Here is a 72089-nt window from a genome sequence, read left to right on the forward strand (position 1 = left end):
CAGAACCAGCGTTGATTGACCGAATTCTGTACACTGGTCAATCAACGCTGGTAAATGCATTCCTATGGGAAAAAGTCAGCTCCCACATATTGCAAGCTGACAGGGATCCCGACCAGATAGAGCCCCAAAGAGCTGGGTGAGTAACATTCCCACCTAAATAAAGGTAATCCCTAGCTAACCCTGCCTGTAGATCTGTCCCTGTCTCACAGTCACATAGTTCACAGTCCCAAATTAATTGAATGTTAAATCCACCATTCATCTAAAGTGGAGGTCACTTGATTTCGGCAGCCAATGTTTATTTTTAATTTTTTTTTTAACTGCCTCCGTTGACATAGTTCCTGTCCCACCTCCCCTGTACAGTTATTGGTGCAAAAAAAACACGCCAGGGAAGGTGGGAGGGGATACGAATTTTTACTGCGTTTGCCTCGTAGTGTTCGATTGGAATCGAATACCTTGAACGGCCTGATATTCGATCGAATATGTATTCGATCGAATGGTGTTTGCTCATCTCTACTTATTATTACTTTTGTCAGATTCAACAAATTTCTGTGACCATTCTAGGTTGTTCTTTTATTAAATGAGGCGGACCGACAATTTTATCCCTGTGTGTAGCTGTTATCTTGACTCTAGTTTACTAATCCGTTGATTGAAGACGTACCGGGGATCGAATTCCCACCAATAAAACCTTTATGTCCTGTCCTGAACACATTGAGGTTCCAGTTTAATAAATCATACTCTATATAATGTACATATAATATAAGATTTTACTAATAAATAAGTAAGCAATTCAATAGAATGCTGTCTGTGTCATAGATCTGATAGGATCAGGTCAAACAGTTCTGGAATTAGTAGTGGAATATCACATAGTATTTTCTAACCAACACACAAGGAGCAAAAACAACCGATGCATGAAGGTATCACCCACACATTTCAGAATTTTTTTTTTGTAGTTTTGGTAGTACACAATAAATGGAACAATAGCATAGCTCACTACCGATATCTGATGGTACCAGTGGCAGGAGTTTGATTAAAATCTTGACCTCATTTACGTTACACAGCAAGACTTCTTTTCCTCTTCGCTATCTTTCATCTTTGTGGTAAGCAGATCTTTTGTGCTGCTATTATAAGGAGCAGACAAGTATCGTTCCCCTTTAATGTCATATATGTGGTCTATGACACCTCTTTAGTATTTTTTGGCTTTGATCAATAAGATATGGCGACTTATGTTAAAAAAAAATAAAAAATATTCAGAATTAAAAGTCTAATATATCGGTTTAGTTTGATTCCTTGCCCGTCTTCATGGCTTGCAGTGAAAGTTCATAAGTCAAAAACATTGCCGCGCTCATTGGAAAGCCACGGATGGCATTTACTGTGATTCCCCTGAAAAATACCTGTAAAAGATAAGATTTCAAAATCAGCATTAGAAATGGTTTCAATTGGAAAATCGGCTTTAACGCAACTTTGAGATGATTCACAATTATATTGAAAAATTCTAAATTTCCTTTATGTATCAACTAAAAGAACTAAAAGAATCCTTATCGATACTGTGGTAGTTGAATGTGTAATAGTTAGAGATGAGCGAACACTAAAATGTCCGAGGTTCGAAATCCAATTCGAACAGCCGCACACTGTTCGACTGTTCGAACGGATTTCGAACCCCATTATAGTCTATGGGGTGAAATGCTCGTTTCATATGCCCGATGTGCCAAGCCCCTTTCCAATTAAAGCCTGCCCAGGGTAGATGATTAAAAATAACAAATACTTATCCCACCTCTCCTGGGCTTCTGACAGTTCCTCTTTGGGGTTCTTCCAGCCTGTAACTGAGGCCACTCCCTAGGGGGTCACTGCTGGGACCTGTGATTGAGCCCCAGCAGTCATGCCGGCATAATGTCGTCAGTGTGTCCTACATGACCACTGAGGGCCAATCACAGACCCTAGAAGTGACCTCTGGAGCATGTGACCAGAGTTGCAGGCAGAAGAGGACCAAGGAAGGTGCTGCAGAGAACTGAATGGAACAAGGATGGGCTGAAGTGGTGAGGTAAGGTGAGTATAAGTGTTTTTTTCCATCACCTACCCTGGGCCTCCGATTATTAATAATGGCACTGAAGCTAAATGGGGTGCCAAACCTCACAAATATTTATTGAATTTCATGAGGTTTGCCTGAAGCAGCTCAAGGGGGACTCTTGAGAGCATTTTATACTGTGTGGGAGCCACTGTGGAGCATATTATACTGTTTGGGGCTCCTTCATTATTTATATCACACCCCATCTGTTTTATAGCAGACTTGTTACATACCTCCCAACCATCCTGGATTCAGTGGGACAGTCCCGGATTGTGGGTCCAGTCCCTCAGTCCCGATTGGTGAGAGGTATGTCCAGGATTCAACTCATTTGCATTCGGACAGGACACAGATGAGTTGAATACAGTAGTGAAGTACGAGTGGACATCTCTTGACTCACCACTATGCCCTTGCGTGCTCCAGCTTCGAGAGCTGTAGAGGAGACCAAAATAGAATGTTTGAAGGAAGAAGGAAGAAGGATGAATACAACTCCAAGAACACTGTCCCAACCATGAAGAATGGGGGTGGAAATATAATACCTTGGGGGTGCTTTTCTGAAAAGTGGACAGGACTACAGTACCATATTGAAGGGATGGGGCCATGCAAAAAAAATTAAGCCAACATCTTCCATCCCTCAGTAAACTCCTTGAAGATGGCTAAAGCTTGGGGTTTCCAGTATGACATTGGCCCAAAACACACAGCCATGGCAACTAAGGAGTGGCTCCTTAAGAACCATTTCAAGGTCCTGGAGTGGCCTAGACCCCAACCCAATTGGAGATCTTTAGTGATAGCAGAAACTCAATGTAGCCCAGTGACAGCCCTAAAACCTGAAAGATCTGGAGAAGATCTATATGGAGGAGTAGGTCAAAATCACTGCTGTAGTGTCTGCAAACCTGGTCAAGAACTACAGGAAACGTCTAACCTCTGTAATGGCAAACAAAGGTTTCTGCACCAAATATTAAGTTAATGCAATAAGATGCAAATTAATTATTAAAAATCATACAATGTGATTATCTGTCTCTCACCTTTGTAGGTGGGAAAATTTGCAAAATCATCACCAATGTACCAAATACTTATTTTTCCCATTACATATACTTAGATACTCTTAGATTTAGCAGAATATGGGGTGCAGGATAATGACTCTGTCCACACCCCCGGCAGGAAGGGATGAATCTTGGTCTAGCAGAGGTATCAGCAAAGAATATAGAAAGAGAAAGTAGGTGAAATTTCAATATCAAGTTTGTGTCTGATCAGAAGCAGAGATGAGGCTGCAATGTGAGAAGTACGTACAATCTACATTAAAGGAGAGACAATCAGGTGCCGGATGTAGGTATGGAAAGTTGTGTTTCCACTGAAGATCTTATCTAACTAATTAATCTAATAGATTTTCCATGGTATTTTTGTACATTATATGTAAAACATAAGTATAGATGGGCGAACCGTCTCGTACTAAACAGGGTTCAACCCGAATATTCCAAATTGTTCCTTTTTGACTATGAAACTGAACAAATAGAGAATCGTTTTGGGTGAATTTAAATGGCCACTGTAGGGGCATAACTACCGGGGGATAGCAGTGGTAGCAGATGCCACAGGGACCTGGACATTAGGAGCCAGCGGCAGCCGCAAACTCCAGCCGGTAACAGGTCCTATTGACTTACCGATCTTGGCTCCTGCTCACGTCAGCCAGTCCTATTCTGCAGAGGCTGCAGGCCCGCGAACCCCACAAACACTATCATTGTACTCAGGGTCTTTTCAGACCCCGAATATACTGTATATACTTGAGTATAAGCCGACCTGAATATAAGCCGAGACTCCTAATTTTACCACAAAAAACTTATTGACTCGAGTATAAGCCTAGGGGGGGGAATCCACCATTGCAGATAAAAAGTCTGGTCAGTAACTCCATGGGGATCATAGTAATAGCAGTTAACCCCATCATGTCCCTCACATTAACCCCCTGTGTGCCTCACATAAGAGTTACTGATATGTGGGACATATGGAGGTAATAATTAGGTATCTTCATAATTAAGGTCTTTCATTAGTACCCTCATGTGTCTCACATATTAGTAACCCTTATATTGGGCACACGGGGGTTAATATGAGGGACATGATGGGGTAACTGCTAATAATGTGAGGCACATGGAGTTACTGAAATTAAATTAATAACCCCAAATGCCTGAGAATAATAGGCAGAGTAACTAAAGGAAGGTCCCTGTGTGTCACGTTACTGTAGCTTCCTCTCCTCCATACAACAGACATCTCCCATAAGACACAATGAATCCTGGCCACTCATCTGCAGGGTAGACGCCAAATCCTAGTGTGCTAAAGGACCTCTGATGACGTCATGACCACATGTGATTGGACTCTGATGTGGGCGGAGCTACTAGGATTTAGACTCAACCTTATCTGTAGATGTTACATACCAGTGGCTACAGGACCTCTGATGACATCACAGTCACGTGACCTCATGACAAGTCAATCACAGAGCAGTATCACTAAAGGACCTCCCCCTTCCAGGTCCTTCCAGTTTTCTGTTCTCCGTGGTCCCTGACTCGTGTATAAGCTGAGGAGAGCATTTTCAGCATGAAAAATGTACTGAAAAAGTCGGCTTATACTCGAGTATATACGGTAATAATTGGCGACCCAGGAGAGGTGAGGGAACATAAAAACACAGTTACTTACCTCTCCTTTGTTCTGGAAGGCTTCAGGCCTACTTGTGTGACATCCCAGATGTCACATGGGCCAAGTCATGCAACATTATGCGTCGCGATACAAGCCCCAGCTCAAGTGACGTCTTTTCGGTCAGTGAAGAAGACCGACATCAGTGGGTAGTGCGCCAGAGCCAGGGAGAGGTAAGTAACAATGTTTTTTTATGTTTGTATCCTCCCCTGGGTCTCCGATTATTATACTCTGTGGTCTGAAAAGACCCCTGAGTATAATAATTGTACATGGGTGGTCCACAATGGGGCATAATACTGTGTGTAGGGGCCACTATGTGGCATAATACTCTGTGCAGGGGCCAGTATGGGGCATAATACTCTGCGCAGGGGCCACTATGGGGCATAATACTGTGTACAGGGGCCACTATGGGGGATAATACTGTGTGCAGGGGCCACTATGGGGCATAATACTGAGTGAAGGGGCCACTATGGGGCATAATACTCTATGCAGGGGCCACTATGGGACATAATACTGTGTGCAGGGACACTATGGGGCATAATACTGTGTGTAGGGGCCACTATGCGACATAATAATGTGTACGGGGCCATCATGGGGCATAAAACTGTTTGCAGGAATGCGGGGGGGGGGAAGGGGTGTCAGTCGGGGTCTTTGGGGGAAGAAGGGGCCTATGTCAAAAGTTCGCTATTCCTAGTTACACCACTGGGCCGCCGTATTATACTCCCCTGGTGATGTTATGCACTCGCTGTCACGGTTGCGGCCTGTGAAGGGCTTCTAGCAATCACATGGTTTTACTGAATGCAATGACTTCACCAAGGAGTGAATGTTGTGCACTGTGAGGAGGCCGAAAAGAGGGAACGGTAAGTGAGTATGAATGTTTTATCTTTTTCATCTCCCCTGGGCCTCCTCCTATTATATTCTTGGGTCACTTTGACATAGGTTCGGCTGTGTTTGCCATAGAGAGATAGAAATTGGATAGATGGGTTCCTGGCAGCCCTGAGAGTCCTCTACACTAGGTTTTAAGCCATTTAATAAGTTGTGGTTCATGCTAAACTTGTTCATCCTGAAACTAATCTTGGCCCTGAGCCGTCCAAACCCGAAATGAAATGAATCCTTAGCGGTTCATCTTTCAAAAGTCTGTAATTGTGAAAATTTTCATGATAAATTTAGTTGAAAAAAAAATCCCATTTCTAATGATTCAACTTTTTCAAGGATTAAGACCCGTTACTAGTCATTCAATAAATGAATAAACACCGCACAATTCTACCTCCATCTGATAATCTGGTGACCGACATTGTACGACTTCTTACATAGTACAGGGTGGATGGTCTTTTTATTACGTGTGACTCAGGGAGTTTCACAGGAAAAGAGAATCTGAGGTACATGATATTCTCGTGTATATAGGTATACATGTACTGAATATATTCTGCATTTCTAGAACATTTCAAGACTTCAAGTGTGGCATGAAGGATATGAGGTGACAAGAAGATATAAGAATCTCAAGAAAAGATCTTAATGGCTAGAGCTGACCTTTGCAACGACAGAGCACTATTATTGCGGTGTGTGAAGTACAGGATGCGGTTTATGCTGTATTACTAGAATATGACAGATCTAGGGACTCAGACACGCTAAAATACACAGGGCAGGGGATCGATAGATTTTTGTCTGTTCTCAACACTAAAATGTGATGTAATTTTTTTTATTTATTATTTTTTGTACATTTTCTTCCCCCTATCAGTATGTCTTTGTAGTATGGGAGGAAATCCACTCAAACACGGGGAGAACATACAAACTCCTTGCAGATGTTGTTCCTGGCGGGATTCAAACCCAGGACTCCAGCGCTGCAATGCTAACCACTGAGCCACCGTGTTGCCCCATAATGTAATATTTTTTGACATGCAAAAATCTGAAAAAAGTGTCTGCCGTGCACATTTTGTACAATAGATGTAAGCAAAAATGGTCTAAAAGGGTCTAAAAATGAGTGCGAAGATGAAGGAGGTAAGGTCCGCAACTCTTGTTCGTAAAAAATATCAACTTTATTCCATCATTTTAAAAAAGCTTGACAAAAGATGTCATACAAAAGAAGTGAAAAAAAGAAAGAAACGTGAAATAAAAAACACAAAAAATCACATCTCTGGCTTGGCTGACGCGTTTCGAAACCGCAAAGGTTTCTTAATCATAGCCTGATGTATGCCTTACATGGACTAACACTAACTGTTCCCTATAAATACTAAGTTCAACAGGTGTAATTGATAGACTTTCTAACAGGGAGGGTGGTAACTTCCTGTTGTATACACTCCAGGTTTTATAAATAAAGATTTATTTAAACAAAGTCATTTCCATTTATAATGCTATTGATGCAATAAAAGTATCTTAAACGCTTTATGTTTGTATATTTACTCACACATGTGTCCAAAGAAATAAGGATATATGGAATCGGAGAGAAGGACATGCTCCAGTGAACATTACCCATGTCCCATTCATAATTTCTACTCCGATCACGTGACCGGAGCTAACCAATCATAACCCACTACCTCTGTAGTAAGGCGCAGTGTAGTTTACATGGCCGTGCATAACATGGAATCGGGCTAAAAGATCCATAACTCTTCATAACCAAACTCTCCACATATAAGTCTATTTATGCATCCTCATATTGCAGGTTCCCCTTCATTGAACAAACTTTTAACTGTGTATTGTCATTCAATCAGCAACTTGCGATCACGTGACTTAAAATGCTCCAATGAACCAATGAACATTCCTTAGGTCCCATTCATGATTTCTGTTCCGATCACGTGACCGGAGCCAACCAATTATAACCCACTACCTCCGTAACAGAGCGCAGTGTAGTTTGCATAGCCGTGTATATCAAAAAAGGCGACCAGCGAGTACCTGATTCAGCAACGTAACCGCACAGCAGCAACCATAAGGGTAAACAAAGGTAAGTACTTAATAGACAGATCTAAGTTAACGGAATATTCCAAGTATCCATTGGACCTTAAAGCTGCTCAGAAAGAGCTTTCAATTTATATTCATAAATTCATTTTTATATGAATGACAAAAAATGCCTCTATGACATCCAGTTTATGCTGTCCAGATCACAGGGTTCTATTTATTGTTTCAGAGATATAATGGGCCAATGTAAATAATTGGATCATGGACTAACATTCACAGCTTGAGTAATTCGTTGGTGTCAACAATATCAAATTGTAGTCCCCAACCAGAATGCAAAAGTCGAATACTAAAAGAACGAGTGCCAAAAAATAACCATAGCTGTCAATAAATTAGGGATAAATCCGATCTCATATTTAGACCCTGCGGTTGTCTACAACCAAAACGCAGGATCCAAAGGGCTTCTTTTTTTAAACAACATTTCTTTAATATTACCCCCCCTTTGGGATATTTGGATGACATCTATTCCCCAAAATCTGAATGTAGAGACAGAACCCTTATGTACTAAAGCAAAATGCTTCGAGGCACCCGACATATTAAGGACAGTAGTAAGAATCTAACGGAGGGAATGTCGGGTGCCTCGAAGCATTTTGCTTTAGTACATAAGGGTTCTGTCTCTACATTCAGATTTTGGGGAATAGATGTCATCCAAATATCCCAAAGGGGGGGTAATATTAAAGAAATGTTGTTTAAAAAAAGAAGCCCTTTGGATCCTGCGTTTTGGTTGTAGACAACCGCAGGGTCTAAATATGAGATCGGATTTATCCCTAATTTATTGACAGCTATGGTTATTTTTTGGCACTCGTTCTTTTAGTATTCGACTTTTGCATTCTGGTTGGGGACTACAATTTGATATTGTTGACACCAACGAATTACTCAAGCTGTGAATGTTAGTCCATGATCCAATTATTTACATTGGCCCATTATATCTCTGAAACAATAAATAGAACCCTGTGATCTGGACAGCATAAACTGGATGTCATAGAGGCATTTTTTGTCATTCATATAAAAATGAATTTATGAATATAAATTGAAAGCTCTTTCTGAGCAGCTTTAAGGTCCAATGGATACTTGGAATATTCCGTTAACTTAGATCTGTCTATTAAGTACTTACCTTTGTTTACCCTTATGGTTGCTGCTGTGCGGTTACGTTGCTGAATCAGGTACTCGCTGGTCGCCTTTTTTGATATACACGGCTATGCAAACTACACTGCGCTCTGTTACGGAGGTAGTGGGTTATAATTGGTTGGCTCCGGTCACGTGATCGGAACAGAAATCATGAATGGGACCTAAGGAATGTTCATTGGTTCATTGGAGCATTTTAAGTCACGTGATCGCAAGTTGCTGATTGAATGACAATACACAGTTAAAAGTTTGTTCAATGAAGGGGAACCTGCAATATGAGGATGCATAAATAGACTTATATGTGGAGAGTTTGGTTATGAAGAGTTATGGATCTTTTAGCCCGATTCCATGTTATGCACGGCCATGTAAACTACACTGCGCCTTACTACAGAGGTAGTGGGTTATGATTGGTTAGCTCCGGTCACGTGATCGGAGTAGAAATTATGAATGGGACATGGGTAATGTTCACTGGAGCATGTCCTTCTCTCCGATTCCATATATCCTTATTTCTTTGGACACATGTGTGAGTAAATATACAAACATAAAGCGTTTAAGATACTTTTATTGCATCAATAGCATTATAAATGGAAATGACTTTGTTTAAATAAATCTTTATTTATAAAACCTGGAGTGTATACAACAGGAAGTTACCACCCTCCCTGTTAGAAAGTCTATCAATTACACCTGTTGAACTTAGTATTTATAGGGAACAGTTAGTGTTAGTCCATGTAAGGCATACATCAGGCTATGATTAAGAAACCTTTGCGGTTTCGAAACGCGTCAGCCAAGCCAGAGATGTGATTTTTTGTGTTTTTTATTTCACGTTTCTTTCTTTTTTTCACTTCTTTTGTATGACATCTTTTGTCAAGCTTTTTTAAAATGATGGAATAAAGTTGATATTTTTTACGAACAAGAGTTGCGGACCTTACCTCCTTCATCTTCGCAAGTATTTTTCCTCTTAAAGTCCGGAAGAATCAGGTCGTGCACCTTGCATCGAGTGGTGAGTCATATAACTTTTTCTCGTTTTTTTTGGCATATCTAAAAATGAGTGGCTAAGTTTTTAGGAACGTACAAATACAAAAAAAACATCACAAAATTTACCAATTTGTGGTAAAGGTTTATATAAAACTGTTCACATCGAGGCTTGTATAAAGGTCGAGTTTATATTAAAATTGAAAAAACAGTTCAGGGTGGGCTCACACCTTCGCCCAGTCTCCGATTTGTGGGTTTTCATCGAAAAATTGGGGCCGGCCTGATACAATGATCGGCTTTGTTGTACGTTTCCGTTTGTGTAACGGCCCTCCACCTTATTCTACATACCCTGGACTTGCTTGCTCTCAAGGCTATTTGGGTTGTTGTGACCTCCTCACAACCCACCCAGGTGAGCAAGCACTTGTCTCTCCATTTAAACCACATTTTCTTCCAGTGGTAATACACGAGGATCGGCTCGGTGTTGTTTGTTTTTTGCCTTACAAAGTCCTGCATGTCCGACTTTGTGTCCGGTTAAAAAAAAACAGTTTCGCCGCGGAGACCAGAAGACGCTCACGGACGGTCACTTTGCAAACCTATTCAAGTGAATGGGTTTGAAAATTGACTGTCGGTTTCCGTCTCCTGTCCAGTTTCTCGGGCAGAAGACGCAAAGCTTCCTGCAAAGCGAAAACCGGGCGCAGGTGTGAACCCGCCCTTATTCCAACAGAATGTAAAAAGGTAGTGTGAACAGAGTCATATTTCAGTCATATTCAGAGTTTCTAATGATCCCGGACAACCCCTTTAACCTGTACCAAAAATTGGTGAGTCATTTAGAGGGAAGATGACCTGCTATAAAGTGGTTTGATTAAAAAAATCCCATCCAGAGGCAAAAAAGTCTAATGAAAAAATTAGCGAGGTAAAGCCTAGTCTTGGTATCACGTTTTCTAAAATGATACATGGACCCATCTGGATGGTGGATGGTGAAATAAGATGGAGCCATTACTTGAATTATGTTGCATATGCTATATGTGCTATATGGTTATGTCTCATTATGATATATTATTCATAGAGATTAATCCTCAGCTAAGTTTACAGGAAATATAAACCTAATATACAGTAGTTAGACCTCAGCTAACCTTTATCTAAAAGGTAACGGGAGGTCTCGGGAAACTCAAAGCAGAGTATAGAACTATAGGGGGAGCATAGACTGCGGTCCAGCACCGGAGAGCCTGAGATGTGCTGGAAAGGTCATTCTTCTTGATCTAAAGAGAACTATATTATAAATGACGTAATACTACTATGAAACTACTACAGGCTGTGCGGTTACTAGTCAGAGGTGCGGTTACTAGTCAGAGACTCTTGATCTTGTACTAAGACTGAGGTTTTCACAAGGAGTCGGGTTGTGACTGAATACTGTTACAATGTGGTGAATGTCATGGTTTTCTAATGACTTCTTTCATATCTCCTTACATTGTTAATAATCTCTGACATCATTTCTGAAACAGCAGTGGTCATTAATAGAGATGAGCGAGTAGTATTCGATCGAGTAGATATTCGATCGAATACTAAGGCACTCGCTATTCGAATGGAAAGATTCGATGCAGAACCAGCTTTGATTGGTCAAATGCTATACAGTCAGCCAATCAACGCTGGTTCTTCTCCTACCTTTAGACGTCTTCTCCGTGCAGCTTCCCCGCGGCGTCTTCCGGCTCTGAATTCACTCTGCCGCTTGACTGTACGCAGCCATTTTCTTGTAGTGTGGGCATGCACAGTTGGCTCTGCCCAGGCCCAATGCCTGGCAGAGTGAATTCAGAGCCGGAAGACGCCACGGGGACGCTGCACGGAGAAGACTGCTCAGAGGATCCAGCCCGACCCTCACTCGTGGACTTGGTAAGTTCAATTTCATCGAATGTTGCCTACCCCTGAAACGAGCATTTTCCCCCCATAGACTATAATAGGATTCGATATTCGATTTGAGTAGTCGAATATTGAGGGGCTACTTGAAACAAATATCGACTATCAAGTATTTAACTACTCGCTTATCTCTAGTCATTAAAAAGAAAGCACAACGCTGGAGTCTTGGGTTCGAATCCTGCCAAGAACAACATTGGCAAGGAGTTTGTATGTTCTTCCCATGTTTGTGTGGGTTTCATTCCATACTCCAAAGACATACTGATAGGGACTGTAGATTGTGAGCCCTATATATGGGACGGTGACTGACAATGTCTGTAAAGTGCTGCAGAATAGGATGGCGCTATACAAGTAAGCAAAATACATAAGAGAAGCAGAGTAAGGCTAAGGCCCCACGGGACGACCTGCAGTAATAAAGCGCTGTGGGAAAAACAGCGGCGGCAATGCATCACAGTTCTTCCCACAGCTCTTTAAACAGAAAGTTCACAGAGTTTTCCTTTGCTGACTTTCTGTTACAATTATACCTATGGGGAAACCACCCGCGTGCCCGTAAATATAATTGACATGCTGTGATTTCCAAAACTGCGCTGGTTTTGGAAATCGCGGTGTGTCCGCGCTGCAGTTTTTACCGCAAGGTGGCCATGAGATTCGCAAGAATCCCATACACTTTGCAGTTACTGTAAAACACCGCGGGCAAATCATGGCGTTTCTGTCCCGTGGGGCCCTATGTTGCGGAACCGTCGTGTTGCAGTTTTTTGAGCTACAAAAGGAATGGGAAATATATAGGAAGCTCTTATACTTTTACCATATGCTCAATCCTGGGTTTGGCTTAAAAAAAATTGCAGCAAAATCTGCATTTCACGAACTCGCATGGGTTTTTTGTAGGAAAAAGTCTCAAGAAATAACCGATAGTATACCGGTAACTTGGGGAATGGTTAGAGATCCAAGGCTCTATGACATGTCCTGTAATTCATTCCGATGTTAGTATCATACTGTTTACCTGAATGCCTTCATTACAGTAACTTTGTTTAATGCAGTCTTTGACTCCTTTATATTTTCTGTTATACAGATTGTCTGCTTGAAGGCGACTCTTTACTACATCCATGGGAGTAGCTGTGCCCCACGAAATAGCTCCTGAAAGGACATAAAACATACATGTCAAACTAAAATGGATATGAATTACATGACGGCGAAAAAGGTACAAAACATTTTGTTAAACCTAGGGTTGAGCTATCGTGTTTGGAACACGATCTTTTTAGGTGGGATCGAGATCGGTACTATTTCCCACAATGCTTTGCTTAGCCTTCACACTGAGTATATAGTGTATACTCAGTGTGAAGGCTCTGCTGCGATTCCATAGGAATGAATGGAAGCAGCCGGCACACAGCCTTAACCCCCTGCACGCTGGCTGCCTCCATTCATTCTAATGGGAGACTAAACTAACATCTCTAGTAGCTACTTACCTCCAGAGATGGCTGCTCCGGTCCCGGTGTTCTTCTTCGCCTCGCTGCCGTTCCATGCTGCTCTTCTCGCCTCGCTGCCCCGCCTCCCAGGTTAGTGTTTAAAGAACTAGGAAGGCGGGGCTTGTGGCTTAGGAGAGTGTGGGCGGGTACAGGGCGGGGAGATGTGACGTCTCCCCTCCCAGTACCCCCCACACTCTCCTAACCCGCCCACACTCTCCTAACCTGAGAGGAAGGGGGCAGTGAGGCAAAGAAGAACACCGAACCAGCCATCTCTGCAGGTAAGTGGACACCAGGGGGGACTAAGTAGCCAGAGGATTTAAAAAAAAAATCCTCTGGCTACTTAGTGATTCACTACACAGCGTGGATTCTAACAATTAAAGCGTTCAACTGTTAGATTCCATGCTGTATAGTGAATAGGATTGCTTTTAAAATCTGATCTCCGATTAATAAAAAAAATCCCATTGACTTGCATTGGGATTGGAATTGGGATCGAGATCGGGTTCGAATGAAAAATGATCGGAAATCGGATTTTAAAATTGATCCTGAATAGTCAAGATCGGCTCAACCCTAGTTAAACCGCTTATAAGTGCCTTGAATCCGAATATACTTAAAATGACTCCAAGCACTGTGGATGTAATAGTGTTGCCAATTACCTGAATATTCCCCTTCATTTTGGCAGATCTCAAAGTCGGTTTCATTAACCATTTCATAGTGTATAGTGTAGAGCACGGTCTCCTAAATGTTGTGACTAGAGATGAGCGGGTACTATTCGAAACGGCCGTTTCGAATAGCACGCACCCATAGGAATGAATGGAAGCAGCCGGCACGCAGACTTCGCCGGCGTCCGGCCGCTTAATCCCCTGCGTTCCGGCTGCATCCATTCATTCCTATGGGTGCGTGCTATTCGAATAGCACTTACTCATCTCTAGTTGTGACCCTTTGGTGGGGATCATGAACAAAACTGAGAAGTTTCTTCCACACTGCATGACTCCAAATACTAATTCCCAGTATTTTTCAGTCCTGTAAAAGGACCCTTTGATGAAATCACAGTCATGTGACCAGTCACGTGCAGGGGTGGAGGTTATACAATAGCTTTGGGTATGTAAACTATCCAAGGCTACCTGTAGGGGAAGAATATGGAGGTAGCAGTATTAAGTGTGTTAGGGAAAAGAGAATGTAGCAAAGTTGAGTGTGGAAGACTTGAAGGAAGCAATGCTGAGTGTGTGGAGGGAGCATGAAGGTAGCCAAATTGTGGTTAGCCTATAGGTAAGAGCTGTATGTACAGGAAAAGAAATATTCACAGAAGTGTGTGTGTGGAGGGGAAAGCATGGAGATAGTAAAGCTAGCTATAAGTGTGAAGAACATGGAGACATTAGAGCTGTGTATGTAGTAAATGTGGAGGCAGCAAAGTTGTGTGTGTGGAAAACATGAAGGTAACAGAGTGGTGTGCTTAACAGGCAAGCATGGAGGAAGAATAAGCAGAGGAGAGGCAGCATACAGCTGGAAAGTATAGAGGCTGAATATGGCTGACTTTTTGTTCAAATAGGACTAAGTATGGTAATGGAGAGTCCTAAATGAAAGTTTTCACCAAGAAGCGGTCCCATTTTCAGAAAGTTTTGGAGCCCCTGGTGAAGAACAAAGTTGTTATGGGGAATTCAAGTGCCTGTTGATTTTCCTATACAGTTAGAGAAATAGTCTTGGGCCTAGATTTATCCACAGGCAGTCTGAACATGCATTAGATTTATGACAGTGGATGATATATCTGGCATATTATAATTCTAGATTCACACTAGCATCACATCAGCTTCAGGATTCCAAGGTCGGTCTTGGAATTTCCGTGGAAGAAAATGGAGCAAACCCGTTTTTTTGACCCTTCATCCGACCTGCTTCTAGCAGACTTGTTATTCATAAATGCAAAGGCAAAAATAGAACAAAGTAGTGAAAGTTTTCTGTTTGATTCTGAACACTGACCTGCACAGACACTCCCCTATGTGGTTAACCAACTGCAGGAAGATGACACATGAAATATTCCCATCTCAAAGCGATATACATTTCATGTTGCACATGCACTATAGTGGCACTTTACACCACAGGTGAAGTCTATGCCTGTGTAGTTGCTTTTTTTTTTTTACCTACCTCTAAGTTTATGTATATTTTGCATTATATGTCACCTATTTTGATACCTAGAGGCGGCCATACACAGAAGATAAAAGTCACTGGCACTTCATTGACAGATTCCACCATTAACATATCCATCCATATCCATTGCCCCATCAGGAGTACAGCATACAAAATAACAAGTAATCGGACAAATTCGGCCAGTAATGTCATATGCATTATATTTTTGTCTGAGCGTGGACAAGATTTTCCATGGTAATTTTTTTAAACAATCCTCATGTGAAATGCCCAGAGTCAGCTATTTTGGTCAACTTTTGTTTCTTGTATATGGCCAGATTTGGTAATATTCCGAATAGCGTTGAGCCAATTTTGAGATTTCAATAACGATTTTAAAATCCGATTTCCGATCATTTTCCAGCTGATCTCGATCCCGGTCTTGATCGTGAAATTTGCTTGAACACCGATCGGAATCCGATCTTTTCCGATCCCAATACTCAACCCAAGTCAATGCTTCTTTATGAGAAAAGTCACTTTTAGGGTTGAGCCAATCTTGAGATAACCTCCGATCTCGATCCCGCTGGAAAAGATCGGGTCAGAATTCCGATCGCGATCGTGAAAATTACTCGATCGCTGATCGGAATCCAATCTTTTCCAATCGCTCAACCCTAATTCCGAACTATTTTTGTGTTTATAAGGACTCGTTGACATGGGGAAAGAGGGAGCGGATTTTGGTGCTGAATCCATGCCCCCTCACAATGGAGGTCTATGTAGACCGCTAGCTTACTTTTTTCCGCGAGCGGCATGTTGCATGCATGTGAGTGGCATGTTGAAAAAAGAAGCAAACTGCCCTTTCTTCAGGAAGATTCTGCGGCTGATTCAGCCCCTGTGTCCGCCTTGCAGCAGCACCCTCCAGACTAGGCCCATTCATTTGAGCCTACTCTGGAGGGGGAAGCCACGACTGCCAGAAGCCACGAAAGTCACGGCAGGCGTCACAATCCAGACCAAAATGCGCCATACCGCCCCATGTGTGAACTAGCGAAAACTGCTAAAAATGGGGAATAATTCCCAGAAATAACCTTATTTCTCATGTACACACATTGTACTAGTGATTTGCACAGCGTGTTGAATGGTTCGGAATGCTTTACGAATGCATGATATAGGCTGTCCATAATCTGGGAAATTATACCAAGTTTTGGAAGTTTGTATGTCTGGCGTTAATAACAATCACAATAAAATAGCTGGAATGTATTCCCAGTTACGGTTCATTTAGCCATACTCCTACATAGCACATACAGACGTTACTTACCTGCAATGCCACCCGCCAGCCACACGGACAAAGCACTTGGCGTTGTGTGATGCTCTAATTTCAGCCATTCGCTTAAATATATGTAGGGTATAAAATACAAGCAATATCCTGGAATATCTCTCAGAAGCATCGCTCCTGCTCCACGATACATCCCTAAGAGTCCTTCTTTCCGTAGAATGCAATTCACACAATGGACTGGACCTTTGTAGGCGGTTTGATAATGACGCAGGGATGTGTTCCGATTCAGTGACATGACATCTGTAACATAACAGATAATTGAGATGGTAATTGCCTGTGATGAAAGCAAATTAGAGCAAACTTATTGATACTTTTTATATTTTCGTATGTATGAGGGCTTGTTTTTTGGGGCACAAATTGTAGTAGGATTCGCGGATCTCTATGAATAATTTTTATTAACTCTTTTTGGAAGGGAATAGAACAATTCTGCCATTGACTTTTCATGCTGTAAACTTTGCACCATTCACCTTGTGGCTTCAAAAGCCTGATTGTTAGGGAATTGCTTAGATGACAATTCCCCAGTAGCTGCTGGAGAACCCTGGAGGAAGGGGCACAAGAGACAGTGAGCCCTAAGCTGAAGCCCCCCCACTGTCCCTTCCTCTTGCCGGTCCTATCCTATGTAATAGGCGGCAACTTGGAGACGATCCCTTCCTATATAAGTGATACACAAAACGCAGACAAGACAAACAACAACAAAGGGAGGTCAGGTAGCCAGGGTTCGGTAACAGTCGAGCAATGCAGTGCCAAATCGAAGTCCAAAAAAAATAGTCAATAGGAAAAGCCAAGGTTGGCCACTAAGTTATAAACATTGCCACAACAGCTCAAAGAAAATGCTAGGAGGCTGATGAAGGCTGCAAAGCCGAAACGCGCGTCAGATACTGGGGAGTGAGTGCCTGTCCCGACTTGTATATCTCCTATATTGTCAACATGAGTAAGCCACAGTGCTATTAAACCTGTATATAGTGGTATAGGATATATGTGAACCTATGTTGTTATAGTCACCAATGTGTGTGTATCAATGCTATTACTTTAATGGATAGGAGACATATATTGGACCACATGATAACTTTAAACTTCTAGCACTCTCTTTGAACTGTTGTGGCAATGTGTATATCTTAGTGGCCAATCATGATATATACCTCAGCGGCTATTGATACTATTGCTAGGTGTATATAATGTCCACACACGGTGTATAAAGGACTCCAATGCTGAGGTCCTTTTCTGGCATTAGCTTAATCCATTTGCATTTAATTCTATGTACCGTATTTTTCGGACTATAAGACGTACTTTTTTTCCCCAAAATTTCGGAGGAAAATGAGGGTGCGTCTTATAGTCTGAATGTGGGTTTGCAGCATGGCCGCGCTACTGCCACCGCTGGTTTTCTTCAGCGGCAGTAGCGCGGCAATCCGCAGGCCCCGGCAGCTAAGACAGTCCCCGGCATCTGCTGTAATAGACCGGCGGATGCCGGGGAGTGTCTTAGCTGCCGGGGCCTGCAGTATTGTCACACTCCTGCCGCTGAAGAAAACCAGCGGTGGCAGTAGCGCGGCAATCTGCAGGCCCCGGCAGCTAAGACACTCCCCGGCATCCGCCGGTCTATTACAGCAGATGCCGGGGACTGTCTTAGCTGCCGGGGCCTGCGGATTGCCGCGCTACTGCCGCTGAAGAAAACCAGCGGTGGCAGTAGCACGGCCATGCTGCAAACCCACTGCTCCTCCGCAGGTCCCGACAGTTAGTTAGCCCCCCCCCCCCCGCCTCATACCTTTAGTGATGCAGGCCGGCTCCTGCACGGCGAGGCCGCAGGAGCCGACCTGTTCCGATGACAGCCGGGAGCCTAATGAAGGCTCCCAGGCCTGTCATAGCTGGTCTATGACCCTCCGCGATAGTAATGTATAGAATCTCCCATAGACGGCAATACACTTGTATTGCCGTCTATGGGACTTGCAATCAAACGATTGCAGGTTCAAGCCCCTAGGCGGGGGATATTAAAATAGTAAAAAAAAAAAAAAAACACTTAAAAAAAATATAATAAAAAAATAAAATAAATAAAAGTTCACCTCCTTTCCCTAGAATACATATAAAAGTATAACATTACTGTGAAACATATACATTAGGTATCCCTGTGTCTGAAAATGCCCGGTCTACACCTGGCCCCACAAAAAAAACGCCCTATACATCCCCGTACAGCTGCAGGGTCACCTGTCAATGTGGCCTTGCAGCTGTTCCAAAACTACAACTCCCATATATTAAATATTTTACCATTTTTTGCCTGAAAATTTTTTTTCCCTATTTTTCTCCTCTAAAACCTGGGTGCGTCTTATAGTCCGAAAAATACGGTAAATACTTAAAGTGACCACATACCATCTGCTGCACTTCACTTTTACCCAGTCAGTTTGTATTTGTAGATTCCCCTTCTAATGTCCATCTTTTATATATGTGTATGATGTAATAAATAAAATTATGACAAGTTTATTGACCAAGACTGGATGTGTAATATATTCCTCTTATACTAAGTGTCATACTCACGATTGTTTTTCTTGTGGATATTTTATGTGTATGGTGAGGACACAGATTTCTTTAGGGCCTGGTATAGTTTAAAAGGAACCCATGCATTTACTTTAGGTTGCTTATTTTTGGTTGGTTGTCTATCTTTGATTTTTTTTTCCTATCAGTATGTCTTTGTACAATGGGAGGAAATCCACGCAAACACGGGGAGAATATACAAACTGCTTGTGGATTTGGTTCCCTGGCGGGATTTGAACCCATTACTACAGCGCTGAAAGACTGTAGTACTAAGCACTGAGCCACCCTGTTACCCCGTGGATATGTCATGTTGTATGGTGTTGTATCGTTCTGCTGGTAGGACCACAGGTTTACAGCATTTTACTTTGAACATGACAATGTACCAAATAAAACAGTGACATGACCAGTGAGTGGACAGAAGCATTGTAATTGTAATACTCAACACATATATGAATGGCTTATCTATTGCCTGTCTGTTGATTTTAACTTCTGTTTTGTCCCAAACTCAAAATGATAAGGTCATTCAACCTTCTTGGTCACATAAACACTGACACTCCCCATATTTGCTATCCAAGTAAACGTAACGTTCTACCATAACATAAAATGTAAATATTCATTGAGTAATCCTTACGCAACTTGTCTTTGTGTATATTGAATACTATCCAGTAAATAAAGTACTCAAAAGACCAATGAGATATCGCACTAAGGGGGCGTTCACACTTGTGCCGCTGTCCACTTTTTGTGATTCCGTTGAAATTCCAGAAAAAAACAGCTTGGGGACGGCTTGCAAGCGCTCAGTTTAAAAACCCATACTGGACAAAACAGTGCATCATACATCATGCAATCCTTAACATGGTCCCCTTAAACATGATCACTAGAGATGAGCAAGCAATATTCGATTGAGTAGGTTTTCGATCGAATACTTCCGTATTCGAAATACTCGTACTCGATCGAGTACCACTCGCTGTTCGAATGTAAAAGTTTGATGCAGAACCAGCATTGATTGGCCGAATGCTATACAGTCGGCCAATCAACACTGGTTCTTCTCCTACCTTTAGAAGTCTTCTCCTTGCAGCGTCCCCGCGGCGTCTTCTGGCTCTTCATTCACTCTGCCAGGCATCGGGCCTGGGCAGAGCCGACTGCGCATGTCCGCTTTTAGTGCGGGCATGCACAGTCGGCTCTGCCCAGACACGATGCCTGACAGAGTGAATGAAGAGCCGGAAGACGCCGCGGGGACGCTGCAAGGAGAAGACTGCACGGAGGATCCAGCCCGACCCTCACTCATGGACTTGGTAAGTATAATTTGATCGAACGTTGCCTACCCCTGAAACGAGCATTTTCCCCCCATAGACTATAATAGAGTTCGATATTCGATTCGAGTAGTCGAATATTGAGGGGCTACTCGAAACGAATATCGAACCTCGAACATTTTACTGTTCGCTCATCTCTAATGATCACAATAAGAAACTCATGTCTCAGACTATAGAAAGTTCCTGCATTCATGGTCATATGCATTGCCAACTAATTAAGACAAACAACTGTCACAAATCAGATGGTTTACAGAGGTTATTTGAAGTCGAGACTGTTTAGGGTGGTTATTTAAAAAATGACAATGTTGGCCCTACCAACATTGGTGGAGGAGGATGAGGAAAAGGCAGATCTTTTAAATGCCTTCTTCTCTACTGTATTTACCAAGGTACATCCAATGATTAAAACCCGTTTAGGGATAATGTAAATACCCCATTAAACGTCACCTTCAAAATATTAAAATAGATAAAATCATAAGGTCCAGATGGCATACACCCCTGAACTCTTATGGAATTATGCATGGTGATAGACCGATCCTTTTATCTAATATTTAAAGATTCAGTAATGACTGGCTCTGTTCCAGGATATTGGTGCATTCGCATAGCAAATGTGGCTCAGTGTTCAAAAAGGGGTCTAAAAATGAGCCCCAAAACTAAAGACTGGTAAGTTTAACTTCCACTATGGGAAAATTATTTGAAGAGCTTTTAAGAGATGCCATCTTGGAGTATCTCAAAGGGGTTTTCTGGGCAAAAAATGTTTTTTTTTTTTTGCTTTTTAAAAAGTATGTTATCTGAATTTCATTATCTGATGGGGCAATTGCCTTCCCTCGGATCAACTTGGCAGGTTTATAACTTGGATTTGATTCATAATGGAATCTAAATGGAAGCAAAGGGAGCTTCAAACAAAATGCTCACTGAAATCTGAACTTGAAGCCCCACAAGCAGGCATGTCAGAGACCTCAAGTCTTGAGACAAATCATGCAGAAGTCAGTCAACATCATAGTACAACTTGAATCTATCCAGCTATGTTGAAATTTTTTTTCCATGAAAATTAGGCCAACTTAATATAATAAAGCAGTGATATATACCGTAGCTTTATAAAGTTAGCAATTCGCATAAAAAAACTGCAGAACTGCATTTCCTACCTGAAGAATGAGTTTGCATTTGCAGCTTTATCTTTACCAGGTCGACAGGACCACCAATTCCCACAGAAACAGATCCAGCTAACATGCTTGCAAAAGTCAAGTCTATAAGGTCAGGAGGATGTCTTCGACTTGTATCTCGATACTGACTAATAAATCTCTGGGCATTGCTGAAGACACCAAACGCGACCGAGTTGTAAATTGCAATAGAAGCCAAAGGGAACGACATTCCTTTAAAAAATCCAGCGACCTGGTTGAAAGAAATACATTGGGATGATTAACAAAAACTATAAAATTATAGAAAACGGGCATGAGATATAAAATAGCTTCAACAAAAAGAGCATGGTGATGGGACTTGGGCATGTGGCTCACCCACATGCTTCGTTGTATGCCATGGTTATCTCGAAATAATGGGCTGATACACAAGCAATGAGTTACGCTAGGTTCACACTAGCATTCGGGTTTCCATTCCTCAGGTCTGCTTGGGGACCCAAGAAATGGAAACCTAACCCGCTTAAGAAGCAGTTACCCATGGAAATTGGTGGACCCCATAGACTATAATGTGGTCCATCATAGAAAAATGTGGAAAAATCCTCTACCATAAAAAAAATTGGCCAATTCCAAAATGAATACAAAGCAAACGAATGTTGATTGAAGTAAGAACAGTGAAGCTATGGAAGTCTCTGCCCCGGGAAGTGGTGATGGTGGATTCATTAAACAAGTTCAAAGAGGGCCTGGATGCCTTTCTTGAAGAAAAAAATATAACACATTATGGACTCTAGATTGGACTCGTTGATCCAGGGTTTTATACTGACTGCCAGATTTAGAGTCGGGAAGGAATTTTTCCCCCTGAAATGGGGCAATTGGCATGAGCCTCATGGGGTTTTTTGCCTTTCTCTGAATCAACACTGTAGGGATTGTAGGGTTATAGTTTGGACTTGATGGACTGATGTCTTTATCCAACCTCATCTACTATGTATGTAACTATGAAGTGTGTATAGGGCTTATTATATGTCAGACGGTCTAATAGGACATTTACTCACATTCTCATGCCTGTAAATTTTGAGTATACAGGTAAGTGTAGATCCATATCCTTGGCCAGCTTGTAATCGAGCCTGTAAGATCAACAGGTTAGGAATTACTATTTACTTAAGCAGTGCGCTCATCGTGTTCTTGTCTCATGAGTTTAGTCACCCTACGATCTTTGTAGATCAATTTAGAAAAGCTCAGTCTTGGCTTCTGTTCATATTAAGTTCCAACAGGTCATTTGGTGTAACAAAAGTGAAAACCTGACACAGCTATTATATGGAGGCAGGTCCCTTATAATTGGTTTCCAAGCAGATCCATCAAAGCTAGATGCAAGTTATGAAGCTAAATATCTACTCGAAGGCTAAGGCCCCACAGGACGTCCCGCAGCAATAAAGTGCTGCGGGAAAAACCGTGGCGGGAATGCATCAGGGTTCAGTACATTAAACAGAAAGTTCGCAGAGTTTTCCTTTGCGGACTTTCTGTTAAAATTATGTCTATGGGGAAACCGCTGGCGTTTTCGTAGATATAATTGACATGCTGAGATTTACAAAATCATGCCGGTTTGTGTGCGCCATAGTTTTTACCGCAAAGTGGATATGGGATTTGCTTGAATCCCATCCACTTTGCCTCTAATGTTAAATGCCACGATTTTTCCCGCAGCGTTTCGATTCCATGAGGCCCTAGCCTAAGAGTAAGGTATAACAGTAGGTATTCGATCAAATACTACGGTATTTGAAATACTCATACTCGATCGAGTACCACTCGCTGTTCGAATGTAAAAGTTCGATGCAGAACCAGCATTGATTGGCCGAATGCTATACAGTCGGCCAATCAATGCTGGTTCTTCTCCTACCTTTAGAAGTCTTCTCCGTGCAGCTTCCCCGCGGCGTCTTCCGGCTCTGAATTCACTCTGCCGGGCATCGGGTCTGGGCAGAGCCGACTGTGCATGTCCACTTGTAGTGCGGGCATGCACAGTTGGCTCTGCCCAGGCCCGATGCCTGACAGAGTGAATTCAGAGCCGGAAGATGCCGCAGGGACGCTGCAAGGAGAAGACTTCTCGGAGAATCCAGCCCGACCCTCACTCATGGACTTGGTAAGTATAATTTGATCGAATGTTGCCTACCCCTGAAACGAGCATTTCCCCCCCATAGACTATAATAGGGTTCGATATTCGATTCGAGTAGTCAAATATTGAGGAGCTACTCGAAACGAATATCAAACCTCGGACATTTTACTGTCCGCTCATCTCTAATCATTAACATTTGCTCTTTTATGCTACTGAAGAACTGAACTGGTTGAGCAACGTTACTGGTGTGAGGTTATTCGAGGAGAAGCTAGCACTGATCTGCTCTGTGATATTACCAGAAACTGCTACAATCTGTGTATTTAAGTGCTATATCTGATACTTGTCTTTTAATACAACCAGTCTTACAATCTTACTTATGAAAACTGCTGGACCTATAGCAGACTTGCGTTCCATACTAAGGAAATTCAGAGCAATAATCTGATTGGACGGTGCGGCGAATACCTCCACTTGTTTCTTTGTACCACCCAAAAATAAAAAAGACACATATATGATAATTCAAGTACCTTGACTGTATCCAGTGGATGTCCCACAATCACACTAGCAGCCCCTATAAGAGATAGAAATACTAGATGGTTTCATCTGTCAGGAGCTATGCAGGCGTGAACAATAAGTCTTAGTAGTTTTAGCCCCTTAGAGGGTTGTTATCGGTACAAGGAATCAGTGACAGATCAGTAGGTACTTTTTATATTTTCCTATGGTGCCTTTGAAAATTTTACCAATATTTTCTCACTTCTCAACACCGTAAATCCATAATACTATACAGTTTATACAGTATATGAATAAAATGATGACTTTGCTCTTCTATGAAATCAGAGACCTATGAAGGTACGGTATAGCCATATACAACCCTAACACGACTGTATAATTGTGGGTGTATAGCTGTATAGAGATATGTTTCAGTTTTGAACACGAGCCCTTAAAGTACTGAAACTTTTTGATACATATCTGTCTGTATGAATAAACATATCAAAGCCTTCGAGGAATATTATTTGGACTGTAAGCACAACATCCAGACATCAATACTTAGCCGTCTATAAGAACTTGGACCAGACGTGTAGAATGGGTTACAAAACTATGCATCTCCTGTGCCAAAAGCAACTGTCCTTATTTACTCCGTATACCCCGTTAACATGTTTAGTAATGTAATATAACATAATGTAATATAACATAACATTTCATGCCTTGGAGTCAGAACTATGTGAATGTCTATCTAATTCACCGTGCTCACTCATAGGAATACTGAAGCAAATAATGTAACAATAACATATCTCATAATAACAATCTCAACATATCTCAACAATAACATATAACATACCTCCGAGATATCCGGCTACAAAATCTTCTAGTTGGACTCTCCCCATTTTAGGTTTTAGGACGAGTATCACCTCTCTTGCACAGGCGACTACATAGCGTTTGAAATGTGTATTTGCTTTCTTCCAGTCCAAAGGTTTTAATGCACAAAACAAATGTGTTCTCCTGGCAGATGAAGCTGCATTTTGTGTCATCTGTTTAAGCTAATGCCAATACTAGTTCATGATTGTCAGCCTCTCCTAGTGTAAGAATAACACAGTTTAGACAGCGTTCATGTCCATTGCCCATTCACATACATATGATGTTATACAGATAATGCCACATCTTATGTTTTATATTGTATATTAGTATACTTGTATATTAGTTTATGGCTGTCTTTTGTAACTGGCTACATTTAGTGATTTATAACTTTCTTCCGATACTAAATCCTCATTCCGGTTTATGATTTACCTATTAAAGTAAAATTAGGAATTTGGACACAAGATGTTTGTTGGGTTGTCACATCATTTATTAACCACATTTGATGTTCTTATGAAGCCACTTCTGTTTATTGCTGCAATAAAAGTCGTTTTAAGTATAAAAATGTCTTCATTTAAAGTTCAATTTCTGGATAAGAATCGCACGTATCCCGCCTTGGTATAGCGTCCCTCTGCTATAATATTTATAACAAAAACCAGAGATAGTTGGGGCAACATGGTGGCTCAGTGGTTAGCCTTGCAGCGCTGGAGTCCTGGGTTTGAATTCTGCCAGGAACAACATCTGCAAGGAGTTTGTATGTTCTCCCCGTCTTTGCGTGGATTTCCTCCCATTCTACAAAAACATACTGATAGGAAAAAAATGTACATTGTGAGCCCTATATGGGGCTCACAATCTACAAAAAACCCACAGATGGCCATTTTATGCATTCACAGTTTAAGTCAAAGGACCCCTTACTACATAGAAAATAAGATACATGACCAACTCCAATCTTCAAGGTCGGGGTGAAGGGTCTGTGATAGAGAGAAAATGTTTGGTAATACCTAATGCACTCACAATAAGGTAATGCAGGTAACACTGCAAAGATTGTCCAAATGGAAATGTCCACATCAGATTGTCGCTGCAAAATCAAATATTGGTTGCTTGTTCTCTAACAAGTTACTTCATGTAAAATGGCCCATAAAGAGAGTCTATCAGATCAGGCTAAGTGAAGATCACTCCGCACAGAGAACTAAATGATCCTTAAGTCTTTCTTTTCTTCTTAGTTGCGATGACTCCTAGTATCTTTTCTATCTGCTATGAGCTTGTATGTGTTCTTTCTTGTAATATATTACTGTTATTGTTAGGATTGGGTCCCGCAGGGTTCTCGCTCAGCGCACAGCACCACCTGCGGGTCAATCTAACTCTCGGCCTCGGATAGTGAGGTGTCTGGAGTGTAAGTCCAGCTTTCAGCCTACTGAGCATGCTCAGACATATTGGAGCCTCTCGCAAGCTAAGTGCCATTTCGTCCCTACTGAGCATGAGCGGTGAGGTCATGACCAACGCCCCTATTGGGCGGGGACTTGCCTTTAAATAGTGTGAGCCGACGCCTGCCCGACGCTCACACTTTGACTGAAGTTTGTTAAAGGACAGTAGTTCAGGGCTAGGCTCCAGGATCCAGGCAGGTGTACAGACTAGGCCTGTAGTTAGTACCCAGTAAGTCCTGAACTGTCAGCTCTATACCAGGGTTAGGAGCAGTAGACTCTGTTCCAGCCCATAGAGTTACAGCAGGTTTGTGCTCTCAGATAGCCTCTTTACTGTCAAACTTCCTTTACTCTCCTGGCTGTTGCAGGAGCATGTTTACTTGCTGACCTGGGGTGACTGTTAACCCTTGGCAGCCTTGCTGTTTCAGCTGTACGGTACGGGATCCGTTTATTTTTAACATTGATGTCTATGTAAATGGATAGCCATCTGTTTGCCTCAGTTTTGGTCTATTTTTGCAGCCATTTTTTTTTTTTTTGCATCCGTTAAATGGATGTAAAGAAAAGTGACCTGAATAGAGCCTTAGGCCGGGGCCCCACGTGGCACATTTTTGGTCACATGTTCATTAATAAAAAAACACTTCATATACCAGCTAAAGTCCACCCTTTTATTTTGTGTACTTACTTTCCGGACATCTTGTATAATTGATGCAGAAAGACAACCTATGAAGTCAATGGGAGGCTTTTTTTCAATGCTGAAATTCCACACCAAATTCCTCACGATTTTCCTCCATGTGAAGGGATCCTAACATTTGTGTCAAAACTGACCTCAAGCACAACAAGGGTGGTAAAGAACTAGAATTGTTTCCTTCTTCCATAGACAGAGCCAAAAGCAGGTTGTATGTGGCAATACAAATCAGTCCCATTCTCTTCTAACCCTTTCCCAACATCCATCGTACTGGTATGGTGGATGCCGGGTGTTTAACTATGGCGGCCGCCATAGCAGCCGGGTGTCTACTGTTTTATACTGTTGGTGCCCGCACCGATCGGGGGCATTAACCCCTCTGGCGCCTCAGTCAAAGCTGACCAAGGCGCCACCAGATATAATTCATGGACAGAGGTGGCGCTGTTTCTAGAAGAATTCCATAAGAATAACACTTTTGCCCGCAGCGGAATTGGTGCATTCTAAGGGCATATACTGTGCACAGTGACATATAGGTTACCGTTACACTATGTTAGCTATAGGTCAATGTAACGTAATCTAATAATCTATTCGTAGAAGCTCCAAAGTGGAATTTAGATTTAAGGGCTTACAGTACGATCGTATTCTTGTAAACCGTATGAAATGTAATAACACAAGATTATTGTTATGCGGTTTATTATAATATGCAAGTAGTTTTACTGCCAATAAATGAATCTCTTCCAGTTCTAGGAAATAAAACCTGGCAGAACATTGTTAAATAAATAAATTCAATATGTGATCTACAAAGATGTAGGCGTCTAAAACTATTTTGTAAAAATAACTTCAGCAATATAATACTGAAAAGCTAAGCCTTAACTCTAGTTAGACCTACTAGATCACAATATCCTAAAATCCCCAAATTTAGTGTCTATGCTTAAGGAGTCATCAGCTAGTTAAAGGTGTCCCATCTGAATAATCTTGTCTGTATATAAGGACCCGCTGCTGATCAGCCAATTTGGATCTTGCACCTAAAATCCCTAAGGCCGTGGTATTACTGGACATGGCACTCAATGATGGCCCTGTTGTGGTCAGTAAAATGTTCGAGGTTCGATATTCGTTTCGAGTAGCCCCTCAGAGCCAACTGTGCATGCCCGCACTACAAGCGGACATGCGCAGTCGGCTCTGCCCAGGCCCGATGCCTGGCAGAGTGAATTCAGAGCCGGAAGATGCCGCGGGGAAGCTGCACGGAGAAGACTTCTAAAGGTAGGAGAAGAACCAGCATTGATTGGCCGACTGTATAGCATTCAGCCAATCAATGCTGGTTCTGCTTCGAACTTTTACATTCGAATAGCGAGTGGTACTCGATCGAGTACGAGTATTTTGAATACCTTAGTATTCGATCGAATACCTACTCGATCGAGTACTACTCGCTCATCTCTAGTGGTCAGGTACTCTCAGCAGCATCTACAATCAGAAAGGAGTTGTCGCTAGCAGAGATGACCTGGACACATGCTACATGTGGGATACTAGGAACATGTTTTACATTTGGAAATCCTTTGCTTCGTCCCGCAGCCAAAAAATGATGCAGGTAAAAGCGTGACAGCAATGCATCGCAGCTTTGCAGCATCCCAGAGTGCTACTGCTTTGATTGTTTGTCTATTGTGCTTGGGGGTTAGAACCGACTTTGACACATGCTAAATGTACGATACTAGGAACATGTTTTACATTTGGAAATCTTTATACAAATTTTGTTACAAATTATCCCATATCTGCTTAACTAGTTTGACCGCAGTGTTTAATAGAGATGAGCGAGTACTATTCGAAATGCCCGTTTTGAACAGCACGCACCCATAGGAATGAATGGAAGCAGCCGGCACTAAGTAGGCCGCTTCCATTCATTCCTATGGGTGCGTGCTATTCGAAATGGGAGTTTCGAATAGTATTTGCTCATCTCTAGTGTTTAATATTAAGATAACAAAATCTTACCTGATCCTTATTTTTGCCTGAAGTCTTGTATTATTTCAGCCTCATTTCTTCAAACCTCATTACTATTTGGACACATGGTCGATAAGGTCAATGTGTAGTGTGGACAAGCGTTTTTGTCCCTTCTTCCTAATTTGCATTACAAAGACTGGTTTGTCCTGTAGAGCTGGTTTTCTCTAATGTGAACACTAATCTTATATTTGAGCTACAGATTAAGCAGGATAAACTATTTTATAAGATTAAATGTAATCATACTTTATTTAATACTTGCCAACTTTAAAGAAGGAACATCAGGAGGATTCTAAATGGAAGGATTTAAAGCGCAAAATTGAAGTAAAGTTGAAATTTCCAGCACAACCGCTCATAAGTCTTTGGAATACTACTGTAAATAGCAAAGTGAACAATGAAGTAGATACAGTGCTAAGGCCCTGGCCCCATGTAGCGTCTCGCAACAAAAAAAAGTGCTGCAGGAAGAAACGCAACAGCAATGCATCGCAGTTTTGCAGCATCCCAGAGTGCTGCTGCTTTCATTGCTTGTCTATAGTGCCTCTGGGTTATGTTGATAAGTCCCTTCCTTTATGTTATGTCATTATTTGCATCTGTTTCTTTGTTATTTCCCCCTTCACTGTTCAAACCCTTGCCTTGGTTCAGTCCGGGGTTGTAGGAGACCGTTAGACCGGAGTTCAGTTAGGTCCAATGTAGACTTTGGACAGCACACAGTGCAGAATATTCTTGCACTCCAACCAGGGGCGTAACTACCGGGGCAGCTGTGGTAGTGGCTGCCACAGGGCTCAGGACTAGAGATGAATGAACAATGTTCGGATCAACCGATCCGAACAGCACGCACCCATAGAAATGAATGGAAGCACCTGTGACGCCGGCCGGCCGCCTGCAAAGTCAGCGTCACAGGTGCTTCCATTCATTTCTATGGGAGCGTGCTGTTCGGATCGGCCATAATAAGGTGGACGGGGCTCCCAGATTATAATTTGAACTATTTTGTTCACTGAAGCCAAGTATAATAAACTTTCAGATATGACTTGTCTCTGCAGCGTTTGCTACACAGGTTCATCACTTTTCCATCATCCTTCTCATCCTGGTGCTCTACAAGTAGTACCACCATGGTAATAATACTTCCCTAGTGTGCGCCATCAATAATCAAATCAAGTCAAATCAAACAGGCTTTATTGCTTTATTGGCACGTCCAAATAGATATTTAGCATTGCCAAAGCTAGTAAAGTGGGGGGGTGGGGGGGTAGGAGTCGGGGGGGGGGGAGTGTTGGGTATGGGGGGGGGTTGATTTGGGGTATAACAGTCCGTGGAGTCTCATCCTCCTCTTAGTTGGTGACCGCTATATGGGCAGATGGGGTGGGTGGTTTGGGGTATAACAGTCCGTGGGGTCTCATCTTCCTCTTGTTTGGTGACAGCTGGACACGTATTGGGCAGCGATCTCCACAGTGGCCTCTTCTTCTCCCAGTAGGATGTAGAGTTTCCTCTTCTCGTCTGCAGATGTGAAGTCTGGGATGTGAGCAGAGAGTCTTTGGAAGTAGACGGCCCTCACAGCTGAGTATTTGGTGCAGAGTAGCAGGAAGTGGGTCTCGTCTTCTAGGGCCCCCTGGTAATAATAATACTCTCCCAACATGCCCCATAATAACAGTGCCCTAATAATAATGCTCCCCAAGTTTCCCCTTTGGTAATAATGCCCTCCATAATGCTGCCATAGTAATACTTTCCCCCACTGTAATAACAAGCCTTGAAGTGCACCCCCATTAATAATAGTGTGAACCCATAGTTCCCCAAAAATAATATTGTTCCCCCAATGTTTTCCACCAGTCTCCCTCATAGTAATAATATTCCCTCAGCATGACCCATAAGTAATAGTGGCCTCCATACTAATCATTTCCACATCAGCATGTGATAAGTAATAGCTCCCCATTTACCATAGCGTCCCCAATAGTAATAATGCCCGCCAGCATGCCCCTAGTCTCCACAATATATAGTTTCTATAATAAGATATTCTAGTTATTTAAAATTCTGTTCACATAACAATTGGTAACCCTGTATCCGCACTGGTATAGCCAACGGAGTCCGTCCTGTGTAGCATATCCGTTAACTAACTGAATAGGACTAAACATGGTACCTGTTATGTGACTGGGGGATAGATATTATACATATATACAGTGCATAAATATACCTCATCCCAATGGGTAGAAAACCAGAGATGGAAATGGAAATAATGGTGGGGCATTATTGCCATTTCCATCTCTGCTTTTGCACCTCTTGGGATCAGGTGTATATATGTCTATATCGTATACATTGTCTCTATATGAAGCAGGGCCACAAAATTGCACAGGAATAGGACGTGTTCTATATTTTGCAGCCCAGACTGTCGGACCGTATAGTTCACAGTCATGTGTACAGGCCCATAGAAATGAATGGATCTGTGTGCTATTCAGGAATAACCTGGAAACCACATTGACCAGTCATACATCAGAGTCCCTATGATGAGGATGAAACATAGACTTAGTTATTTTTTTTCTTGAAGGTTCTGGAGGATCGAAACATCCTAACACTTAAAGCCACTACGTCTTAAATTGTTGGAATTAAAACCCATCGTGACAGGTAGGAATCATTAAGCGTTTGTGCCATTATATTGGCTTAAAAATGTTGCAAACAGATTACGATTATAACTAGTCACAATAGCTGATTCTAACCAAAAATCAATCGAGAGGTTTTTCTTCTTTTCCTCTGGCTTCGCCACTTTTCTTCACCCTAAATTGCCTCCTTATCTGCATTGCAATGTCACTGTTGCTACTGTAGATGGCCGCCCATTAGCTGTGACCATTGTGCTAGGAGTCAAGGACAATGTCTTATTCAGGTGGCCTTGCAAAGTTTATAGCCTATTAAATGTTGTTGAACTATATTAAATAATTTGGCCTTGGCATCAAATCCTCTTACAAGACCAAGGGCAACACAGTGATGAATGGGTCACGTTTTGGTGCTCTGTCTCCTGTATTTGGTGGATTGGATTGCCATTGATGGTGGATACAAATCAGACATTAGACACAAATCAAATCAAATCAAACAGGCTTTATTGGCACGTCTGAATAGATATTTGGCATTCCCAAAGCTAGTAAAGTGTGGGGGGGGAGTTGGAGTCGGGGGGGGGGGGGAGTGGTGGGTATGGGGGTGGGGTGGTTGATTTGGGGTATAACAGTCCGTGGAGTCTCATCTTCCTCTTAGTTGGTGGCTGCTATATGGGTATGTGGGGTGGGGGTGGGGGTTTGGGGTATAATAGTCCGTGGAGTCTCATCTTCCTCTTGTTTGGTGACAGCTGGACACATATTGGGCAGCGATCTCCACAGTGGCCTCTTCTTCTCCCAGTAGGATGTAGAGTTTCCTCTTCTCGCCTACAGTCTGGGATGGATGTGGGCAGAGAGTCTTTGGAAGTAGACGGCCCTCACAGCTGAGTATTTGGTGCAGTGTAGCAGGAAGTGGGTCTTGTCTCCTAGGGTCCCCTGGTCACAGTGCTGGCATAGTCTGTTCTCCCGTGACTTGGGTCTGCCTGTGTCGCCCTGTTTCCAGATTGTGGGCGCTCAGTCTATACCAGCTCTATCTGTGTTTGGGGTGGCATATTCTCTCCAGGTAGGTGGCCATGGTGTAGTCCCTTTGCAATGACTGGTACACGGTGAGTTTCTTGGAGTTATTTATTGTGCTTCTCCATTCCTCGATGTACCGCTCTCTGTCCCTCTCAATGACTCCTTTTATTTGAGCCTTGTTCAGGGCATGTTGGAGGTTTTGGCTTGGCAGATGGCTAACACTATGACAGTTGAATAGGAGTACTGTGGCATCGCTGTATATTACTCATATACTTTTTCATTAGCTAGAAAAAGTTATATGGACATCTATAGACGGTTCTTTTTAGCCGGACCCAAAGGCGGACATGCAGAACTTTGTGTCCGGCTAAAAAAATTGGTTTCCTCGCAGACAAGCTGCAGGCAGACACTGGTGGTCACCTTTACAAACCCATTCAAGTGGGTGGGTTTTAAAGCTGACCGCCGGGTTTCCGTCCCCTGTCCAGTTTCACCGGGGTTGAAGATGGATACCCGGCAGAATGCAAACACCGGGTGCTAGTGTGATCTGCTCCTTAGGCATAATATAGCCTTAGTAGGAGTCTTATTAGTTTGACCTCCACCAAAAAGGAAGTGCTATCCTAAAATAATTGACTAGACATCTGAGCAAAGACTTAGTAAATCAGAAGGTAGGACGGCAGCCAAAGTTTACTATTTACATTTTCTTTTCCTACAGATTTTCCTATTCCGTAATGGCTGCCATATTCGTTATCATAAATAAATTTAATTTAATTTTGGCAGTATGTTCTGTCAAGCACAAAATGATAGTTTTACCATGAAATGCTGATTGGAGAGACAGCATCAACAATGAAACGGAAGATGAATTGTAAGTAACAGGATTTCTACTCCCCATCTCGTTCAGGCTGTATTCACCTCGTCAAAAAACATCCATTAAATTGATGCCTCTTTATTCTGTGTAAAGCTCGGGCCCCTGGGATGACCCGCACAGCTTTTATGACCCAAAGTTACCTAGTAACTTTTTAATTCTTTTGGCTGAGGTCCTTCCATGTATTTATTCAAAGAAAGGTTCAATGAACTGAGATGACACCAAGTATGACGGAGCCAGAATGATATCAGCCTTTAACACCTTATAATAAGTAAAGGAGTCCATTTATTCATTTATAAACTATCTCGCAGATCCAAATCATGTTACTTATTAAATATCATAGACTCATAATAGACGTCCCTTTCGTCACTTATACAGGGAATTTATTTTTCTCCCCAAATCTTAGAGAACAGTGTTACCCACTAAATCAGTCCGGTCATCGCTGTACCCCTCATCCTAATTAGAGATGAGCGAGTAGTGTTCGATCGAGTAGGTGTTCTATCGAATACTACGGTATTCGAAATACTCGAACACTACTAGCTGTTCGAAGTTTAAGGTTCGATGCAGAACCAGCGTTGATTGGCAGAATTCTATACATTCTGCCAATCAACGCTGGTTCTTCTCTTACCTTTAGAAGTTTTCTCCGTGCAGCATCCCCGCGGCGTCTTCCGGCTGAAATTCACTCTGCCTAGGCATCCGGCCTAGGCAGAGCCGACTGCGCATGCGCGGGCATGCCCTCGCATGCGTAGTCGGCTCTGCTCAGGCGTCGGGCCGGGCAGAGCCGACCACGCATGCGCAGTCGGCTCTGCCTAGGCCCCGATGCCTAGGCAGAGTGAATTCCAGCCGGAAGACGCCACGGGGGGTGCTGCGCCGGGAGAAGACTTCAAGCAGAATCCAGCCCGACCGTCACTCGTGGACTTGGTAAGTATAATTTTATCGAATTTTGCATACCCCTGAAACAAGCATTTCCCCCCATAGACTATAATGGGGTTTGAAATCCGTTCGAACAGTCGAACAGTGTGCGGCTGTTCGAATCGGATTTCGAACCATAGACGTTTTAGTGTTCGCTCATCTCTAATCTTAATGTTTAGGGATAATGTATAGAATGTCTTGTCCTTACACATCCCCTGGTGGACCTCCATGGACATATGTAACTATTGTGTCAATTGGGGGTTCTCGATATCGTCACCTCTTTGTCGAGATGGTTGGCACATCAGTACAAATTTCCAGGAAATTCCTAGGGGCCACATGGTGGCTCAGTGGTTAGCACTGCAGCCTTGCAGAGCTGGTGTTGTGGTGTTCAAATCCCACCAAGGGCATAAAACCATCTGCAAGGAGTTTGTATGTTCACCCCGTGTTGCATGGATTTCCATCCCATATCCCAAAAAAGACATACTGATAGGGAAAAAAATGTACATTGTGAGCTCTATGTGGGGCTCATAATCTACATTAAAAAAAAAAAAAAAAAAAAAAAAAATTTCCAGGAAATTCCAAAATGGTGAGTTTGGTTTAGAACTGACCTTGGCCTGCTTTATTCTTCGGCACACAAGTGACCTGTGCAAAGGAATCCTGAGCGATCTGGCTCCTAACAATATGCAATACACAATATGTCCACAGAGATTCATACCCGCTCTCATGGTTCTGGCATCCACAGGCCCTGGCACAACTCTCTTCCCCCACATAGATCCTTTTGGGAAGGGTTAACACATTACTTGTAGCGCCTCCACCTGGTTAATCATTAACCATTACTAACAACCTACATCAAATGAAACACCCAACTTTCCAGAGACTTGCAAATCTAATGTAATAAATATATTACTCCAGCAGTCACACTGTGTAACTATGTAACTTATAAGCAGTGTCCCCCTGCTCACCTAATGTGAACACCGCTCCAATCATAAGGGCTGTGGTCGCCATCTTTACTTTTTACTCATGCTGCGGGTGCTTTCTTCTACTTTTCTGCTGCTATTGTCACTGTTGTCAGCCACTGGAGCACAAGGGGACTGAAAGGGATTCTATCATTAGAATCCTCTTTTTAAACTAAGTACACATAGGAATAGCCTTAAGAAAGATTATTCTTCTCTTATCTTTATTATTCTGATCCGCACCGCCGTTCCTGAGAAATATCTTCTTTCTTCCTTATGTAAATGAGTTTTCTCGCAGCCCCTGTCCTGTCCCAATACTCTCCAGCGATGCCTTTGTCTTCTGCTCCACCTCTTCTCTCGCGCTCACATCACGTCTTGGTCCAAAAGTGCCGACTGCACATGTCGGTAGGCCATTTTCCTGTGGCCCCTCCCGTTCGGCCACAGAAACATAGCTGACGCACATGCGCAGTCGGCACTTTTGGACCAAGACGTGATGGGACGTGAGAGAAGAGGAGGTCCGGAGAAGAAGACCGAGTCGTCGCTGGAGAGTTTACAGACAGCACAGGAAACGCCCCCAGTGCTGCGAGAAAACTCATTTACATAAGGAAGAAAGAAGATATTTCTCAGGAACGGCGGCACAGATCAGAATAATAAAGGTAAGAGAAGAATAACCTTTCTTAAGGCTATTCCTACATGTACTTAGTTTAAAGAGATATTTCTAATGATAGAATCCCTTTAAGTCCCTTTGTGCTCCAGAAGATATTTCTCAGGAACGGCGGTGCAGATCAGAATAATAAAGGTAAGAGAAGAATAGGTATTTGACGGATCTGGGAATACCACTAATTTGTAAATAATCATGGTCAGCCTCAGTGAAGTAGTGGGACCCACCATCAGGGTACTGGGAACTGCGGTTGTGACCGCACAACTTTAATTTCTTTGTGGGGTGTGCCTGTTCATAGTCTCCTCATGAATTACTACCAATAAGGAAACGCGTAGAGACACTTGAGACAAATGTAACCTCAGCTGAGACAGTTTGAAATACTTGGAGGGAATGTGAGACGATCACAGTGCTCACACCCTAGAAAACGCCCACATCTAGCGAGTGCAAACGCACTATTGCATTGTTGCACACTTTTTAGTTCAATATTGGGAAGACCAATGGTTATTTGTATCCACAGCGTGTTGCAACTTTATCAGACCATCTAGTATAGACGTGAGCATGTGACATACTGTATATGCATAAGGGGATAACAATAAGCTATGCAATCGCTCACAGTCTAGGAACAGATCTGTGTCTTTATGTTAAATTGCTAACTATACCTAAGACATGCTGTGATATCTGTGACTGTGCATATCGGCTCTCACTAAGACTCTGCGGACACTCACAGTCCAGTTACAATCTCTTATTTGGATATCCACCTTTTTGAACACGAAGAGGCCGTTTATTGTTAGAGGTGTATGGTATCAACACCCTTATTGTAATTGATGCCCTAGGGGCCGAACACTGCCCGAACTTTAACAGTACATAATAAAAGTTATGTTTTAATTTTATGGGTTTTTTGGCGGCACTTTACTGGTTACTTAAGAGAAGATTAGCCTTTCTTAAGGCTATTCTTACGTGTACTTAATGTAAAAAGGGATTCTAATGATCAAATCCCTTTAAATAGCAGCTGAAGCGAAAACTCCTATACAAAATACATAATGTGATACCCACCCGTCCATCTCCATGCTTACCTGATTCGTGGTCCTCTCTACTTCTGTAGGATTGGGCAAGAGAGTAAGCTCTATGGGCTGAGGTCAGGGCTGGAAGAGTTCATGTGAAGTCAGAGATACAGGCATCAGGTCAGTTCAGGCAGAACAGGATCAAAGATCTGGAGCAAGCCGGAGTCAGGCACAGGTAGACAGATCAGTCCTAAGCACAAGGAATAAAGTTTATCATCAGAATACAAGCTAGATAAATAGCTGGCATTACCAGTGATGGCAGGTGTGACGGGAAAAATGTAAACTGACAGGTTCAGGATATTATGTCCAACCCTTACATAACTATTGCATTCTAGTAGTGCAAACCGATCTCAATACGTGAGAGCCCGGGACTGTGTCTGACACTGTGATCTGTAGTACGGGGGCACCACAAGGTACAGTTCTTGCCCCTTTCACACTGTACATTGCTAATTTTAGGTGCAACTCATCCAGCTGTTACTTACAGAAGTACTCCGATGACTCCGCAATAGTAGGGGATTTTGTTGAATGGTGCGGAACCACCTCAGGATTAGTGCTGGGAAGACCAAGGATATGGTGGTGGACTTAAAGGGACTCTACCATTGAAATGAATTTTTTTGGCGATCACACCTCGGAATAGCCTTTAGAAAGGCTATTTGTCTCTTACCTTTAGACGTGGTCTGCACTGCGCCGTTACTGGTATGCAAATTAGTTCTCTCGCAGCGATGGGGGCGGGCCCCAGCGCTGAAAATGCGATGGGGGCGTCCCCACTGCTGCTCGAAAGCACGCTCCAGCGACACCTCTATCTTCGACTGAATCCTCCCCTTCTTTCATCGCCTATCTTTGCGTCACCTCCGACGCCTACGTAGTTGGCTCTGCCAGTGAGACACCAGCAGAGCTGAGTGCGCATGTCGGCCGGCGGCCATTTTTGGGAGGCCACTCTTGTAGTTCAATACAGGAGCGGCCTCCCAAAAATGGCTGCGGGCCGGCATGCGCGCTCGACTCTGCTAGTGTCTCACTGGCAGAGCCAACTGAGCAGGCATCGGAGGTGACGCAAAGGAAGACGATGAAAGAAAGGGAGGATCCAGCCGAAGATAGAGGCATCACTGGAGCGTGTTTTTGAGCAGCAGTGGGGACGCCCCCATCGCATTTTCAGTGCTGGGGCCCGCCCCATCGCTGCGAAAGAAATCATTTGCATACCGGTAAAAAACGGTATTTCTAAGGAACGAGGCAGCGGAGATCACGTGTAAAGGTAAGAGACAAATAGCCTTCCAAAAAAATTCATTTCAATGGTATCCCTTTAAGTAAACGGAGAAGTTCTCCGATCCCAGTGGAGATCCAAGGGACATGCATTGAGATAGTCAAGTACCTGGGCGCGCTCCTCAATAATAAGCTAGATTGGGCTGATCACCTGGATGTGCTGCACAGAAAGGTCACAGCAGCCTCTACCTGCTCAGGAGGCTGAGGGCCTTCGGAGTCCAGGGGCCACTTCTTAGGGCCTTCTTCAACTCTGTGGTTGCTTCAGCTATCTTTTACGGTGTGGCCTGCTGGGGGAGCAGTATATCAACCAGGGACAGAAATAGACTTAACAGGCTGATCAGAAGGGCCAGCTCTGTCCTGGGGAGCCCCCTGGACCCAGTACAGGTGGTGGGTGACAGAAGGACACTGTCTGTGGTGAGCTCCATGTGGGAGAACAAAGCCCACCCCTTTATGAGACCTTGACAGCACTTGGCAGTACTGTAAGTGACCAACTGCTTCACCCCAAGTATGAGGCGCGCTATCGCAAGTCCTTCCTTCCAACCGCGACCAGGCTGTATAATCTACATCAGACCAAGGAAAGACACTCTGCAGAGAACTAAGTGACCCTTAAGTCTTCCTTCTTTCTTCTCTTACTTTGCTGCTATGGACTCCTAGTATATCTTCTCTTCTTAGTATATGTGTGCCTACTTCTGTAATATATTACTGTGTATTATCCTGTATCTGTATTACTATGCTGCTGTAACATACTGAAATTTCCCCACTGTGGGACTATTAAAGGATTATATTACTTAATGTCTTTCTTATTGCGGCAACTAAAGATGGACAAACCTCTTAAGAAACTTTTGGAATCACTGACTTGAATCCAGTTTGTTACGAACTGATTCGCCCATCTCTAGTGGTAACACTGAATACACGCCAGTGTGTTCTACTTGTATATATGCTGTACATGGAACTCTTTTTTAGTGTAAAAAAATATAAATAATAGGAAATAAAACATCAGTACCAGGATGATGATGCTCATGTTTTTGGCTTCAGACAAGCAATATAACATTACTGAAAAATATTAAAGCCTGTACTGTGGCTGAACGGCAATAATTTAATTCCTCCACTAGATGTCAGCGTTGTCTATTAAAACTGTTAATGACAAACAAGCAAATTCTAGAATAAATAATAGCGCCTGTTCCTCTCCCGTTTCCTATCTGTACTGCACATGGAGAGTTTGGCCCCCAGTCAGCTAAGCCAGGAGGTAGAAGTATAAGAAATTCCTATACATTTCCCATTCCTTTTGTGACCATTCTTGGCTTTGACTTAAAAAACCGCAACAAAATCTGCAACAAAAAAACTTCATTTCTGCACCATGGGGCCTCCTTTTAGACAGGATGTTCTAGCAGCCAATTGTTGGGAATAACGGCTCATACAAGTGCTTGATCCTGACAATTGATCTGTCTAATAATACCCATTCCTCTGGTGATTGGCTCATTTCAGCAGGGCAGAAATCATTGCCTGTTGTCCGCACGTTCCTCTGTCTAATAAGGGATCTGCTGCTGACAAAGTAAGTATATGCCAGGTGAATACACCGTCTATACCGTAGTCTAATACCACCCTAAGTTTGCACTGTGTAATAATTGGTAAATATGGACCATCGTGCTGTTAAAGGTAAGTTCACATTTCAGAATTAGTGGCAGTAGAATCCACCTCCTATTCATCTTAATGGGAGTCTGATGCTTCTTTTTCCTCTTGTTAAAAAAACCAGGTAGTGTAAAAAAGAAGCAAGCATCCTGATGAATGTTAAGGCAGATTCCACCCAAACCTGCAATTGTATTGAATGGGAATAGGTACTAACATCAAACTGAACATAAATACGTTTAATCTTTAGACAAGGTGAACATTTCTTTGAAGCTAATATATGGCCTGGCTCTGCAAGAACACAACAACATGGCATTTGCAAATGCCAGAAGCAAATTACAGTTAGGGCCAGAAATATTTGGACAGTGACACAATTTTCGCGAGTTGGGCTCTGCATGCCACCACATTGGTTTTGAAATGAAACCTCTACAACAGAATTCAAGTGCAGATTGTAACGTTTAATTTGAAGGGTTGAACAAAAATATCTGATAGAAAATGTAGGAATTGTACACATTTCTTTACAAACACTCCACATTTTAGGAGCTCAAAAGTAATTGGACAAATAAACATAACCCAAACAAAAAAAAATTTTTTTCAATATTTTGTTGCGAATCCTTTGGAGGCAATCACTGCCTTAAGTCTGGAACCCATGGACATCACCAAACGCTGGGTTTCCTCCTTCTTAATGCTTTGCCAGGCCTTTACAGCCGCAGCCTTCAGGTCTTGCTTGTTTGTGGGTCTTTCCGTCTTAAGTCTGGATTTGAGCAAGTGAAATGCATGCTCAATTGGGTTAAGATCTGGTGATTGACTTGGCCATTGCAGAATGTTCCACTTTTTTGCACTCATGAACTCCTGGGTAGCTTTGGCTGTATGCTTGGGGTCATTGTCCATCTGTACTATGAAGCGCCGTCTGATCAACTTGGCAGCATTTGGCTGAATCTGGGCTCAAAGTATATCCCGGTACACTTCAGAATTCATCCGGCTACTCTTGTCTGCTGTTATGTCATCAATAAACACAAGTGACCCAGTGCCATTGAAAGCCATGCATGCCCATGCCATCACGTTGCCTCCACCATGTTTTACAGAGGATGTGGTGTGCCTTGGATCATGTGCCGTTCCCTTTCTTCTCCAAACTTTTTTCTTCCCATCATTCTGGTACAGGTTGATCTTTGTCTCATCTGTCCATAGGATACTTTTCCAGAACTGAGCTGGCTTCTTGAGGTGTTTTTCAGCAAATTTAACTCTGGCCTGTCTATTTTTGGAATTGATGAATGGTTTGCATCTAGATGTGAACCCTTTGTATTTACTTTCATGGAGTCTTCTCTTTACTGTTGACTTAGAGACAGATACATCTACTTCACTGAGAGTGTTCTGGACTTCAGTTGATGTTGTGAACGGGTTCTTCTTGACCAAAGAAAGTATGCGGCGATCATCCACCACTGTTGTCATCTGTGGACGCCCAGGCCTTTTTGAGTTCCCAAGCTCACCAGTCAATTCCTTTTTTCTTAGAATGTACCCGACTGTTGATTTTGCTACTCCAAGCATGTCTGCTATCTCTCTGATGGATTTTTTCTTTTTTTTCAGCCTCAGGATGTTCTGCTTCACCTCAATTGAGAGTTCCTTTGACCGCATGTTGTCTGGTCACAGCAACAGCTTCCAAATGGAAAACCACACACCTGGAATCAACCCCAGACCTTTTAACTACTTCATTGATTACAGGTTTACGAGGGAGATGCCTTCAGAGTTAATTGCAGCCCTTAGAGTCCATTGTCCAATTACTTTTGGTCCCTTGAAAAAGAGGAGGCTATGCATTACAGAGCTATGATTCCTAAACCCTTTCTCCGATTTGGATGTGGAAACTCTCATATTGCAGCTGGGAGTGTGCACTTTCAGCCCATATTATATATATAATTGTATTTCTGAACATGTTTTAGTAAACAGCTAAAATAACAAAAGTTGTGAGACTGTCCAAATATTTCTGGCCCTAACTGTATTATTATTTTTTTAATGTAGATTGGGAGCCCCATATAGTGATCACAATGTACATTTTTTTCCCTATCAGTATGTCTTTGTAGAAGGGGAGGAAATCCACACAAACATCGGGAGAACTTAGAAACTACTTGCAGAGGTTGTTCCTGGCAGGATTTGAACCTAGAGTTCCAGGGTTGCAAGGCTGCAGTGCTAACCACTGAGCCACTGTTTTGCCCCAGAAGCAATCTATTTTATGCATGAACTATAAATAATAAAGGGATCATGTGACTCATTCATTCCCTTTCATTGTAGAACTTGTCTCAGGACTCCTTTGAGGTTGGCTGTTCTCAACCCCAACAAATCCATTGCTATTGGACTGAACCCCCAAACCTCATGATAGGCTTACACTTCCTCTTATGGTTACAGGTTCATTGTGACCAGTAAGGTTCAAATAAATAAAATGTTGGGGTCATCTGGAGCTCAAGAACGTCAGAACTAGAGGAGATGAGGTTTGTTCCCGTTTCCATTGACTATGTCTATAGATCAATATCTATACATCCATATCGGATTACTCTCAGCTTTAATACTTTGTTAAACTGATGTAAATAAATACATTTTCTGCTACCTACAATTACCAAATGTATGGTATTCTATCGCCACCTGCTGGTCAGTTTTCATTTTGTTTAATTTTAAATGGATTTATTCACCTTCAATGTATTTTTACGTTTATATAGTCTCTGTGTATATTTAGTCAGAGAATTATTGCTCATTATACAGGCCGTGCCCAATCCAATTGATCTTACTCCAATGATTTGAAGGCCAAAACCTGTCTATTTCAGTTCTTAGGCCTGGTTCACATCTGCGTTCGGTATTCCGTTTGGGGAGTCCACTTGGGGACCCCCCGAACAGAATACTGAACGCACTGGCAAGCGGTATATACAATGGGGTCCATACGTTTTCTGCACAGATGGGTGTAAGAAGTTATGTGCTTGGCTTGCTGCCAGAAGTCACCACGCAGGATCGGGCATAGTTGGCTATATATGGAACTGCTTATGTTTCTCTTTTACGTAATCAAGATATACTACACCAATCAGGATTGAACATTAGGACTAAAGTTGAATTTTTCTTTTTTCTGTGCTGGCTGTTATATTAACCCCGTGTTGCTTTAATAAAGCGCGTCAGTGTATTTCCTCCTCGGCTGAAAGAGGAACTAATACCAACCTTGTGTGTCTGGTGTCATTTCCTTACTCCTGGCACTCAGCCTAATTAATTAGGACGACGACAGTTACCCAAGATTATTGGTCTTCAACTCGGCCTCTGACCTTATCATTATCAGATGGGAAGTAATTGGGCTGTTATAGTATAATGCCTCTAATATTGTGTATTCAGTGGCGTAACTACCGCCATAGCAGCAGAGGCAGCAGCCACAGGGCCCAGGACATCCCGGTGACAGCCGCTACTGCTGCTATCATTATACTTGGGGTCTTTTCGGACCCCTGAGTATAATGATCGTCGGCCCTGGAGATGTAAGAAACATAAAAAACACTGTTACTTACCTCCCCACGATACTTGCAGACTTCGGCGTAGTCATCTGACATCTCATGACCCCAGCCTGCGTCCCGGGTCATGTGACGTCTGACGTCATTGAAGATCGACTACTTCGGAGGCCGACAGCATAGGACACGGGAGATAGGTGAGTAACAGAGGGTTTTTTAAAATGTTTTTCTCCCCCTGGGTCTCCGATTATTATACTCTGGGGCCTGAAAAGACCCCAGAGTATAATAATTGTTTATGGTTGTCCACAGTGGGACATAATACTGTGTGTAGGAGCCACCATGGGGTACAATACTGTGTGCAGGGGCCACTATGGGGCATAATACTGTGTGCAGGGGCCACTATGGGCGATAATACTGTGTGCAGGGGCCACTATGGGGCATAATACTGTGTGCAGGGGCCACTATGGGGCATAATACTGTGTGCAGGGGCCACTATGGGGGATAATACTGTGTCCAGGGGCCACTAGGGGGATAATACTGTGTGCAGGGGCCACTATGGGGCATTATACTGTGTGCAGGGGCCACTATGGGGCATAATACTGTGTGCAGGGGCCACTATGGGGGATAATACTGTGTGCAGGGGCCACTAGGGGGATAATACTGTGTGCAGGGGCCACTATGGGGGATAATACTGTGTGCAGGGGCCACTATTGGGGATAATACTGTGTGGAGGGGCCACTATTGGGGATAATACTGTGTGCAGGGGCCACTATGGGGGATAATACTGTGTGCAGGGGCCACTATGGGGGATAATACTGTGTGCAGGGGCCACTATTGGGGATAATACTGTGTGCAGGGGCCACTATTGGGGATAATACTGTGTACAGGGGCCACTATTGGGGATAATACTGTGTGGAGGGGCCACTATTGGGGATAATACTGTGTGCAGGGGCCACTATGGGGGATAATACTGTGTGCAGGGGCCACTATGGGGGATAATACTGTGTGCAGGGGCCACTATTGGGGATAATACTGTGTGCAGGGGCCACTATTGGGGATAATACTGTGTGGAGGGGCCACTATTGGGGATAATACTGTGTGGAGGGGCCACTATGAGACATAATACTGTGTGCAGGGGCCACTATGGGGCATAATACTGTGTGCAGGGGCCACTATGAGACATAATACTGTGTGCAGGGGCCACTATGGGGTATACTACTGTGTGGAGGAGCCATTATTGGGGATAATACTGTGTGCAGGGGCCACTATGGGGCATAATAGTGTGTGCAGGGGCCAATAAGGGACATAATACTGTGTGCAGGGGCCACTATGGGGGATAATAGAGTGCGCAGGAATGCGTAGGAGGAGGGCGGTCGAGGTCTTCGGCGTCGGTGTCGGTCGGGGGGGGGGGGAGGGCCATGTCAAAAGTTCGCCTCAGGGCCCCGCCATTCCTAGTTGCGCCACTGTGTGTATTGCATAGTGTGAACATTATATGACAGCATTATGTGGACACTTTATGGCAGTGATACCATTTCCTATTTGTTGTAAATCTAACATCGTATTCGGCTGAACATTAAATCATACATATTAAATAGAAGAAAAGAATTCTAATTACTTTGAAGTCAAAACGTCAAGATAAATTGAAGGTATTTCTCATATTCGCTGTAGCTGAAACAAAGCAGCTGGGCGGCTTCATGATGATTTATATGCACCTGAGACAAATGACGTCAATGCTGCAGAGATGGATGACTTTATCGAGTTAAATTCTATTTTTTATTTTGATCTGTATATTCACTTGTCGAGAAATCATGTTTATTCTATCCAATGAACTGTTTCTCGCTGAATTATCAGAAATGAATTTCTATTTCATTCACTTTGCACAAGGTTATAGGTAATTTAACAACATAAATTACCTCTTGGGTGATAAATAACAGCTGACGGATATCAATGTTATAAGAAATCAAATATCCAGTAAAGAATAGCAGGAACACCTTATTATAGTCTTAGCGTCGTATCGTCTACTTCCTTCCTAGTTGAATATTCAAGGATTAAAAATGTAAGATATAAGAATAATGGAGATAAGTCTTGGAGGTCTCCATTTTGAAAACATGTTTGGGAAAGAAGATGTGATTAAAGATTAGTGATTTTTATCTCTGCTAAGTAAGAATCCCATCATAGTCAATTAATTATGGAAAAACGTAAAACGGCTATGGCTATCTTTGGCGTGGAAAAATTATTTACGCATATTTAAGTAGCTAACGTTAGTTAAAAGTGTGTGCTAAGGTTTAGACTTCAAATTTTATTCCAATATACCCAGAAGTGTGCAGTGGAATCTATCTTAAAAGAGATCTACATCAGAAGCAACAGGACAACCGACTAGGTGAAGGTGTTACACAGACTCTACAGCTGCAAAAGTATAGGAGGAAGTTGAAGCTTCACTATATTTGGGGCCACCATTCCAGACTTTCGAAACACACATCATACGGTACTTGCATGGACTTCTGTGCTCTTACCCTTATGAAACCTACAAGACACCTCCACTGCCATGTTTGTTGCGCTGGAACTGACAGACCTTGTGATGAGCTGACTTGATATTTTGCCTGGACCTCCATCTCTTGGCTTTTGAATGGATGGACAGACTTCATTTCTTATTCTTCCAACTGTCATGGCACTCACATAATGCAGTTTGTCAATTTTCCTTGGCTAAGAGATCACTAGGATAAGCTGGATGATGCGGTTTCTCTTTTCTTGGGAAATCTTCATGGCTAATCCTCAATTTGAACTAGTCACCTTTCGCTTAAGAACCAACCTAATAACACAATGAGATATTTTTGAATGTCAGAACAGGTTGTAATTTGTAATATAGAAATAAAATAAAAAAAATTCCATCACCAGGAGCAAAACAGTAACAATCCAGTTACATGACAAGAATCTGCAGAACTAATCATATGCTAAATAGTTGTAAGTCACATTTATGTATGAGATAGCCAAGATGATTGTCTAGGAAATGTAGTGGATGGTGAGATATGGAGCCTGAAAGTCAACGGTTCAAAACGTTGTCCCCCTTTTTTTTACAAATTAAACCCAGATACTGATAACTATTTCTTAACTCTATTTTATGATCTACGGGTAGAATTTTTTACTCTACTTTCTGTCCCCTATTTTGGGGATGGCCATTTTGCGTAAGCTGCCATTAATATCATTTACAGATATTTGGACACCTGTAGATTTGATATGGCAATTGAAAGAAAGTGGCGAGCTATGGCCATTACCTATTGTGAATAGTGTCATCCTGTCTTTTCTATGCGATGCGTTTCCTCAATTTTTTTTGCTGCACTTCGCCTCAGGCTAAGGTCTCACGAAATGACCTACAGCCAAAAAGCGTGGCAATGCATTGCGGTTCTTCCCGCAGTGCTTTAAACAGAAAGTTTGCAGAGTTTTCCTCCGCGAACTTTCTGTTACAATTATATCTACGGGGAAACCGCCGGCGTTTCTGTTAGTATAATTGACATGCTGCGATTTCCAAAATCACGCCGTTTTTGGTAATCCTGGTGTGTCCGCATTATGGTTTTTACCGCACTTTGCCTGTACTGCACCATTTTTCCTGTGGCATTTCCAGTCCGTGGGGCCCCAGCCTCAAAGAGGTTTTCCAATTAACTGAACCATATACTCGAGTATAAGCCAAATTTTTCATCACAGTTTTTGTGCTGAAAAAGTGCCCCTCGGCTTATACTCGAGTCAGCAAAAGAGAAAAAAAAAAATATTATTTTTCTTTTAGGAGGAGGGGGGGGGGGGGGGTCAATGACCAGCCACAATATCAATGTATAGAATCTCCCATAAAATAGTGGGAAAAAAAGAAGCTTTAAGAAAAAAAAAAAAAAGTTGTAAATCCCTCCTTTCCCTAGAATACATACAAGAGTAGAAAATGACTGTGACACACATACACATCAGGTATCCCTGTGTCTAACAGTGCCCGGTCTACTGAATATAGGGGATCTGCAGTGCTCCTGTTCCATCAGGAAGGGGTTAATAGGAGCACTGCAGATCCCCTATATTCAGCCAGGCTGAATTCCACGTGGGGGAAGAAAAAACAGTCCTCATGCTCAGGGAAGGGGCAGACAGACAACCAAAACACCCCCTCCCCTTTCCCAGCACCCAGCAACTACTGCACCAAAAAACTTTTTGAACTTTTCCAGTAGCTGCTGCATTTCCCCCTCGACTTATACTTGAGTCAATAAGTTTTCCCAGTTTTTTGTGGTAAAATTAGGGGCCTCGGCTTATATTCGGGTCGGCTTATACTCGAGTATGTACGGTACATATGATCTTAGTAATCTATAAATCCAGTGCAGGATCTGTCAATCATATGGTCACATTAGGATAAATACTCGTATAATGTCCCCACAGGTTATATGGAATAATGTTTAAAGTATTTCCAAACATTTTTAAGCTTTAAATCAGATTTAAAATAAAATGAGAAACCTGAGAATTCTGCAACATCTGGTGTGAATAAAATTCTGGAAAATATTTAAATATTTTCCCATGAGCTTAACATTTTCAGATTTAACTTTAGAAAAATTTTGCAGAGTTCAAGATCAACCATCAACCAGTGATAAGAAAATAAGGAAAAAAAAAGGTTTTGGAGCTCACCATGTATGTAATGGAACTCTTCAGGGTGCACAAGACTTCTCCCTCGGACCAGTGACAGTCTTTTTGTCTTCATTGGTTGCCAATGAATACAACCATTAATGCAGGAACTTTCTATAGTCAGAAAATCAACCATGATTTCCTTATGATGGGCAAGTTACCGTATATACTCGAGTATAAGCCGACCCGATTATAAGCCGAGGCCCCTAATTGTACCACAAAAAACTGGGAAAACATTGACTCGAGTATAAGCCGAGGGGGAGAAATGCAGCAGCTACTGGAAAATTTCAAAAATTAAAATGGTCAGAGTTTTTGGGTTCAGTAGTTTCTGGGTGCTGGAGAAGGGGAGGGAGTGTTTTGGGTGTCTGTCTGCCCCTTCCCTGAGCTTGAGGACTGTTTTTTTCCCCCCACGTGGAATTCAGCCTGGTTGAATATAGGGGATCTGCAGTGCTCCTATTAACCCCTTCCCGACGGAACAGGAGCCCTGCAGATCCCCTATATTCAGTAGACCGGGCACTGTCAGACACAGGGATACCTAATGTGTATGTGTCTCACAGTCATTTTCTACTTTTAGATGTATTCTAGGGAGAGGAGGGATTTACAACTTTTATTTTGTTATTTTTTTTAAAGCGTCCTTTTTTCCCCACTATTTTATGGGAGATTCTATACATTGATATTGCAGTTGGCCATTGACACCCCCCCTTTTAAAAAAAAATAATAATAATTTTTCTTGCTGACTCAAGTATAAGCCGAGGGATGGCTTTTTCATCACAAAAACTGTGCTGAAAAACTAGGCTTATATTCTAGCATATACATTATGTTCTTGTGTGGGTATATTCCCTACCTTATAACCTGTCCACAATAAGTAAACAATGTCTTGGTTTCAGACAAATTCCAGACCATAGAACGTTCCTGCATTTGTGGTCGTATCCATTGGTAATCGATGAAGACAACAGAGGTCGCCACTAAGTTGCAACAATCGAATCATTTATGTACTTTCCCAATAAACTTCTGATTCTAATCTGGCATCTGCCCCATGATTGTGTTTTTGTTTTTGTTTTTTTTTTAACACAATGATAGATCACATTATATAGGTTTGAACAGGGAATGTAAGATGAGCTTGCAACGAATATGTAACGAGAGTCAACCACCTCTTTTACAGGGTCAATCATAACATACAGTAAAAAAATTTACAGAACAGGGACTACAATCTATTCTCCTTGCCAGTCCATATTGCCATTACTGCAGGACAATATTCCACCAGAATACAGTAGCAGCGGTGACACATTTATAAAGAAGCACAATCCACTCTGTTAATGGTTAGAAGCCAATTCACTATAAATCGGGAAAAATTCTTTCCCGCTGGACACATCCCTGGATCAACATTCTGGACATACTTTCCCTAATTGCCAAAACCTGTCGGAGAAAGTGATGTTATTTTACAGTTCAGACAATAAAATAATGTTATATCAACCTATATATAATATAATATATATATATATATATATATATATATATATATATATATATATATATATATAATATATATATATATCTCAACATTCTTATTTAGATGGTTTTATCATCACAGCACAACATCTAAACCGGGTTAATAGTGATGGTCCAACACGCGGGGGAACTCCATATATTACATTCTGTTTGAATATGACCCATTTATGAGAGGTCTTTATAAAAATAGTATTTTTGCTAGTTTTGGATCCAAATATTGTAATCTGAAATCTGAAGAAACCTCCGTGTATAAATAAGGGAGGCCCATTGGAAGAGAATAAACATATTCAGTCTTACCTCACCATCACAACATCTGGTGGGGGTCTCCGTTCTCTTCAGGCCTCTTCTGGCCTTCTGAATGACCTCAGTGGTCCCGGAAGAATGTTGAGGCCTTAGCAGTCAAGTGGATGCGCTAACTTTACTGACTCTTATCGGATACTTGTGCTTGCGTAATTATGGAGGCAGGAAGATGAAGGACACACACTGGATACCAGAACAGAGCCTAGGAGAGGTGAGTAACACTGTTATGTTTACTCACCTCTCCTGAGTCTCTGCTTACTATACTCTGCAAAACCCCAAAATTTTGGTTTGGCCGAATCCAACATTTGTGGAAAACTCATACTGAATTGACCTGTGACTAATCAGTTCCCTTATCCCTATCCATAATATATCATTTAGATCTGCAGCATGCCAGCGTGGACACTGCTAAACTGTTTTATTTTATTTAGTTGTGTTCTATTCCATTGTATATATATATATATATATATATATATATATATATATATATATATATTACATGTGTTTACCCCTTTAGCTGTGTAGGTTTTTCTGCTTCCCTTATGTTTTATGTTCCCTTATATAGGACCATTCCACTGTGTTTGACTACCCCTCTGTGTTAGAGGACTTGGAACATCCTTGGCCAATCACTGGCCACTGAGTTAGAGGTGGAGACTGCAAGTTTTGTTTTGCCAAGACACATCGGCTGTGAGTCCCCTGCAGCCCCTGATGGAAGATCATGTACCAATCCCTACAAAGGGACTACATCATGGCCACCTACCTGGAGAGAATACGCCACCCCAAACACAGACAGACCCTGAGCCAGTACAGACTGAGCGCCCACAACCTGGAGATGGAGACGGGGCGACACAGGCAGACGTACAAGCCACAGGAGAACAGACTGTGCCAGCACTGTGACCAGGGGGCCCTAGAAGACGAGACCCACTTCCTGCTACACTGCACCAAATACTCAGCTGTGAGGGCCGTCTACTTCCAAAGACTCTTTACTCACATCCCAGACTTCATATCTGCAGACAAGAAGAGGAAACTCTACATCCTACTGGGAGAAGAAGAGGCCACTGTGGAGATCGCTGCCCAATACGTGTCCAGCTGTCACCAAACAAGAGAAAGATGAGACTCCACGGACTGTTATACCCCAAATCTAGTTGTCACAGTAACATCAGTAAGACACAATGCAGAAGCCATAATCATTGTATAATCGGTGGGAACACGAGTATTTACTACAACAGACATATCAGGAAAGTCGTAAGGTCAGAACACATATGTAATCCACGACACATCCCCTAGTAACATTATATATAATATGATCAATACTTCATACAATGTACATACGTGACAGCATCACATCTATAACTCGTCTGATGCCATTGATACAATATATAAAAACTTTCATACCTCATTAGCAGTCAAGGACCAAAATACCAATTACTCCAAGGTTTAACCATTTCCTCTCCGTACTTTTATCCCGATGTAATTAAATTCTCTGCATCAATAGGTAAATTAATACAATTATCTTATTTTTTTTTTTAAAAGGCAAACAAAATTATTCATGCATTAATACAAATTTTATTAGGCAATCTGAGAATTAGGCTTAAGCATCTTTGTTTAATTCTGTCTTCTGTTCTAAGCTGATAAGCTCTTTCCTTCTAAAGATTATATTGTGGTGTTCAAAAATCATTAAGGCAGTAGAATATTAATGGATAAGTTAGACGCTATGTAGACAAGGGGCGCACAGCCAAACAGGTTGGGAGAATTCTCTTAGAAAAGTAACATTTTTGTCAGTTCTTGTTGCTTCATGACTTATTGTATGGTAGGGGTATGACATCACTACTAGGGTTGAGCTGATCTTGAAATTTCAGGATCGTTTTTAAAATCCAATTTTTGTTCATTTTCCAGCCGATCCCGATCGTGAAATTTGCTCGATCGCCAATCGGGATCCGATCTTTCCAGATCCCGATCACTCAATGCTATTTATGATATATACAGTCCTATGAAAAAGTTTGGGCACCCCTATTAATTTTAATCATTTTTAGTTCTAAATATTTTGGTGTTTGCAGCAGCCATTTCAGTTTGATATATCTAATAACTGATGGACACAGTAATATTTCAGGATTGAAATGAGGTTTATTGTACTAACAGAAAATGTGCAATATGCATTAAACCAAAATTTGACCGGTGCAAAAGTATGGGCACCTCAACAGAAAAGTGACATTAATATTTAGTAGATCCTCCTTTTGCAGAGATAACAGCCTTTAGTCGCTTCCTGTAGCTTTTAATCAGTTCCTGGATCCTGGATGAAGGTATTTTGGACCATTTCTTTCTACAAAACAATTCAAGTTCAGTTAAGTTTGATGGTCACCGAGCATGGGCAGCCCGCTCTCAAATGATCTGAAAACAAAGATTGTTCAACATAGTTGTTCATGGGCAGAATACAAAAAGTTGTCTCAGAGATTTAACCTGTCAGATTCAACTGTGAGGAACATAGTAAGGAAATGGAAGACCACAGGGACAGTTCTTGTTAAGCCCAGAAGTGGCAGGCCAAGAAAAATATCAGAAAGGCAGAGAAGAAGAATGGTGAGAACAGTCAAGGACAATCCACAGAGCACCTCCAAAGAGCTGCAGCATCATCTTGCTGCAGATGGTGTCACTGTGCATCGGTCAACAATACAGCACACTTTGCACAAGGAGAAGCTGTATGGGAGAGTGATGAGAAAGAAGCCGTTTCTTCAACCACGCCACAAACAGAGCCCCCTTAGGTATGTAAAAGCACATTTGGACAAGCCTGTGGACTGTTGAAACAAAGATTGAGTTGTTTGGTTATAAAAAAAGGCGTTATGCATGGCGTCCAAAAAAAACAGCATTCCAAGAAAAACACTTGCTACCCACTGTAAAATTTGGTGGAGGTTCCATCATGCTTTGGGGCTGTGTGGCCAATGCCGGCACCGGGAATCTTGTTAAAGTTGAGGGTCGCATGGATTCCACTCAGTATCAGCAGATTCTTGAGAATAATGTTCAAGAATCAGTGACGAAGTTGAAGTTACGCCGGGGATAGATATTTCAGCAAGACAATGATCCAAAACACTGCTCCAAATCGACTCAGGCATTCATGCAGAGGAACAATTACAATGTTCTGGAATGGCCATCCCAGTCCCCAGACCTGAATATCATTGAACATCTGTGGGATGATTTGAAGCGGGCTGTCCATGCTCGGCGACCATCAAACTTAACTGAACTTGAATTGTTTTGTAAAGAGGAATGGTCCAAAATCCCTTCATCCAGGATCCAGGAACTGATTAAAAGCTACAGGAAGCGACTAGAGGCTGTTATCTTTGCAAAAGGAGGATCTACTAAATATTAATGTCACTTTTCTGTTGAGGTGCCCATACTTTTGCACTGGTCAAATTTTGGTTTAATGCATATTGCACATTTTCTGTTAGTACAATAAACCTCATTTCAATCCTGAAATATTACTGTGTCCATCAGTTATTAGATATATCAAACTGAAATGGCTGCTGCAAACACCAAAATATTTAGAACTAAAAATGATTAAGATTAATAGGGGTGCCCAAACTTTTTCATAGGACTGTACATGAATAGGGTTGAGACGATCTTGAGATAACCTCCGACCTCGATCCTGCCAGAAAAGATCGGGATCGGAATTCCGATCGCAATCGTGAAATTTACTCGATCGCCGATTGGAATCCGATCTTTTCCGATCCCGATCGCTCAACCCTAATCGCTACATTACAGGTATGGTAGGGGCCGCTTGTACCTCTATAGGGATCCTACAGATAAGTCTTTCTTTGTGGACTATCTACTGTATAGGCCATCTTGGTATCAAGAAGACTTGTCCATGGGATGGTTCACCCATTAGGGCAGGCCATTTTCACCAAGCATTAGAGTTGCCTTCAAAAGGCAATTGTAATTCTAAAACAGTATCAACCGTATAATCTAGATTACTGTAATCTAGTGATGGGATATATTAAAGGAGGCTATACAGCTTGGTTCTGTCTACTATGATGGTGTTTCTTCCCGCTGGTCTTAGAAATTGCAGAGTGTCCAGCTGGCGTTTTTTATCGCAAAGTGGCCATGGGATTTGCTAGAATTTTTCCCACGGCGTTTCTGTCCCATGGGGTTCTGGCCTAGCAGTGTTGTGATGAGACAGGCAATTTCACACAGTCTTCTATCTCTCTAATTAATTAATTAATTAATTATTTAATTAAACCTTCCTTCTACCATTGCCCTTTGGAGGAGTGAATAACCCACTGAACACCCAGCATGGTGAATTATCCTATTTCTATTTCTTAGATTCCTGGGGATATCAACCAGAGATGAGTGAATTGACTCAGCACAATTTCAAAATTTTTGGAATTCATTTTTGAAAAATGGATCATAGTGTTGGCTGGCCATTTAAGTCTTAAACTTCCGCCTACAATACTTTCAATGACTGAGAGTAGCCTGTGAACTAGCCATTGGTAGCTGTAAGCTGTCATTGCCCGATCTAGCATTAAACCAATCAATGCCAGCCAGTGGATGTTACCATAGACCCATCAACTACCCAGCCAAATACGGTAAACCGTAATGTTTATTTGGCACTATCTTGGAAGGAACTGGGTTTGCAAGTTTCTTTAACTCAATTTTTTTCACACGTGCATGTTTAAGGAATCCCCGAATCACAAAATAATCCTTCCTTGTTCTATACAATAAGAAAGGATAGGACGTAGAGATCTGTCAACACATTGGGGAAACTATGTGAACCATTGCTTGATGAAAACTCTCAAAAACAATATCACCCTCACAGAATATTCCCAATTCCACTGTGAGATTCAGCTGTAGAATAGTATCCTATACAGCCAACCTAGATCAACCCCTGCAGTGTATAGCCACAGTGTCTGTGATAGCAACAGGTATTCATGGAGTTACAACTTTATACGCATAATCTATGAATTACATCTGGAAAAATTCACTTGAAATATCTGGGCAATATTTTTTTGTAACTATAGTTGTCTTTTATGTCTATAACGGTTCAGATCTGCGTTTGGGCAATTCCGTTCGCATTTTTCATGCGGAGAGAAAAGCCTTGTAAGCAGCACTTTTCTCTTTACATTTTCCATGTGGAAACCAAGTGGAAACCACATGAACCCCAATATAGTCTATGGGTTTCGCAGGTTTCCTTAGGTAACTGCTTTTTTATATGCAGATGTGAACCCTGGCTGCACCATCTATATATACAGATCATGCCATGTCCTTTCAATGTTAAAACAACATACAACATCTGTTACGTCTGCTTGACCTCGTGCACCATCCGCTCGCACGCTGCGGTGCAGAAGGCGTGTTCAGTTATGATTCTTCTTATTGTGTTGTCGGAACACTGTCCTATTCCCTCACCTTGGAAATTGATTTACCACCACACCTATCTCCTTCAACTTGGTTTCCCTCTGCTCCTCTAATGGTTAATGTTGGTCTTGCCTGTATGATTGAGAGCCTATCTTCCCATCAGTCCTGCAGTGGGTTCTTCCCTCCTATTTATTGTTTGCTCACATTCACATTGGTGCTTGCTATTGCCCTGTGCATGCTGGTATTACTCTTGCTTATCTGTTACCCAAACTCTTATTATTGATCTTTGGCTTTGCCCTTGACTACTCTCCCGGATTACGATTCTGTACTGTGTTTCTTGACTGTTACCGGACCCTTGGCTAGCTGACCTCCCTTTGTTGTTGTTTCTCTTGTCTGTGTTCTGTGTTGATATATATATATATATATATATATATATATAGGAAGGGCTTGTTGACCAGCTGTCACCTGTTGCTTAGGACAGGAAAGGCAGGCAAGCAGGAAGGGACAGCGGGGGGTTTCAGTTTAGGGCTCTCTGTCTATTGTTCCCCTCCCCAAGGGTTCACCAACAGCTACTGAGGAATCGCTCTTCTAGCAATTCCCCTACACATATAATAGGGTATTTAATAGTGTATATGTGTTAAACCCATATGAAATTAGACCTTATTGGCAAGTGATTATCTCTAATATCAAATCCAAATACTGTTGTCATATACTGGATTTTTGTAACCAATTTTTAAGTCACAATATAGGCGTACCCCAGGGGGGATCCATTTTTCTTATACTATTGCTCAACACAGAATGTGGCTTTGGAGCAGATCTACCATTATTCTTTTCATGTGCCCTAAAGTAATACTCACATCTCTATGTTTAAAATGGAGTCTTTTAGTAATCCACTGGCTATTGCGTCTATGAATGTAAAGATAGACTAATTCACTCAGATGGGTTTTGCTATGTCTATTGCTCCTAGGACAAGTTATTCATCTTATTCTGCATAGGTCATCCTATGTCCACATGTAACACATTATACGTGAATCCATTGTAATGAAGTCAGTGGTTTTGCAAAGTTACAAGGCTGAACTGGCGAGTGTTTTCCTGTTAGACATAGTTTTGTGACATTGCAAACACACCTTATGCTTTGCTATTGTAACACAAGTCACTATTTATTTAGCAGGGAAAATACTTCAGATTCTCTCCCACTCTTAAAGGACAGAACATGCCAATACTGGATTCACAGGCTTATTTCACAGCTTTTTTTTTCTTTTACTCCTACACAGTTTCCTCTTGCAAATTTCTGAAGGAATTCAGGCATTTGGAACGGCTGGCTTCTGTGCGGTGGATTTCCACTCATCTGCTACCGGAGTTTATGGAAGTAACATAAGAAAGATTATTTTTATTAAAACCAAAATTCCAGTTACCGCTCTCTAATTCCTGGGAACACTTCAAATATAGAAAGAAGTATCTCAAGCAATGTGAGGCTTGGGATAATACAAGACATATGACTGCTAAATGTTATTGGTGAAATGGGGACAAAAATGGAACAGAAGTTGTTATGTATGTTTTGCTCAGCATGGTTATTATGACTCTAAGGTCTGGTTCACATTTGCGTTCTGCATGAGGACGCACTACTAAACACATTGACAAGCAGAGAGCTTGTGAATGCACACAGACTCCATAGACTATAATGGGGTCCGTGAGTTTTCCATGCGGTATCTGCACAGAACATGCAGACAGGAAAGTACTTCATGAACTACTTTCCTCTCCGCATGACTCATGCAGACTCCGCTCGGAAAACACGCGGACCCCAATATGGGGTCCGTGTGCATTCACAAGCTCTCCGCTTTTCTATTGGGTCTGTGTGCTTTCACTGCCCACAACTTGCCAATGCATTCAGTATTCTGTTCGGGGGGTCCCCAAGCGGACTCCCCGAACGCAGATGTGAACCAGGTCACATGATTGACTTTCATACCCAATATTGCCCTTATGCCACCAAATAGAAGTGTATAGAACAAGACTGTGGTTACATTACATGGCCACTATGAAACGAATGATACAATGTACTCAGAGAAGGATTCACGCCACTTGAACAATTTCAGGCAGAGACATCACCCGTTAGTCATGAAACGTTTCCTGTGCTGTATTTACCTAGATTGTTTGTACAGCCTGTACTTACCACTTAACGGTCAACATATAGTGATCATATTGGTATAAATAAGGGGTATTTGTCCCCCTGTGCAGAACCCCTAAAAACAACTCTGGCTACGGTATATTAAAGAGGATCTTTCATCAGATTGGGCACATGCAGTTCTATATACTGCTGGAAAGCTGACAGTGCACTGAATTCAGCGCACTGTCGGCTTTCCCGATCTGTGCCCCAGGTAAAGCGCTATCGGTCCCAGTACCGTAGCGCTTTACAGTCAGAAGGGCGTTTCTGACACTTAGCCAGGGACGCCCTTCTGCCCAGCAGCGCCTATCGCGCTGTACTGTGGAGCGGGGAGGAACGCCCCCTCCCCTCCTGATAATACTCATCTATGGAGGGAGGGGGGAGTTCCTCCCCGGTCTTAGAGCACAGCGCGATAGGCGCTGCTGGGCAGAAAGACGTCCCTGGCTAAGTGTCAGAAACACCCTTCTGACACTAAAGCACTACGGTACCGGGACCGATAGCGCTTTACACCGGGCACAGATCGGGAAAGCCGACCAGCAGTATATAGAACTGCTATATAGAAGGTCCTCTTTAAGTCTGCTCTGGGATCGAATCAGGGAGCCTAGCTTTTATTCTCTATGGACATGAATACATTTGTGAGTGCTTACGACTCTGCTTCTGGTTCACGTGTTCCTTTTTGTCCTCTCTTGGTAGGTACTAACCTCAGCGTTCTTGAAATACCTGACAAGCCTTCCCATTTTGGAGATGCTCTGACCCAGTCATTCCAACATCACCATGTGGCCCTTTGTCAAGGTTGCTGCAACAACTATTTACTTACTACGTCATAGAACTTAGGCCTGGTTCACATCTCCGTTTCGTATTCCATTTGGGGAATCCACTTGGGGACCCCCCAAACAAAAACCTAAACGCATTAAAAAGCAGTTAGCTAAGAAACCACATGGACCCCAAAGACTATAATGGGGTCTGTGTGGTTTCCGCACGAAACATGTGTACAGAAAAGTGCTCCTTGCACTACCAATGATAGGTAGTATTGTAACAAGATAACCCATATTAATAACATCACTTAGCAGTGGTTTTATACTTCAAAGATAGAGTAAGGGAGGGTTCACAAGGTGTAACGTGCCGCGTGACACGTCTATGCCGCGGGAGCCTTTGCGGGACGTAGACGCTCCCATCGTATGTGTGGCACTAGTTTGCGGCCGTGATTTAGCGCGGCGCATACGATCCCCGCTCCCATTGAAATCAATGGGTGTCGGGCTTTCCACCAGTGATTTCTATTACATTTTATTGCTTACTGTTTGTTACTTGTTTATAGCCATGGTATTTTTCAGGATTACCCATTAGGGCGGGTTCACAGCTGTGCGCGGTCTCCGTTTTGCAGGTTTTTGTCTTCTGCTCAAGAAACTGGGGACCCCCCAAACAGACTACCGAACGCATTTGCAAGCAGTGTGCAATGAAAGCACATGGAACCCATAGACTATAATGGTGTCCGTGTGCTTGCCCCGCGCTGCTCGCATGAATCATGCGGACAGGAAAGTATATTGTGAACTACTTTCCTGTCCACATGTTCCCTGCAGAGATCTGGCGGCAAGCACACGGACCCCATTATAGTCTATGGGGTCCATGTGCTTTCACTGGCACACCACTTGTAGTTGCGTTCGATATTCCATTCGGGGGGGTCTTCGTGCGGACTCCTCGAATGGATTACCAAACACAGATGTGAACGAAGTCTAAGGCCCAGTCCATAAAGGCTCAAGCCACATTGAAAAGCAACACGATTTCATTATCATAGAAACTGTGCTGCCTGCCACTGGAGAACAACTTTAAAATGGAAAAAAACTGTGTCGCAATATTGGGAGAGAACATACTTCGCAGGTGACTAGCGAGAGTATATACCCTTTGAACCTTTACAGTTTACCGTACGCCACATTACTCAATTAGTTTCCTATTCACGTGTCTTTGATCCTGAAATCTTTCAACAAAAAAAGTGACTTCACTGCCAAACCAGTCATCAAGTTTTTCTTTAAATTAAAACATTTCTTGTCAATTTTACTTAGCAAAAATATGGTAGGAATGAAAATGTATTTACCCTTTGACCCATCCATGTCACATAACATATACGATATGCTTATACAGTACTTTAGAAAGTAAACACTATTGCATCACTAAGCCCGCACCGTGTACAATGTATTTCGGCTACTAGGACCAGATTTACAAAACACAGTTGCTTCTTAGCTTTGTCTCTGCAGCATATAACCAATAGGCATGTTATAAGATAAAAGGGGATTAAAACTACATTCCTGGAGAACTTCTATTGTGGTCTTTTTCCAACTTTGGATGCAATTGCCAATGTGGTTTATTTATCTAGTTCATATTTGCCCTTTATTCCCAGACAGACAAGGAGACGTTCAAGTGCCTGGCAGAGAAGAGAAGTTTCCAGCACAGTCACTTTGTACCAACTATTGAATGAGCCCATCATAAATGAGGTATTAAAAATAATGTTATTTTACGGCATGTCACAAGCATATGCCTTAGCATTATAATCCTTAGGGGCCGACCACTGCGGAGGTCATGCTGCACTTCCTTACACAGCGGGTGGCCAACAACACCATAAGGACTGTAGCACAAAAACTACTCCTGTGGTCGCTTCAGTCTGAGATTTGTTGGGTTCCTGATTAGAGATGAGCGAACAGTAAAATATTCAAGGTTCGATATTTGCTTCAAGTAGCCCCTCAATATTCGACTACTCAAATTGAATATCGAACCCTATTATAGTCTATGGGGGGAAAATGCTCATTTCAGGGGTAGGCAACATTCGATCAGATTATACTTACCAAGTCCACGAGTGAGGGTCGGGCTGTATCCTCCGAGAAGTCTTCTCCGTGCAGTGTCCCCGCGGCATCTTCCGGCTCTTCATTCACTCTGCCAGGCATCAGGCAGAATGAAGAGCCGGAAGACGCTGCGGGGAAGCTGCACGGAGAAGACTTCTAAAGGTAGGAGAAGAACCAGCGTTGATTGGCTGACTGTATAGCATTCGGCCAATCAATGCTGGTTCTGCATCGAACTTTTACATTCGAACAATGAGTGGTACTCGATCGAGTACGAGTATTTCAAATACTGTAGTATTCGATCGAATACCTACTCGATCGAATACTACTCGCTCATCTCTATTCCTGATATTCAAATCTGTGTTCAACACACACCTGAAACCCAGACACAAATCTTTATTAATAAATTCTGACAATGAAATGCCATTTTTACTCATGAACTCACATCTAGACTTGGGCCCCACGTTGCGGAAACACAGCTTTTTTTTGTTGCAGATTGCATTGCGTTTTTTTGAGCCAAACCAAGAATGGCTACAAATGGAATTGGAAATATATAGAAAGCTCCTATACTTCTAACGTCTGCTCAATGGTTTTGGCTCAAAAAATGCAACAAATTCTGTAACAAAAAAAGCTGCATTTCCTCAACGTGGGCCTTAGCCTTAGGGGATTATCCAGCCTTTTAAAACATCTCTGGGTGATCAACTCCGCCACCTCTGATCAGTTCACTTTGTAATGCTAGCTCATTTGTACTTGAGAGAAGAAAATTTTTTGTAGCAAAGATGCAGGGTACAAAATAGGGCAATAGTGCAATAACACTATGGAAAGTACTAGACAGTGCATATAAGTACAAGCCAGCCTACAACCTGATGTAGACAATGAAGAGTCAACAACAATCAGACGAGCGCGGCAGCCAGCTAATTGGCAAGTGTGAAGAGTAGGAATCCCCACAAAATTAATATTGACGGCCTTTTTTTTTAAGGCTGAGTGACCCCACGAGTGTAACTACCAGGGTAGTAGATGTAGCAACTGCTATTGGGCCCAACAACTAAGGACCCCTTCACACGGCGCAAGCGCTCGGCTCATTCTGAGCTGTACACGCTTTACGAGCGCTCCCATTGAAGTGAATGGGAAGTGTTTAGAAGCGCTCGCGTGTACGGCTCGGAATGAGCCGAGCGCTTGCGCCGTGTGAAGGGGTCCTAACTGGGTCCATTTTCTCTGAGACCTAGAGTGCTGTTCATGATAACCACGGATGATTGAAGGAGATGTGGAAAGCTCTGTTGGTTTACTGGGAAATCATTATGCCTGTATGTGACATCATTGTAATGACTTTCATCGTATGTTGTGATGTCACAACGTACACAGCAATCTTTTCGGTGTGCGCATTATCTCTGTGCTATGATGTCATAGTGGGCATTATCCCTGTATTATGACATCACTGAATATATTATCCCTGTACTGGGATACTGTGTGAGATAAAAAAAACTTTGACACTTCAAGTTCTGAACTTGCTGCTTAAGGTTAAGGTCCCACGTCATGAGCTGCAGCCAAAAAGTGTTGCAGAAAAGACCACGGCAGAAACGATGTGCTTCCGCTGTGGCCTTTTCCACAGTGACTTGCTGCGTGGGGTATTATATAAGCCTCAAGGTGGAAATGGTAGAGTTTGGTCGCATTACTTTAGTTACTTGTTATGCCCAATGAGACTCCTTTGATGACTCCTTTTTGAATACTCCAGGGCAGTGATGGTGATCCTTTTAGAGACCAAGAGCCCAAACTGCAAACCAAAACCCACTAATTTTTCCATCACAGTAATTTAACCTTCATACTCTGCAGATCCACAATTGCAGACAGTTACGGACCCACAAAATCCGGTCGTGTGATTGGGACTTTACAGAGCTTTCCATGATACAAACAATTTACACCAAAAGGTAAAAGATTGCATTTAGTAGACTTTTGAACAATTAATGTTCACTATTTACATATCGCACAAGATCGGTTTTATAGTGACTGTGCAATATTATAGCCTGTAATAATATCACGTCTGCTATAAAACAGATACTGTGTGATATAAATAGTGAAGGGCCTCTACACAGTACAATCTGCTCCAGCACAGTACCATTTGCTCCGCAGTGGCTCCCAGACATTAACATTTTCTCCACAGTGGCCTCCACACAGTACAATCTGTTTCACAGTGGCCGCCACACAGTACAATATGCTCCACAGTGACCCACATACAGTATAATGTGCTCCACAGTGACCCACACACAGTATAACATGGTCCTGTACTTACCTGCGGACCCACAGCCTACACTGACAGTTTTCAAAACCTGAAAGAAGAACTAGTTCGCTTGTCCACCAGATGCATCTAGGACAGCTGTCCCGGATTCCCAGTTAGCGAACGATCCAGGAGCCTGCCTGGGGTGACGGCTCATGTGCCCAAAGAGAGGCCTTTGAGTGCTCCCTCTGGCACTTGTGCATTAAGTTCATTTCCATGGCTCTAGGGTTAGATTTTACATAGCTAACACAGGTATGATATGTATAAAGCCCCCACCTGCAGTGTACTATGCATTTTTTTCCCCATGATACATTTTGTTTTGAAAAGGTAAGTCTACTTGAGTATTTTATTTACAAAGATGAATTTTTATGTTGTTTTTTAATCTTATAACTAGAGATGAGCGAGTAGTATTCGATCGAGTAGGTATTTGATTGAATACTACGGTATTTGAAATACTCGTACTCGATTGAATACTACTCGCTATTCAAATGGAAAAATTCGATGCAGAACCAGCGTTGATTGGCCGAATGCTATACAGTCGGCCAATCAACGCTGGTTCTTCTCCTACCTTTAGAAGTCTTCTCCGCACAGCGTCCCCGCGGCGTCTTCCGGCTCTGAATTCACTCTGCCAGGCATCGGGCCTGGGCAGAGCCGATTGCGCATGCCCACGCTACAAGAAAATGGCCGTTTTGAATGTAAGCGGTCATTTTCTTGTAGTGCGGGCATGTGCAGTCGGCTCTGCCCAGGCCCACTGCCTGGCAGAGTGAATTCAGAGCCGGAAGACGCCGCGGGGACGCTGCACGGAGAAGACTTCTTGGAGAATCCAGCCGACCCTCACTCGTGGACTTGGTAAGTTCAATTTGATTGAACGTTGCCTACCCCTGAAACGAGCTTTTTTCCCCCATAGACTATAATAGGGTTCGATATTCGATTCTAATAGTCAAATATTGAGGGGCTACTCGAAACGAATATCGAATATCGAGTATTTAACTACTCGCTCACCTCTACTTATAACCACTTTCATGTAAGTTAAATGAAGGGTGTTACTGATTTGTGTTTGTCTTTGTGCCTCTGGCTATACTTGTACGTCTTGTCTATGTGTTCTACGTTGTTCAGTTGCTTAAAGTAAAGTTAAACCTGCTTCAATAGCACAACTGTCTCATTCCTGCCTTACCATCAGGGCCCTTCCGAACACCATCACCCTGGCTCAGAGTAGAGTGTTCTCCTCCCAAAGGGGAAAAATTACCACCACCATAGCACAGCAGGCCCCTTCATCAGTGTCTGGCCTAGGGGCTAAGCAGGGGAGAGTGCACCTATCCGATGGCACAGTATACACTAATATTACTCCCATCCTTCGGTTCCCTCCATCTGGGCTTCGGCCTCGTTGCCAGCAAAAAAATAATAATTTTTGATGGTTGTTGATGCAGCAATTTTACAGAGTAAAACACTGCTGAATCTCCCTGCTAAATTTTAGCATTATTTTTGATGTGTGGCCTTAGGTTGCATTTTATGGGGTTGAGAAGGTACAGGGACTTAGTAGACCATACTTTTCCTGGTAAGAATTATGGGTAAGGAATATGCAAATAAGGACTCATTCATAGAAAAATTGACCTTGCTCATAGCACCACCTTTTGGAAGGTAGCTCCCTATAGATTAACGCACGGTTTTCAAAGAGACCTAAGGCGTACTCTGGGGAGAATAGCCAAGCCAGAATAATTCCTCCAAAAGAAAGAGGTCCCATCTAGAGATGAGCGAGTAGTACTCGATCGAGTAGGTATTCGATTGAATACTACGGTATTCAAAATACTCGTACTTGATCGAGTACCACTCGCTGTTCGAAGTTAAGATTCGATGTAGAACCAGCGTTGATTGGCAGAATGCTATACATTGCCAATCAACGCTGGTTCTTCTCCTACCTTTAGATGTCTTCTCCGTGCAGCTTCCCCGCGGCGTCTTCCGGCTCTGAATTCACTCTGCCAGGTATCAGGCCTGGGCAAAGCCGACTGTGCATGTCCGCTTGTAGTGCGGGCATGCGCAGTCGGCTCTGCCCAGGCCCGATGCCTAGCAGAGTGAATTCAAGGCCGGAAGAGGACGCGGGGACGTTGTGCAGGGAGAAGAATCCAGTTTGACGCTCACTCATGGACTTGGTAAGTAGAATTTGATTGAATGTTGCGTACCCCTGAAACGAACATTTCCCCCCATAGACTATAATGCGGTTCGAAACCCATTCGAACAGTCGAACAGTGTGCGGCTGTTCGAATCAGATTTTGAACCCCGAACATTTTAGTATTCGCTCATCTCTAGTCCCATCCACAGACAGCTGCTTCTAGGTTTTTGCCTCTCATCAGAGCAGGTTCTGGCTGGCAGTGTGAGATGTCTAGACGTGGGTGGGACTATGTTGTATTATTACCCAGGTACATTCAGTAACTTTAGTAGCCTAGTAGCTGTTTGGGGAGTGTACTTTATTAATAAAGGTTATCCTTATATCTTATATTATAGTGAATAACAGATATTAATGTTTTTATTTAATTGGAATTGATATACTTTTATCTTTTGCATATTATTACTATAGTACAGGGTGCACCATAAGTATGGATACACCCAGGTGGGCCATAAGTATGGATACACCCAGCTATGGATACACCCAAGGTCTCTGAATCTCACCCCCTTGGACTTCTATCTCTGGGGCCATTTGAAGGCTATAGTGTATCCCGTGAAGATCCAGGATGTGGGGAACCTGAAACATCCTTTAGTGGGTTACTGTTGTTGCTCCAAGTCACAAATGTGTCAATAACTGAGCACACCATTACTTTTCTTGTGCAATACTCCATGTGTTTGATGAGTCACATGACCCCCTTCCCATTGAAAAAAGTAAAGCTTAATCCAAAATGGCTGCTTTGCAGATGGTCGCCATGGCCTCAAATGTTTCCCCCTCCCATGTACTAATATGCCACAAACGGTAAGTTGATATCAGCAATAGAGATGAGTGAGTAGTATTCGATCGAATACTACAGTATTCGAAATACTCATACTCGATCGAGTACCACTCGCTATTCAAATGGAAAAATTTGATGCAGAACCCGCGTTGATTGGCCGAATGCTATACAGTCAGCCAATCAACGCTGGTTCTTCTCCTACCTTTAAAAGTCTTCTCCGCGCAGTGTCCCCACGGCGTCTTCTGGCTCTGAATTCACTCTGCCAGGCATCGGACCTGGGCAGAGCCAACTGCGCATGCTCGTGCTACAAGAAAATGGCCACTTTGACTGTAAGCGGCCATTTTCTTGCAGTGTGGGCATGCGCAGTCAGCTCTGCCCAGGCCCGATGCCTGGCAGAGTGAATTCAGAGCCGGAAGATGCCGCGGGGACACTGCATGGAGAAGACTTCTCGGAGGATCCAGCCCGACCCTCACTCGTAGACTTGGTAAGTTCAATTTGATCGAATGTTGCCTACCCCTGAAACGAGCATTTTCCCCCATAGAGTATAATAGGATTCGATATTCGATTTGAGTAGTCGAATATCGCGGGGCTACTCGAAGTGAATATCGAATATCGAGTATTTAACTACTCGCTCATCTCTAATCAGCAACCACTTCTATTTTATCTGGATGTATCCATACTTATGGCCCTCCAGGGTGTATCCATACTTATGGCCCTCCAGGGTGTACCCATACTTATGGCCCACCCTGTATATTATACAAAGAAGCTTTTAAAAGTTTTCTGGAAAGTCACATACTCAACCCAAAAACAACTAGACTTGTTTTTTATAGAAAATTACACAATGAGGTAAGCGATGTGAGAGATTCATTTGGAATTTTAATAATCCTACATTTCTCGAAACCGTTCCCCGGTCCGATATTTCAAAAGAGAATGGCGACTGGGGAAAACTTTTCCTTACTTGTTTTACATAAAACATATCTGAGGAATTGCATTTTAGCATGAAAAGTTCACCATCAGTGACCTCAGCTAATGATGTCCCCAAAGAGACAATTATAACCCGGCAGATTCTTAGGCCGTGAATAGTAAGCGCATACCTATGACTCTTATTCTCTGTCCATGATTATCAGTTCACGTCACAACCATTATACAATTTCCTTCAATCCCAAGTAGTGCAGGAATTCACTGATAAAATTCTGAGCAGACTAGACGAAAACTACTGTGAGGTTTTTGTTTTTTTCACATTCTTGGCTGGTCTTCTACTAAAGTTCGTAACGTATGATGTCTGCCAGGCCCCGGCATTGTCTGGCCATCTGTTTTTGATTTGCAAATACTTTTTCTACCAAAAGTAAAAATTCATAAATGTGGATTAATAAAAAAATATTTTGTCAAAGACCATGATGCCTTGCCAGTTGTATATTGTTTTCTCACATTCCATAATTTCAGTCTTCAAAGAAGAACCCCCCCCCAAAAAAAATGTATGGCCTATTAGAAAGGTACATGATGTAAATTGTGGTTCATCTTGTTAATGGTGGTTGTATTTGTGAATGATCTTCTCTTTCCTGGGCCACAATTCTGTCATGTGGCCAACAATCGGGCTCTCCAACAGACAAAGCATCTCATGCATGGACAACTTCATCTGCAATCTAGGTCACATTAGGTTCATTCTCTCCAATGTATCACATATACCAGCAAATATATTACTTGTTTGTGTTGCAAAATGGTCTCTTGTGTCCCCAGGGCTGATGTTGGATGTTCTATCATTCCAAAATTAATGTTAGATGAAGTATTGCAAACATGGTCCTCTTGGAGACTGAATGAAATCTTGTTGAAGGGGCATAAACTAAAACGTTAACACTAAGCTAAACCCCCTCCCCTTGCCTAACTTCTAATTTTCTCCCTTTAAAAAATTTTATATTTACCCATATGCCTGAGCCGGCGCCTTCGCAATAGAACACTGGCAGAAGCAAAGAGCAGCAGTGTTCTATTGCGCATGCGTGGTAGGCTCGCTGCTTCTCTTCACGTCGCCAGCTACCAGGTGTGGGCAGAAGAGGGGACACCACTGGGTCACTACTTCCCCTGCGGGTGCCGTGTTGTGGTTGTGGCGGTCACTGTGCAGCACCGCACCCAGTAGACACACTATAAGGAGTTCGCCGTGAAGTGGCTAGTGGGCTTTTGGTACCAGCGCTCCCTCCATTTTGCCCAGGTGTTTTTAATTAGCAGGAGAATGCAAAAAGGGACCCACCTACTAGCTCTCAGACCTCTGAGTGGGGCAATAGGGTAAGGTGAATTTTTGAGATCTGTTCACATGGTGCAGTATCCTAGCAGACTTCAGTCCTGTCACATCTGGGACATTACCATACAGGTCCGAAGCCTGCTAGGATTAACATCGTATCTTGGAGAGGAGAGTAAAACTGTTTATTATGTTCCCTCACCTCCCCTGGGGATCCGATTATTATGCTAAAGGTTCTGAAAAGACCCCCCGAGTATAATAATAGTTCATGGGTGGGCCAGTGTGGGGCATAATAGAGGTTGAAGGGTCCACTGTGGCCCCTGTAACCTCTATTATGCTCCACAGCGGCCCCCTGCTACCTCTATTATGCCCCACAGTTTATTGTGCCACTGTGGGGCATAATATAGGTTGCAGGGGCCACTGTGGGACATAATAAATACAAAATATTAGTGCATTGTATTCACTGTAATGTCACCACTAGCACCTCCCTCGGTCTCCTGTTCTGAATGTGACCCCCCCTTTTGTCTCCCCCCTTTATATAAACTGTACACAATCTCCACCTCCTGTCCCTTTACTGACCTGACTGGCTCCTTAGCCTCTTTAATGTCATGACTAGAGATGAGCGAACACTGTTCGGATCAGCCGATCCAAACAGCACGCACCCATAGAAATGAATGGAAGCACCTGTGACGCTGACTTTGCCGGCGGCCGGCCGGCGTCACAAGTGCTTCCATTCATTTCTATGGGTGCGTGCTGTTCGGATCGGCTGATCCGAACAGTGTTCGCTCATCTCTAGCATGACCCCTCCACTACCCCTTTGGGGCTTTCCTTTTCAGTAAGTGGCAGTTCAGACCCTCAGACAGACTGTCCCAAAAGACTGGGCTTAGATGCATGCAAAAGAAATCTTATTATCGCAATGCCAATCAGTGAGGGAACCTGTATCTATGGCTGGAATGTGCCCTGTATTTCCCACATTATGTCTGAAAGTACCAACGAAGTTAATAACCTGGGAAAAGGGACTTGTAGCTGGGACTGCACCATATATGACCCCATTGGTGTATCTCCTCCATCACTGTTGCACCCTCATGCCTGCAAGGGCAAAGAGGGAGAAACCAGCCAATAGTTCGGGCTTTCCCTTATGGCACCATCTTCACACCGCTTCCCCGGGAATTTGCACTGGCTAACAGCCTATTGGTCACTGATCTAGCGCCTCTCTCAGTACACGCCACAAGTACTGGAAGCACACCCTTAAATTTTTACTTACTAATTAGAACTGAAAAGAATAGTTAGAACTTAGACAACATTTCAGCGTGGGCAGAAAAGAAAATGAATATCCTGGTTTTTCATCCTCCGTGCCTATGATGTCTTGGCCCTGCATGTGGTGGCACAGGTGGCTTATACAAGACATTGCCTCTGGATGCTTCTCAATGGCACCACATGCTTTAGCACAGACGGCCGAGATAATAATATACTCATTTTCAGTGCCAGAGGTCACCGGGGGGATTTTGACCCTGTAGCGGAGATCACATTGATGGCATTGGGCTTTAGATATTGGGATGTAGATATGGATACGGAACAGCATCGCTCTATTTGTATATACCAAAGTCATTAGATGATTCACCTACTTTGAGCAAAGATCACCATGGTGATTCAATGACCCAAATCTTTTTTTACACTAAGCATTTTTCCCACACAAGCCAATTTGAAATGAAATGATCCCGGAGATGCAATGACAAAAGTAGATATTGTTACACTCATTTCCGAAGATATAAAAATGTAAAGCCATATGGTAATCCTTGACGTCAGTGTATAAGACACTGAAAATAAATACTCAGAGGCTGAATCCCATCATGACCCACTTATGAGCGACTCCTGCTCATCTTAAAAGCTTCATGATGTGTCTTGACAAAGCATAGAAATCCTCAGTGCGTGTAGGCGTCCTGATGTATACAATTTGTCAGCGTGGCCTCGGGCTTTTGGGAACACCCAGGTAAAAGTTAAAGCAAATGTTTGACGTCGCTGTAATAACAAAATAGGTCGACAGAAAACATCCAGATTTACGTGAACATACAGAATTTACAGATATGGTCCTCCTAGGAGTCGCGCTTTACTTCCGTTTTTAGGAATATGATATTTTAATACATGAAAATTCGACGTTGGAAAGGCCTGAAACAACAGAAGACAAACATGTTAAATTTGTATCAATAACGGCCACGAAACCCAATAAACAATGTCTATCGAAATATATACCAATCTTTATTAGACATAAGATGCCGGCAAATAGATAAAGCTAAAAACACAAAAAAATCTGTGGGAAATTGCTTTAGCACAAAAACAAAATAAATAGCAAATATACTAGAATGTTTATATATGATGGTATAAAAAAAAAACTAAAAACATTAGATGAATGCAAAAACGGGACAAAAAACAAACCGACGTCTGCACAGGAAACCAAAAGAGGTAACTATTAGAGATGAGCGAACACCAAAGTGTCCGAGGTTCGAAATCCGATTCGAACAGCCGCGCACTGTTCGAGTTTTCGAACGGATTTCGAACCCCGTTATAGTCTATGGGGGGAAATGCTCGTTTGAGGTTTAGGCAACATTCGATAAAATCATATTTACCAAGTCCACGAGTGACGGTCGGGCTGGATTCTGCTTGAAGTCTTCTCCCGGCACAGGGTCCCCGCTTCCTCTTCCGGGTGGAATTCACTCTGCCTAGGCATCCGGCCTAGGCAGAGCCGACTGCGCATGCGCGTGTATGCGCGTGCATGCCCGCGCATGCGCAGTCGGCTCTGCCTAGGCCGGATGCCTAGGCAGAGTGAATTCCACCCGGAAGAAGACGTGGGGACGCATCACGGAGAAGACTTCAGAAAGGTAAGAGAAGAACCAGCGTTGATTGGCAGAATGTATAGCATTCTGCCAATCAACGCTGGTTCTGCATCGAACATTAAACTTCAAACAGCTAGTAGTGTTCGATCAAGTATGAATATTTCGAATACCGTAGAATTCGATCGAACACCTACTCGATCGAACACTACTCGCTCATCTCTAGTAACTATGTTTGACAACGTGTCTCATCTTGCCAGGATCCTGTGTTTGGTAATCCGTTCGAGGAGTCTGCATGGGGACCCCCCAAACGGACTACCGAACGCACTGTCAAGCGGTGTGCAGTGAAAGCACACGGACTCTATAGACTATATTGGGGCCCGTGTGCTTTCCGCGCGCTGCCTGCATGAATCATACGGCCATGAAAGTAGATCACGGTCTACTTTTCTATCCACGTGTTCTGTGTGGATACTGCATGGGGAGCACATGGACCCCATTATAGTCTATAGGGTCCGTGTGCTTTCACTGCACACCGCTTGACAGTGCATATGGTATTCCGTTCGGGGGGGGGGGGGGTCCCATGCGGACTCCCCCGAATGAGGGCTTATGTAACTTGGATTAAATTCTTCTACAGCTGAGAGATACTTTTTTGTTGCAGATTTTGTTGAAGTTTTTTGAGCCAAAGCCAAGAGTGATTTGAGCAGACCGGAGAAGTATAAAATCTTCCTATGTATTTTCCATTCCTTGTGTAGCTGAATAAAGAGACAGCAAAATCTGCAACAAAAAAAACTGCATTTCTGCAACTTGGGCATTTAGGCTGAGGCCCCACATCATGTGAGGTTAACAGTGTCTCTTAGAAGTGTTTAACTATGGATCTCAGCTGGTCTCAGTGAATTGCTTTTTTAGGCTAAGGCCCCACGTTGCGGAAACTCAGTTTCTTTTGTTGTAGATTTTGCTGCGGTTTTTTTGAGCCAAAGCTAAGAATGGCTAGGCTAAAAAATGAAAGAAAATTATATAGGAAGTTCTTATACTTTTCCCTTTTGTTCAATCCAATCCTGGCTTTGGCTCAAAAAACTGCAACAAAATTTGCAACAATAGAAACTGCGTTTCCGCAACGTGGGGCCTCAGCCTAAAAAAGCAATTTACTGCAACCAGCTGAAATCTTCTAAGAGACACTGTTAACCTCACAAGGGCCAGTTCTCAGGAGCTGTACAGCGCTAAGTGAATAGCAGCCAAAGGAGTAGCTATAATTATTTAAGCCAGCACACTCCAACCCAGCTGCTACTGACACACACCTTAGCCTGAAGGTAGATATGCCTGCATAAAGTATACACCATACCCAGAGGAGAGCTTACATTACACTGATCCTCCTCCATAACCCCTCCACCTAATGTGTTACTGCTGTTTTAGATAAGTGTCAACTCATCAGAGATATTGGGAAAATCAAAGTTCCGCATGGCATCGTTGTCTGCTCCGTTGGTCATGATGATAGGGATAGTGCGGGGGAGTTTTGGTTTATATAGCTGAGTCTCCGTCCACTCGAGGAGCATCAATCATGGCA

The 72089-nt window shown here is 42.7% G+C and overlaps 1 protein-coding gene across 1 annotated transcript; it reads right to left on the reverse strand.

Annotated features, from left to right (window-relative positions):
- Positions 1 to 1274: 1274 nt before the first annotated feature.
- SLC25A48 (solute carrier family 25 member 48) lies at positions 1275 to 25058 on the reverse strand. The gene is made up of 7 exons (XM_075275040.1): positions 24998 to 25058; positions 24186 to 24229; positions 22610 to 22681; positions 21570 to 21816; positions 16580 to 16837; positions 12693 to 12826; positions 1275 to 1391 (listed from the first exon to the last, which is right to left on the reverse strand). Exons 1-7 carry the CDS (start codon positions 25041 to 25043, stop codon positions 1275 to 1277), a joined length of 918 nt encoding a protein of 305 aa, XP_075131141.1. The 5' UTR covers positions 25044 to 25058.
- Positions 25059 to 72089: the final 47031 nt, after the last annotated feature.

Source organism: Leptodactylus fuscus, chromosome 5 (assembly GCF_031893055.1).
Source record: "Leptodactylus fuscus isolate aLepFus1 chromosome 5, aLepFus1.hap2, whole genome shotgun sequence".
Taxonomy (NCBI): Eukaryota; Metazoa; Chordata; class Amphibia; order Anura; family Leptodactylidae; genus Leptodactylus; species Leptodactylus fuscus.

What these genes read in the sequence shown, in the direction of transcription:
- SLC25A48 (XM_075275040.1), bottom strand. Translation starts at nt 25,043, where the DNA reads ATGGGGAGAGTCCAACTAGAAGATTTTGTAGCCGGATATCTCGGAG. An exon ending in AATGCAAACTCATTCTTCAG is followed by an intron (nt 16,838 to 21,569) that starts GTAGGAAATGCA and finishes GTTATGTTACAG; the next exon opens with ATGTCATGTCACTGAATCGG. An exon ending in GCTGGCGGGTGGCATTGCAG is followed by an intron (nt 12,827 to 16,579) that starts GTAAGTAACGTC and finishes ATGTCCTTTCAG; the next exon opens with GAGCTATTTCGTGGGGCACA.